Source organism: Gorilla gorilla, chromosome 23 (assembly GCF_029281585.2).
Source record: "Gorilla gorilla gorilla isolate KB3781 chromosome 23, NHGRI_mGorGor1-v2.1_pri, whole genome shotgun sequence".
NCBI lineage: Eukaryota > Metazoa > Chordata > Mammalia > Primates > Hominidae > Gorilla > Gorilla gorilla.
In genome coordinates, this window is record NC_086018.1 from 12,808,497 (window position 1) to 12,880,585 (window position 72,089).

Below are 72,089 nucleotides of genomic sequence, written 5' to 3' on the forward strand. Positions count from 1 at the left end.
TAGTATCTGGAAGTGGACATTTCGAACGCATTCAGCCCTTCGGTGAAAACTGAAATATCTTCCTATAAGAAAGAGACAGAAGCATTCTCAGAAACTTATTTAGGATATGGGTCCTCAACTAGCAGAGTTGATCCTTTCTCTTGATACAGCAGTTAGGAAACACTCTTTTTGTGGAATCTGCAAGTGGATACTTGAATAACTGTGAAGATTTCGTTGGAAACGGGAGTATCTTCTTATAAAATCTAGACAGAAGCATTCTCAGAAACTTTTTTGTGATGTGTGTCCTCAACTAACAGAGTTCAAACTTTACGTTGATACAGCAGTTTGGAAACACTCTTTTTGTAGAACCTGCAAGTGGATATTTTGTTTAATGTGAAGATTTCGTTGGAAACGGGAACATCATCATATAAAATCTAGGCAGAAGCATTATCAGAAACTTCTTTGTGATGTGAGTCCTCATCGAACAGAGTTCAACATTTCTTTTGATAGAGTAGTTTGGAACCACCTTTTTGTACAATCTGCAAGTGGATATTTGGATAGCTCATACGATTTCGTTGGAAACGGGAATATCTTCATCTAAAATCTAGACAGAAGCACTCTCAGAAACTACTTTGTGATATCTGCATTCAACTCAGAAAGCTGAAGATTCTCTTTCTTAGAGCAGGTTTGGAACACGCTTTCTGTAGTATCTGCAAGTGGACATTTCGAGCGCTTTCAGGCCTACGGTGAAAAGGGAAATATCTTCCCATAAAAACGAGACAGAAGCATTCTCTGAAACTTATACTGGATGTGTGTCCTCAACTAACAGAGTTGGACCTTTCTTTTGATACAGCAGTTTAGAAACACTCTTTTTGTAGAATCCGCAAGTGGATATTTGGATAACTGTGAAGATTTCGATGGAAAAGTGAATATCTTCATATAAAATCTAGACAGAAGCATTCTCAGAAACTTCTTTGTGATGTGTGTCCTCAACTAACAGAGTTCAACCTTTCTTTTGTTACAGTAGTTTGGAAACACACTTTTTGTAGAATCTGCTGGTAGATATTTGGATAACTGTGAAGATTTCGTTGGAAACGGGAATATCTTCATCTAAATTCCAGACAGAAGCATTCTCAGCAACTTCTTCGTGATGTGTGTCCTCAACTAACGGAGTTCAACCTTTCTTTTGATACAGCAGTTTGGAAACACCCTTTCTGTAGAATCTGTCCGTGGATATTTGGATAGCTGTAATAATTTCGTTGGAAAGGGGAGTATCTTCATATGAAATCTAGACAGAAGCATTCTCAGAAACTTCTTTGCGATGAGTGTCCTCAACTGACAGAGTTGAACCTATCTTTTGATACAGCAGTTTGGAAACACACTTTTTGAAGAATCTGCAAGTGGATATTTGGATAACTGTGAAGATATCGTTAGAAACGGGAATATCTTCATATAAAATCTAGACAGAAGCATTCTCACAAACTTCTTTGTGATGTGTGTCCTCAACTAACAGACTTAAACCTTTCTGTTGATAGAGCAGTTTGGAATCACTTCTTTTGTAGAATCTGTAAGTGGATATTTGGATAGCTCTATCGATTTCGTTGGAAACGGGAATATCTTCATCTAAATTCTAGACAGAAGCACTGTCAGAAACTACTTTCTGATATCTGCATTCAAGTCACAGAGCGGAACATTCCCTTTCATAGAGCAGGTTTGAAACACTCTTTCTGTAGTATCTGGAAGTGGACATTTCGAGCGCATTAAGGCCTACGGTGAAAACTGAAATATCTTCCCATAAAAAAGAGACAGAAGGATTTTCAGAAACTTCTTTAGGATGTGTGTCCTCAACTACCAGAGCTGATCCTTTCTATTGATACAGCAGTTTGGAAACACTCTTATTGTGGAATCTGCAAGTGGATACTTGAATAACTGTGAAGATTTCGTTGGAAACGGGAATATCTTCATATAAAATCTAGACAGAAGCATTCTCAGAAACTTTTTTGTGATGTGTGTCCTCAACTAACAGAGTTCAACCTTTCCTTTGATACAGCAGTTTGGAACCACTCTTTTTGTAGAACCTGCAAGTGGATATTTTGTTTAATGTGAAGATTTCGTTGGAAACGGGAACATCTTCATATAAAATCTAGGCAGAAGCATTCTCAGAAACTTCTTTGTTATGTGTGTCCTCATCTAACAGAGTTCAACCTTTCTTTTCATAGAGTAGTTTGGAACCACTCTTTTTGTAGAATCTGCAAGTTGATATTTGGATAGCTCTAACGATTTCGTTGGAAACGGGAATATCTTCATCTAAAATCTAGGCAGAAGCACTCTCAGAAACTACTTTGTGATATCTGCATTCAACTCACAATGCTGAAGATTCCCTTTCTTAGAGAAGGTTTGGAACACTCTTTCTGTAGTATCTGCAAGTGGACATTTCGAGCGCATTAGGGCCTTAGGTGAAAAGGGAAATATCTTCCCATAAAAACGAGACAGAAGCATTCTCAGAAACTTCTTTGTGATGTGTGTCCTCAACTAACGGAGTTGAACCTTTCTTTTGATAGAGCCGTTTGGAAACACACTTTTTGTAGAATCTGCAAGTGGATATTTGAATAACTGTGAAGATTTCATTGGAAACGGGAATATCGTCATATAAAATCTAGACAGAAGCATTCTCAGAAACTTTTTTGTGGTGTGTGTCCTCAACTAACAGATTTCAACCTTTCCTTTGTTACAGCAGTTTGGAAACACACTTTTTGTAGAATCTGCAAGTGGATATTTGGATAGCTCTAACGATTTCATTGGAAACGGGAATATCTTCATCTAAAATCTAGACAGAAGCTCTCTCAGAAACTACTTTGTGATATCTGCATTGAACTCACAGAGCTGAACTTTCCCTTTCTTAGAGCAGGTTTGGAACACTCTTTCTGTAGTATCTGCAAGTGGAGATTTCGAGCGCTTTCAGGCCTAAGGTGAAAAGGGAAATATCTTCCCATAAAAACGAGACAGAAGCATTCTCAGAAACTTATTTGGGATGTGTGTCCTCAACTAACAGAGATGAAACTTTCTTTGGATACAGCAGTTTAGAAAAACTCTTTTTGTAGAAGCTGCAAGTGGATATTTGGATGACTCTGAAGATTTCATTGGAAAAGGGAATATCTTCATATAAAATCTAGACAGAAGCATTCTCAGAAACTTCTTTGTGATGTGTGTCCTCAAATAAAGGAGTTGAACCTTTCTTTTGATAGAGGAGTTTGGAAACACTCTTTTTGTAGAATCTGTAAGTGGATATTTTGATAGAGCTAATGATTTCGTTGGAAACGGGAATATCTTCATATGAAATCTAGACCGAAGCAGTCTCAGAAACAACTTCTTGATGAGTGTCCTCAGCTAACACAGTTCATCCTTTCTTTTGATACAGCAGTTTGCAAACACTCTTTTTGTAGAATCTGCAAGTGGATATTTGGATAACTGTGAAGATTTCGTTGGAAACGGGAATATCTACATCTAAATTCTAGACAGAAGCACTGTCAGAAACTACTTTCTGATATCTGCATTCAAGTCACAGAGCGGAACTTTCCCTTTCATAGAGCAGGTTTGAAACACTCTTTCTGTAGTATCTGGAAGTGGACATTTCGAGCGCATTAAGGCCTACGGTGAAAACTGAAATATCTTCCCATAAAAAAGAGACAGAAGGATTTTCAGAAACTTATTTAGGATGTGTGTCCTCAACTACCAGAGCTGATCCTTTCTATTGAAACAGCAGTTTGGAAACACTCTTTTTGTAGAATCTGCAAGTGGATATTTGAATAACTGTGAAGATTTCGTTGGAAACGGGGATATCTTCATATAAAATCTAGACAGAAGCATTCTCAGAAACTTCTTTGTGATGTGTGTCCTCAACTAACAGAGTTCAACCTTTCCTTTGATACAGCAGTTTGGAAACACTCTTTTTGTAGAACCTGCAAGTGGACATTTTGTTTAATGTGAAGATTTCGTTGGAAACGGGAACATCTTCATATAAAATCTAGACAGAAGCATTCTCAGAAACTTCTTTGTGATGTGGGTCCTCATCTAACAGAGTTCAACCTTTCTTTTCATAAAGTAGTTTGGAACCACTCTTTTTGTAGAATCTGCAAGTAGATATTTGGATAGCTCTAACGATTTCGTTGGAAACGGGAGTATCTTCATCTAAAATCTAGACAGAAGCACTCTCAGAAACTACTTTGTGATATCTGCATTCAACTCACAAAGCTGAAGATTCCCTTTCTTAGAGAAGGTTTGGAACACTCTTTCTGTAGTATCTGCAAGTGGACATTTCGAGAGCATTCCGGCCTACGGTGAAAACTGAAATATCTTCCCATAAAAACGAGACAGAAGCATTCTCAGAAACCTCTTTGTGATGTGTGTCCTCAACTAACGGAGTTGAACCTTTCTTTTGATAGAGCAGTTTGGAAACACTCTTTTTGTAGAATCTGCAAGTGGATATTTGAATAACTGTGAAGATTTCCTTGGAAACGGGAATATCGTCATCTAAAATCTAGACAGAAGCATTCTCAGAAACTTTGTTGTCTTGTGTGTCCTCAACAAACAGATTTCAACCTTTCCTTTGTTACAGCAGTTTGGAAACACACTTTCTGTAGAATCTGCAAGTGGATATTTGGATAGCTCTAACGATTTCATTGGAAACGGGAATATCTTCATCTAAAATCTAGACAGAAGCTCTCTCAGAAACTACTTTGTGATATCTCCATTGAACTCACAGAGCTGAACATTCCCTTTCTTAGAGCAGGTTTGGAACACTCTTTCTGTAGTATCTGCAAGTGGAGATTTTGAGCGCTTTCAGGCCTAAGGTGAAAAGGGAAATGTCTTCCCATAAAAACGAGACAGAAGCATTCTCAGAATCTTATTTGGGATGTGTGTCCTAAACTAACAGAGATGAAACTTTCTTTGGATACAGCAGTTTAGAAAAACTCTTTTTGTAGAAGCTGCAAGTGGATATTTGGATGACTCTGAAGATTTCATTGGAAAAGGGAATATCTTCATATAAAATCTAGACAGAAGCATTCTCAGAAACTTCTTTGTGATGTGTGTCCTCAACTAAAGGAGTTGAACTTTTCTTTTGATAGAGGAGTTTGGAAACACTCTTTTTGTAGAATCTGTAAGTGGATATTTTGATAGAGCTAATGATTTCGTTGGAAACGGGGATATCTTCATATGAAATCTAGACCGAAGCATGCTCAGAAACTTCTTCTTGATGAGTGTCCTCAGCTAACACAGTTCATCCTTTCTTTTGATACAGCAGTTTGCAAACACTCTTTTTGTAGAATCTGCAAGTGGATATTTGGATAACTGTGAAGATTTCGTTGGAAACGGGAATATCTTCATATAAAATCTAGACAGAAGCATTCTCAGAAACTTCTTTGTGATGTGTGTCCTCAACTAACAGAGTTGATCCTTTCTTTTGATACAATAGTTTGGAAACACACTTTTTGTAGAATCTGCAAGTTGATATTTGGATAACTGTGAAGATTTCGTTGGAAACGGAATATCTTCATATAAAATCCAGACAGAAGCATTCTCAGAAACTTCTTTATGATGTGTGTCCTCAACTAACGAAGTTGAACCTTTCATTTGATAGAGCAGATTGGTAACACTCTTTTTGTAGAATCTGTAAGTGGATATTTGGATAGCTCTAATGATTTCGGTGGAAACGGGAATATCTTCATATGAAATCTAGACAGAAGCATTCTCAGAAACTTCTTTGTGATGAGTGTCCTCAACTAACACAGTTCGACTTTTCTTTGAAACAGCAGTTTGGAAACAGTCTTTTTGTAAAATCTGCAAGTGGATATTTGGATAACTGTGAAGATTTAGTTGGAAATAGGAATATCTTCATATAAAATCTAGACACAAGCATTCTCAGAAACTACTTTGTGATGTGTATCCTCAACTAACAGGGTTCAACGTTTCTTTTGATAGGGCAGTTTGGAAACACCCTTTTTGTAGAATCTGCAAGTGGATATTTTTATAGCTCTAACGATTTCGTTGGAAAAGGGAATATCTTCATCTAAATTCAAGACAGAAGCACTGTCAGAAACTACTTTGTGACATCTGCATTCAAGTCACAGAGCTGAACATTCCCTTTCAAAGAGCAGGTTTGAAACACTCTTTCTGTAGTATCTGGAAGTGGACATTTCGAACGCATTCAGCCCTTCGGTGAAAACTGAAATATCTTCCTATAAGAAAGAGACAGAAGCATTCTCAGAAACTTATTTAGGATATGGGTCCTCAACTAGCAGAGTTGATCCTTTCTCTTGATACAGCAGTTAGGAAACACTCTTTTTGTGGAATCTGCAAGTGGATACTTGAATAACTGTGAAGATTTCGTTGGAAACGGGAGTATCTTCTTATAAAATCTAGACAGAAGCATTCTCAGAAACTTTTTTGTGATGTGTGTCCTCAACTAACAGAGTTCAAACTTTACGTTGATACAGCAGTTTGGAAACACTCTTTTTGTAGAACCTGCAAGTGGATATTTTGTTTAATGTGAAGATTTCGTTGGAAACGGGAACATCATCATATAAAATCTAGGCAGAAGCATTATCAGAAACTTCTTTGTGATGTGAGTCCTCATCGAACAGAGTTCAACATTTCTTTTGATAGAGTAGTTTGGAACCACCTTTTTGTACAATCTGCAAGTGGATATTTGGATAGCTCATACGATTTCGTTGGAAACGGGAATATCTTCATCTAAAATCTAGACAGAAGCACTCTCAGAAACTACTTTGTGATATCTGCATTCAACTCAGAAAGCTGAAGATTCTCTTTCTTAGAGCAGGTTTGGAACACGCTTTCTGTAGTATCTGCAAGTGGACATTTCGAGCGCTTTCAGGCCTACGGTGAAAAGGGAAATATCTTCCCATAAAAACGAGACAGAAGCATTCTCTGAAACTTATACTGGATGTGTGTCCTCAACTAACAGAGTTGGACCTTTCTTTTGATACAGCAGTTTAGAAACACTCTTTTTGTAGAATCCGCAAGTGGATATTTGGATAACTGTGAAGATTTCGATGGAAAAGTGAATATCTTCATATAAAATCTAGACAGAAGCATTCTCAGAAACTTCTTTGTGATGTGTGTCCTCAACTAACAGAGTTCAACCTTTCTTTTGTTACAGTAGTTTGGAAACACACTTTTTGTAGAATCTGCTGGTAGATATTTGGATAACTGTGAAGATTTCGTTGGAAACGGGAATATCTTCATCTAAATTCCAGACAGAAGCATTCTCAGCAACTTCTTCGTGATGTGTGTCCTCAACTAACGGAGTTCAACCTTTCTTTTGATACAGCAGTTTGGAAACACCCTTTCTGTAGAATCTGTCCGTGGATATTTGGATAGCTGTAATAATTTCGTTGGAAAGGGGAGTATCTTCATATGAAATCTAGACAGAAGCATTCTCAGAAACTTCTTTGCGATGAGTGTCCTCAACTGACAGAGTTGAACCTATCTTTTGATACAGCAGTTTGGAAACACACTTTTTGAAGAATCTGCAAGTGGATATTTGGATAACTGTGAAGATATCGTTAGAAACGGGAATATCTTCATATAAAATCTAGACAGAAGCATTCTCACAAACTTCTTTGTGATGTGTGTCCTCAACTAACAGACTTAAACCTTTCTGTTGATAGAGCAGTTTGGAATCACTTCTTTTGTAGAATCTGTAAGTGGATATTTGGATAGCTCTATCGATTTCGTTGGAAACGGGAATATCTTCATCTAAATTCTAGACAGAAGCACTGTCAGAAACTACTTTCTGATATCTGCATTCAAGTCACAGAGCGGAACATTCCCTTTCATAGAGCAGGTTTGAAACACTCTTTCTGTAGTATCTGGAAGTGGACATTTCGAGCGCATTAAGGCCTACGGTGAAAACTGAAATATCTTCCCATAAAAAAGAGACAGAAGGATTTTCAGAAACTTCTTTAGGATGTGTGTCCTCAACTACCAGAGCTGATCCTTTCTATTGATACAGCAGTTTGGAAACACTCTTATTGTGGAATCTGCAAGTGGATACTTGAATAACTGTGAAGATTTCGTTGGAAACGGGAACATCTTCATATAAAATCTAGACAGAAGCATTCTCAGAAACTTCTTTGTGATGTGTGTCCTCAACTAACAGAGTTCAACCTTTCTTTTCATAGAGTAGTTTGGAACCACTCTTTTTGTAGAATCTGCAAGTTGATATTTGGATAGCTCTAACGATTTCGTTGGAAACGGGAATATCTTCATCTAAAATCTAGACAGAAGCACTCTCAGAAACTACTTTGTGATATCTGCATTCAACTCACAAAGCTGAAGATTCCCTTTCTTAGAGAAGGTTTGGAACACTCTTTCTGTAGTATCTGCAAGTGGACATTTCGAGCGCATTCCGGCCTACGGTGAGAACTGAAATATCTTCCCATAAAAACGAGACAGAAGCATTCTCAGAAACTTCTTTGTGACGTGTGTCCTCAACTAACGGAGTTGAACCTTTCTTTTGATAGAGCAGTTTGGAAACACTCTTTTTGTATAATCTGCAAGTGGATATTTGAATAACTGTGAAGATTTCTTTGGAAACGGGAATATCGTCATATAGAATCTAGACAGAAGCGTTCTCAGAAACTTTTTTGTGGTGTGTGTCCTCAACTAACAGATTTCAACCTTTCCTTTGTTACAGCAGTTTGGAAACACACTTTTTGTAGAATCTGCAAGTGGATATTTGAATAGCTCTAACGATTTCATTGGAAACGGGAATATCTTCATCTAAAATCTAGACAGAAGCTCTCTCAGAAACTACTTTGTGATATCTGCATTGAACTCACTGAGCTGAACATTCCCTTTCTTAGAGCAGGTTTGGAACACTCTTTCTGTAGTATCTGCAAGTGGAGATTTCGAGCGCTTTCAGGCCTAAGGTGAAAAGGGAAATATCTTCCCATAAAAACGAGACAGAAGCATTCTCAGAAACTTATTTGGGATGTGTGTCCTCAACTAACAGAGATGAAACTTTCTTTGGATACAGCAGTTTAGAAAAACTCTTTTTGTAGAAGCTGCAAGTGGATATTTGGATGACTCTGAAGATTTCATTGGAAAAGGGAATATCTTCATATAAAATCTAGACAGAAGCATTCTCAGAAACTTCTTTGTGATGTGTGTCCTCAACTAAAGGAGTTGAACTTTTCTTTTGATAGAGGAGTTTGGAAACACTCTTTTTGTAGAATCTGTAAGTGGATATTTTGATAGAGCTAATGATTTCGTTGGAAACGGGGATATCTTCATATGAAATCTAGACCGAAGCATGCTCAGAAACTTCTTCTTGATGAGTGTCCTCAGCTAACACAGTTCATCCTTTCTTTTGATACAGCAGTTTGCAAACACTCTTTTTGTAGAATCTGCAAGTGGATATTTGGATAACTGTGAAGATTTCGTTGGAAACGGGAATATCTTCATATAAAATCTAGACAGAAGCATTCTCAGAAACTTCTTTGTGATGTGTGTCCTCAACTAACAGAGTTGATCCTTTCTTTTGATACAGTAGTTTGGAAACACACTTTTTGTAGAATCTGCAAGTTGATATTTGGATAACTGTGAAGATTTCGTTGGAAACGGAATATCTTCATATAAAATCCAGACAGAAGCATTCTCAGAAACTTCTTTATGATGTGTGTCCTCAACTAACGAAGTTGAACCTTTCATTTGATAGAGCAGATTGGTAACACTCTTTTTGTAGAATCTGTAAGTGGATATTTGGATAGCTCTAATGATTTCGGTGGAAACGGGAATATCTTCATATGAAATCTAGACAGAAGCATTCTCAGAAACTTCTTTGTGATGAGTGTCCTCAACTAACACAGTTCGACTTTTCTTTGAAACAGCAGTTTGGAAACAGTCTTTTTGTAAAATCTGCAAGTGGATATTTGGATAACTGTGAAGATTTAGTTGGAAATAGGAATATCTTCATATAAAATCTAGACACAAGCATTCTCAGAAACTACTTTGTGATGTGTATCCTCAACTAACAGGGTTCAACGTTTCTTTTGATAGGGCAGTTTGGAAACACCCTTTTTGTAGAATCTGCAAGTGGATATTTTTATAGCTCTAACGATTTCGTTGGAAAAGGGAATATCTTCATCTAAATTCAAGACAGAAGCACTGTCAGAAACTACTTTGTGACATCTGCATTCAAGTCACAGAGCTGAACATTCCCTTTCAAAGAGCAGGTTTGAAACACTCTTTCTGTAGTATCTGGAAGTGGACATTTCGAACGCATTCAGCCCTTCGGTGAAAACTGAAATATCTTCCTATAAGAAAGAGACAGAAGCATTCTCAGAAACTTATTTAGGATATGGGTCCTCAACTAGCAGAGTTGATCCTTTCTCTTGATACAGCAGTTAGGAAACACTCTTTTTGTGGAATCTGCAAGTGGATACTTGAATAACTGTGAAGATTTCGTTGGAAACGGGAGTATCTTCTTATAAAATCTAGACAGAAGCATTCTCAGAAACTTTTTTGTGATGTGTGTCCTCAACTAACAGAGTTCAAACTTTACGTTGATACAGCAGTTTGGAAACACTCTTTTTGTAGAACCTGCAAGTGGATATTTTGTTTAATGTGAAGATTTCGTTGGAAACGGGAACATCATCATATAAAATCTAGGCAGAAGCATTATCAGAAACTTCTTTGTGATGTGAGTCCTCATCGAACAGAGTTCAACATTTCTTTTGATAGAGTAGTTTGGAACCACCTTTTTGTACAATCTGCAAGTGGATATTTGGATAGCTCATACGATTTCGTTGGAAACGGGAATATCTTCATCTAAAATCTAGACAGAAGCACTCTCAGAAACTACTTTGTGATATCTGCATTCAACTCAGAAAGCTGAAGATTCTCTTTCTTAGAGCAGGTTTGGAACACGCTTTCTGTAGTATCTGCAAGTGGACATTTCGAGCGCTTTCAGGCCTACGGTGAAAAGGGAAATATCTTCCCATAAAAACGAGACAGAAGCATTCTCTGAAACTTATACTGGATGTGTGTCCTCAACTAACAGAGTTGGACCTTTCTTTTGATACAGCAGTTTAGAAACACTCTTTTTGTAGAATCCGCAAGTGGATATTTGGATAACTGTGAAGATTTCGATGGAAAAGTGAATATCTTCATATAAAATCTAGACAGAAGCATTCTCAGAAACTTCTTTGTGATGTGTGTCCTCAACTAACAGAGTTCAACCTTTCTTTTGTTACAGTAGTTTGGAAACACACTTTTTGTAGAATCTGCTGGTAGATATTTGGATAACTGTGAAGATTTCGTTGGAAACGGGAATATCTTCATCTAAATTCCAGACAGAAGCATTCTCAGCAACTTCTTCGTGATGTGTGTCCTCAACTAACGGAGTTCAACCTTTCTTTTGATACAGCAGTTTGGAAACACCCTTTCTGTAGAATCTGTCCGTGGATATTTGGATAGCTGTAATAATTTCGTTGGAAAGGGGAGTATCTTCATATGAAATCTAGACAGAAGCATTCTCAGAAACTTCTTTGCGATGAGTGTCCTCAACTGACAGAGTTGAACCTATCTTTTGATACAGCAGTTTGGAAACACACTTTTTGAAGAATCTGCAAGTGGATATTTGGATAACTGTGAAGATATCGTTAGAAACGGGAATATCTTCATATAAAATCTAGACAGAAGCATTCTCACAAACTTCTTTGTGATGTGTGTCCTCAACTAACAGACTTAAACCTTTCTGTTGATAGAGCAGTTTGGAATCACTTCTTTTGTAGAATCTGTAAGTGGATATTTGGATAGCTCTATCGATTTCGTTGGAAACGGGAATATCTTCATCTAAATTCTAGACAGAAGCACTGTCAGAAACTACTTTCTGATATCTGCATTCAAGTCACAGAGCGGAACATTCCCTTTCATAGAGCAGGTTTGAAACACTCTTTCTGTAGTATCTGGAAGTGGACATTTCGAGCGCATTAAGGCCTACGGTGAAAACTGAAATATCTTCCCATAAAAAAGAGACAGAAGGATTTTCAGAAACTTCTTTAGGATGTGTGTCCTCAACTACCAGAGCTGATCCTTTCTATTGATACAGCAGTTTGGAAACACTCTTATTGTGGAATCTGCAAGTGGATACTTGAATAACTGTGAAGATTTCGTTGGAAACGGGAATATCTTCATATAAAATCTAGACAGAAGCATTCTCAGAAACTTTTTTGTGATGTGTGTCCTCAACTAACAGAGTTCAACCTTTCCTTTGATACAGCAGTTTGGAACCACTCTTTTTGTAGAACCTGCAAGTGGATATTTTGTTTAATGTGAAGATTTCGTTGGAAACGGGAACATCTTCATATAAAATCTAGGCAGAAGCATTCTCAGAAACTTCTTTGTTATGTGTGTCCTCATCTAACAGAGTTCAACCTTTCTTTTCATAGAGTAGTTTGGAACCACTCTTTTTGTAGAATCTGCAAGTTGATATTTGGATAGCTCTAACGATTTCGTTGGAAACGGGAATATCTTCATCTAAAATCTAGGCAGAAGCACTCTCAGAAACTACTTTGTGATATCTGCATTCAACTCACAATGCTGAAGATTCCCTTTCTTAGAGAAGGTTTGGAACACTCTTTCTGTAGTATCTGCAAGTGGACATTTCGAGCGCATTAGGGCCTTAGGTGAAAAGGGAAATATCTTCCCATAAAAACGAGACAGAAGCATTCTCAGAAACTTCTTTGTGATGTGTGTCCTCAACTAACGGAGTTGAACCTTTCTTTTGATAGAGCCGTTTGGAAACACACTTTTTGTAGAATCTGCAAGTGGATATTTGAATAACTGTGAAGATTTCATTGGAAACGGGAATATCGTCATATAAAATCTAGACAGAAGCATTCTCAGAAACTTTTTTGTGGTGTGTGTCCTCAACTAACAGATTTCAACCTTTCCTTTGTTACAGCAGTTTGGAAACACACTTTTTGTAGAATCTGCAAGTGGATATTTGGATAGCTCTAACGATTTCATTGGAAACGGGAATATCTTCATCTAAAATCTAGACAGAAGCTCTCTCAGAAACTACTTTGTGATATCTGCATTGAACTCACAGAGCTGAACTTTCCCTTTCTTAGAGCAGGTTTGGAACACTCTTTCTGTAGTATCTGCAAGTGGAGATTTCGAGCGCTTTCAGGCCTAAGGTGAAAAGGGAAATATCTTCCCATAAAAACGAGACAGAAGCATTCTCAGAAACTTATTTGGGATGTGTGTCCTCAACTAACAGAGATGAAACTTTCTTTGGATACAGCAGTTTAGAAAAACTCTTTTTGTAGAAGCTGCAAGTGGATATTTGGATGACTCTGAAGATTTCATTGGAAAAGGGAATATCTTCATATAAAATCTAGACAGAAGCATTCTCAGAAACTTCTTTGTGATGTGTGTCCTCAAATAAAGGAGTTGAACCTTTCTTTTGATAGAGGAGTTTGGAAACACTCTTTTTGTAGAATCTGTAAGTGGATATTTTGATAGAGCTAATGATTTCGTTGGAAACGGGAATATCTTCATATGAAATCTAGACCGAAGCAGTCTCAGAAACAACTTCTTGATGAGTGTCCTCAGCTAACACAGTTCATCCTTTCTTTTGATACAGCAGTTTGCAAACACTCTTTTTGTAGAATCTGCAAGTGGATATTTGGATAACTGTGAAGATTTCGTTGGAAACGGGAATATCTACATCTAAATTCTAGACAGAAGCACTGTCAGAAACTACTTTCTGATATCTGCATTCAAGTCACAGAGCGGAACTTTCCCTTTCATAGAGCAGGTTTGAAACACTCTTTCTGTAGTATCTGGAAGTGGACATTTCGAGCGCATTAAGGCCTACGGTGAAAACTGAAATATCTTCCCATAAAAAAGAGACAGAAGGATTTTCAGAAACTTATTTAGGATGTGTGTCCTCAACTACCAGAGCTGATCCTTTCTATTGAAACAGCAGTTTGGAAACACTCTTTTTGTAGAATCTGCAAGTGGATATTTGAATAACTGTGAAGATTTCGTTGGAAACGGGGATATCTTCATATAAAATCTAGACAGAAGCATTCTCAGAAACTTCTTTGTGATGTGTGTCCTCAACTAACAGAGTTCAACCTTTCCTTTGATACAGCAGTTTGGAAACACTCTTTTTGTAGAACCTGCAAGTGGACATTTTGTTTAATGTGAAGATTTCGTTGGAAACGGGAACATCTTCATATAAAATCTAGACAGAAGCATTCTCAGAAACTTCTTTGTGATGTGGGTCCTCATCTAACAGAGTTCAACCTTTCTTTTCATAGAGTAGTTTGGAACCACTCTTTTTGTAGAATCTGCAAGTAGATATTTGGATAGCTCTAACGATTTCGTTGGAAACGGGAGTATCTTCATCTAAAATCTAGACAGAAGCACTCTCAGAAACTACTTTGTGATATCTGCATTCAACTCACAAAGCTGAAGATTCCCTTTCTTAGAGAAGGTTTGGAACACTCTTTCTGTAGTATCTGCAAGTGGACATTTCGAGAGCATTCCGGCCTACGGTGAAAACTGAAATATCTTCCCATAAAAACGAGACAGAAGCATTCTCAGAAACCTCTTTGTGATGTGTGTCCTCAACTAACGGAGTTGAACCTTTCTTTTGATAGAGCAGTTTGGAAACACTCTTTTTGTAGAATCTGCAAGTGGATATTTGAATAACTGTGAAGATTTCCTTGGAAACGGGAATATCGTCATCTAAAATCTAGACAGAAGCATTCTCAGAAACTTTGTTGTCTTGCGTGTCCTCAACAAACAGATTTCAACCTTTCCTTTGTTACAGCAGTTTGGAAACACACTTTCTGTAGAATCTGCAAGTGGATATTTGGATAGCTCTAACGATTTCATTGGAAACGGGAATATCTTCATCTAAAATCTAGACAGAAGCTCTCTCAGAAACTACTTTGTGATATCTCCATTGAACTCACAGAGCTGAACATTCCCTTTCTTAGAGCAGGTTTGGAACACTCTTTCTGTAGTATCTGCAAGTGGAGATTTCGAGCGCTTTCAGGCCTAAGGTGAAAAGGGAAATGTCTTCCCATAAAAACGAGACAGAAGCATTCTCAGAAACTTATTTGGGATGTGTGTCCTCAACTAACAGAGATGAAACTTTCTTTGGATACAGCAGTTTAGAAAAACTCTTTTTGTAGAAGCTGCAAGTGGATATTTGGATGACTCTGAAGATTTCATTGGAAAAGGGAATATCTTCATATAAAATCTAGACAGAAGCATTCTCAGAAACTTCTTTGTGATGTGTGTCCTCAACTAAAGGAGTTGAACTTTTCTTTTGATAGAGGAGTTTGGAAACACTCTTTTTGTAGAATCTGTAAGTGGATATTTTGATAGAGCTAATGATTTCGTTGGAAACGGGGATATCTTCATATGAAATCTAGACCGAAGCATGCTCAGAAACTTCTTCTTGATGAGTGTCCTCAGCTAACACAGTTCATCCTTTCTTTTGATACAGCAGTTTGCAAACACTCTTTTTGTAGAATCTGCAAGTGGATATTTGGATAACTGTGAAGATTTCGTTGGAAACGGGAATATCTTCATATAAAATCTAGACAGAAGCATTCTCAGAAACTTCTTTGTGATGTGTGTCCTCAACTAACAGAGTTGATCCTTTCTTTTGATACAGTAGTTTGGAAACACACTTTTTGTAGAATCTGCAAGTTGATATTTGGATAACTGTGAAGATTTCGTTGGAAACGGAATATCTTCATATAAAATCCAGACAGAAGCATTCTCAGAAACTTCTTTATGATGTGTGTCCTCAACTAACGAAGTTGAACCTTTCATTTGATAGAGCAGATTGGTAACACTCTTTTTGTAGAATCTGTAAGTGGATATTTGGATAGCTCTAATGATTTCGGTGGAAACGGGAATATCTTCATATGAAATCTAGACAGAAGCATTCTCAGAAACTTCTTTGTGATGAGTGTCCTCAACTAACACAGTTCGACTTTTCTTTGAAACAGCAGTTTGGAAACAGTCTTTTTGTAAAATCTGCAAGTGGATATTTGGATAACTGTGAAGATTTAGTTGGAAATAGGAATATCTTCATATAAAATCTAGACACAAGCATTCTCAGAAACTACTTTGTGATGTGTATCCTCAACTAACAGGGTTCAACGTTTCTTTTGATAGGGCAGTTTGGAAACACCCTTTTTGTAGAATCTGCAAGTGGATATTTTTATAGCTCTAACGATTTCGTTGGAAAAGGGAATATCTTCATCTAAATTCAAGACAGAAGCACTGTCAGAAACTACTTTGTGACATCTGCATTCAAGTCACAGAGCTGAACATTCCCTTTCAAAGAGCAGGTTTGAAACACTCTTTCTGTAGTATCTGGAAGTGGACATTTCGAACGCATTCAGCCCTTCGGTGAAAACTGAAATATCTTCCTATAAGAAAGAGACAGAAGCATTCTCAGAAACTTATTTAGGATATGGGTCCTCAACTAGCAGAGTTGATCCTTTCTCTTGATACAGCAGTTAGGAAACACTCTTTTTGTGGAATCTGCAAGTGGATACTTGAATAACTGTGAAGATTTCGTTGGAAACGGGAGTATCTTCTTATAAAATCTAGACAGAAGCATTCTCAGAAACTTTTTTGTGATGTGTGTCCTCAACTAACAGAGTTCAAACTTTACGTTGATACAGCAGTTTGGAAACACTCTTTTTGTAGAACCTGCAAGTGGATATTTTGTTTAATGTGAAGATTTCGTTGGAAACGGGAACATCATCATATAAAATCTAGGCAGAAGCATTATCAGAAACTTCTTTGTGATGTGAGTCCTCATCGAACAGAGTTCAACATTTCTTTTGATAGAGTAGTTTGGAACCACCTTTTTGTACAATCTGCAAGTGGATATTTGGATAGCTCATACGATTTCGTTGGAAACGGGAATATCTTCATCTAAAATCTAGACAGAAGCACTCTCAGAAACTACTTTGTGATATCTGCATTCAACTCAGAAAGCTGAAGATTCTCTTTCTTAGAGCAGGTTTGGAACACGCTTTCTGTAGTATCTGCAAGTGGACATTTCGAGCGCTTTCAGGCCTACGGTGAAAAGGGAAATATCTTCCCATAAAAACGAGACAGAAGCATTCTCTGAAACTTATACTGGATGTGTGTCCTCAACTAACAGAGTTGGACCTTTCTTTTGATACAGCAGTTTAGAAACACTCTTTTTGTAGAATCCGCAAGTGGATATTTGGATAACTGTGAAGATTTCGATGGAAAAGTGAATATCTTCATATAAAATCTAGACAGAAGCATTCTCAGAAACTTCTTTGTGATGTGTGTCCTCAACTAACAGAGTTCAACCTTTCTTTTGTTACAGTAGTTTGGAAACACACTTTTTGTAGAATCTGCTGGTAGATATTTGGATAACTGTGAAGATTTCGTTGGAAACGGGAATATCTTCATCTAAATTCCAGACAGAAGCATTCTCAGCAACTTCTTCGTGATGTGTGTCCTCAACTAACGGAGTTCAACCTTTCTTTTGATACAGCAGTTTGGAAACACCCTTTCTGTAGAATCTGTCCGTGGATATTTGGATAGCTGTAATAATTTCGTTGGAAAGGGGAGTATCTTCATATGAAATCTAGACAGAAGCATTCTCAGAAACTTCTTTGCGATGAGTGTCCTCAACTGACAGAGTTGAACCTATCTTTTGATACAGCAGTTTGGAAACACACTTTTTGAAGAATCTGCAAGTGGATATTTGGATAACTGTGAAGATATCGTTAGAAACGGGAATATCTTCATATAAAATCTAGACAGAAGCATTCTCACAAACTTCTTTGTGATGTGTGTCCTCAACTAACAGACTTAAACCTTTCTGTTGATAGAGCAGTTTGGAATCACTTCTTTTGTAGAATCTGTAAGTGGATATTTGGATAGCTCTATCGATTTCGTTGGAAACGGGAATATCTTCATCTAAATTCTAGACAGAAGCACTGTCAGAAACTACTTTCTGATATCTGCATTCAAGTCACAGAGCGGAACATTCCCTTTCATAGAGCAGGTTTGAAACACTCTTTCTGTAGTATCTGGAAGTGGACATTTCGAGCGCATTAAGGCCTACGGTGAAAACTGAAATATCTTCCCATAAAAAAGAGACAGAAGGATTTTCAGAAACTTCTTTAGGATGTGTGTCCTCAACTACCAGAGCTGATCCTTTCTATTGATACAGCAGTTTGGAAACACTCTTATTGTGGAATCTGCAAGTGGATACTTGAATAACTGTGAAGATTTCGTTGGAAACGGGAACATCTTCATATAAAATCTAGACAGAAGCATTCTCAGAAACTTCTTTGTGATGTGTGTCCTCAACTAACAGAGTTCAACCTTTCTTTTCATAGAGTAGTTTGGAACCACTCTTTTTGTAGAATCTGCAAGTTGATATTTGGATAGCTCTAACGATTTCGTTGGAAACGGGAATATCTTCATCTAAAATCTAGACAGAAGCACTCTCAGAAACTACTTTGTGATATCTGCATTCAACTCACAAAGCTGAAGATTCCCTTTCTTAGAGAAGGTTTGGAACACTCTTTCTGTAGTATCTGCAAGTGGACATTTCGAGCGCATTCCGGCCTACGGTGAGAACTGAAATATCTTCCCATAAAAACGAGACAGAAGCATTCTCAGAAACTTCTTTGTGACGTGTGTCCTCAACTAACGGAGTTGAACCTTTCTTTTGATAGAGCAGTTTGGAAACACTCTTTTTGTATAATCTGCAAGTGGATATTTGAATAACTGTGAAGATTTCTTTGGAAACGGGAATATCGTCATATAGAATCTAGACAGAAGCGTTCTCAGAAACTTTTTTGTGGTGTGTGTCCTCAACTAACAGATTTCAACCTTTCCTTTGTTACAGCAGTTTGGAAACACACTTTTTGTAGAATCTGCAAGTGGATATTTGAATAGCTCTAACGATTTCATTGGAAACGGGAATATCTTCATCTAAAATCTAGACAGAAGCTCTCTCAGAAACTACTTTGTGATATCTGCATTGAACTCACTGAGCTGAACATTCCCTTTCTTAGAGCAGGTTTGGAACACTCTTTCTGTAGTATCTGCAAGTGGAGATTTCGAGCGCTTTCAGGCCTAAGGTGAAAAGGGAAATATCTTCCCATAAAAACGAGACAGAAGCATTCTCAGAAACTTATTTGGGATGTGTGTCCTCAACTAACAGAGATGAAACTTTCTTTGGATACAGCAGTTTAGAAAAACTCTTTTTGTAGAAGCTGCAAGTGGATATTTGGATGACTCTGAAGATTTCATTGGAAAAGGGAATATCTTCATATAAAATCTAGACAGAAGCATTCTCAGAAACTTCTTTGTGATGTGTGTCCTCAACTAAAGGAGTTGAACTTTTCTTTTGATAGAGGAGTTTGGAAACACTCTTTTTGTAGAATCTGTAAGTGGATATTTTGATAGAGCTAATGATTTCGTTGGAAACGGGGATATCTTCATATGAAATCTAGACCGAAGCATGCTCAGAAACTTCTTCTTGATGAGTGTCCTCAGCTAACACAGTTCATCCTTTCTTTTGATACAGCAGTTTGCAAACACTCTTTTTGTAGAATCTGCAAGTGGATATTTGGATAACTGTGAAGATTTCGTTGGAAACGGGAATATCTTCATATAAAATCTAGACAGAAGCATTCTCAGAAACTTCTTTGTGATGTGTGTCCTCAACTAACAGAGTTGATCCTTTCTTTTGATACAGTAGTTTGGAAACACACTTTTTGTAGAATCTGCAAGTTGATATTTGGATAACTGTGAAGATTTCGTTGGAAACGGAATATCTTCATATAAAATCCAGACAGAAGCATTCTCAGAAACTTCTTTATGATGTGTGTCCTCAACTAACGAAGTTGAACCTTTCATTTGATAGAGCAGATTGGTAACACTCTTTTTGTAGAATCTGTAAGTGGATATTTGGATAGCTCTAATGATTTCGGTGGAAACGGGAATATCTTCATATGAAATCTAGACAGAAGCATTCTCAGAAACTTCTTTGTGATGAGTGTCCTCAACTAACACAGTTCGACTTTTCTTTGAAACAGCAGTTTGGAAACAGTCTTTTTGTAAAATCTGCAAGTGGATATTTGGATAACTGTGAAGATTTAGTTGGAAATAGGAATATCTTCATATAAAATCTAGACACAAGCATTCTCAGAAACTACTTTGTGATGTGTATCCTCAACTAACAGGGTTCAACGTTTCTTTTGATAGGGCAGTTTGGAAACACCCTTTTTGTAGAATCTGCAAGTGGATATTTTTATAGCTCTAACGATTTCGTTGGAAAAGGGAATATCTTCATCTAAATTCAAGACAGAAGCACTGTCAGAAACTACTTTGTGACATCTGCATTCAAGTCACAGAGCTGAACATTCCCTTTCAAAGAGCAGGTTTGAAACACTCTTTCTGTAGTATCTGGAAGTGGACATTTCGAACGCATTCAGCCCTTCGGTGAAAACTGAAATATCTTCCTATAAGAAAGAGACAGAAGCATTCTCAGAAACTTATTTAGGATATGGGTCCTCAACTAGCAGAGTTGATCCTTTCTCTTGATACAGCAGTTAGGAAACACTCTTTTTGTGGAATCTGCAAGTGGATACTTGAATAACTGTGAAGATTTCGTTGGAAACGGGAGTATCTTCTTATAAAATCTAGACAGAAGCATTCTCAGAAACTTTTTTGTGATGTGTGTCCTCAACTAACAGAGTTCAAACTTTACGTTGATACAGCAGTTTGGAAACACTCTTTTTGTAGAACCTGCAAGTGGATATTTTGTTTAATGTGAAGATTTCGTTGGAAACGGGAACATCATCATATAAAATCTAGGCAGAAGCATTATCAGAAACTTCTTTGTGATGTGAGTCCTCATCGAACAGAGTTCAACATTTCTTTTGATAGAGTAGTTTGGAACCACCTTTTTGTACAATCTGCAAGTGGATATTTGGATAGCTCATACGATTTCGTTGGAAACGGGAATATCTTCATCTAAAATCTAGACAGAAGCACTCTCAGAAACTACTTTGTGATATCTGCATTCAACTCAGAAAGCTGAAGATTCTCTTTCTTAGAGCAGGTTTGGAACACGCTTTCTGTAGTATCTGCAAGTGGACATTTCGAGCGCTTTCAGGCCTACGGTGAAAAGGGAAATATCTTCCCATAAAAACGAGACAGAAGCATTCTCTGAAACTTATACTGGATGTGTGTCCTCAACTAACAGAGTTGGACCTTTCTTTTGATACAGCAGTTTAGAAACACTCTTTTTGTAGAATCCGCAAGTGGATATTTGGATAACTGTGAAGATTTCGATGGAAAAGTGAATATCTTCATATAAAATCTAGACAGAAGCATTCTCAGAAACTTCTTTGTGATGTGTGTCCTCAACTAACAGAGTTCAACCTTTCTTTTGTTACAGTAGTTTGGAAACACACTTTTTGTAGAATCTGCTGGTAGATATTTGGATAACTGTGAAGATTTCGTTGGAAACGGGAATATCTTCATCTAAATTCCAGACAGAAGCATTCTCAGCAACTTCTTCGTGATGTGTGTCCTCAACTAACGGAGTTCAACCTTTCTTTTGATACAGCAGTTTGGAAACACCCTTTCTGTAGAATCTGTCCGTGGATATTTGGATAGCTGTAATAATTTCGTTGGAAAGGGGAGTATCTTCATATGAAATCTAGACAGAAGCATTCTCAGAAACTTCTTTGCGATGAGTGTCCTCAACTGACAGAGTTGAACCTATCTTTTGATACAGCAGTTTGGAAACACACTTTTTGAAGAATCTGCAAGTGGATATTTGGATAACTGTGAAGATATCGTTAGAAACGGGAATATCTTCATATAAAATCTAGACAGAAGCATTCTCACAAACTTCTTTGTGATGTGTGTCCTCAACTAACAGACTTAAACCTTTCTGTTGATAGAGCAGTTTGGAATCACTTCTTTTGTAGAATCTGTAAGTGGATATTTGGATAGCTCTATCGATTTCGTTGGAAACGGGAATATCTTCATCTAAATTCTAGACAGAAGCACTGTCAGAAACTACTTTCTGATATCTGCATTCAAGTCACAGAGCGGAACATTCCCTTTCATAGAGCAGGTTTGAAACACTCTTTCTGTAGTATCTGGAAGTGGACATTTCGAGCGCATTAAGGCCTACGGTGAAAACTGAAATATCTTCCCATAAAAAAGAGACAGAAGGATTTTCAGAAACTTCTTTAGGATGTGTGTCCTCAACTACCAGAGCTGATCCTTTCTATTGATACAGCAGTTTGGAAACACTCTTATTGTGGAATCTGCAAGTGGATACTTGAATAACTGTGAAGATTTCGTTGGAAACGGGAATATCTTCATATAAAATCTAGACAGAAGCATTCTCAGAAACTTTTTTGTGATGTGTGTCCTCAACTAACAGAGTTCAACCTTTCCTTTGATACAGCAGTTTGGAACCACTCTTTTTGTAGAACCTGCAAGTGGATATTTTGTTTAATGTGAAGATTTCGTTGGAAACGGGAACATCTTCATATAAAATCTAGGCAGAAGCATTCTCAGAAACTTCTTTGTTATGTGTGTCCTCATCTAACAGAGTTCAACCTTTCTTTTCATAGAGTAGTTTGGAACCACTCTTTTTGTAGAATCTGCAAGTTGATATTTGGATAGCTCTAACGATTTCGTTGGAAACGGGAATATCTTCATCTAAAATCTAGGCAGAAGCACTCTCAGAAACTACTTTGTGATATCTGCATTCAACTCACAATGCTGAAGATTCCCTTTCTTAGAGAAGGTTTGGAACACTCTTTCTGTAGTATCTGCAAGTGGACATTTCGAGCGCATTAGGGCCTTAGGTGAAAAGGGAAATATCTTCCCATAAAAACGAGACAGAAGCATTCTCAGAAACTTCTTTGTGATGTGTGTCCTCAACTAACGGAGTTGAACCTTTCTTTTGATAGAGCCGTTTGGAAACACACTTTTTGTAGAATCTGCAAGTGGATATTTGAATAACTGTGAAGATTTCATTGGAAACGGGAATATCGTCATATAAAATCTAGACAGAAGCATTCTCAGAAACTTTTTTGTGGTGTGTGTCCTCAACTAACAGATTTCAACCTTTCCTTTGTTACAGCAGTTTGGAAACACACTTTTTGTAGAATCTGCAAGTGGATATTTGGATAGCTCTAACGATTTCATTGGAAACGGGAATATCTTCATCTAAAATCTAGACAGAAGCTCTCTCAGAAACTACTTTGTGATATCTGCATTGAACTCACAGAGCTGAACTTTCCCTTTCTTAGAGCAGGTTTGGAACACTCTTTCTGTAGTATCTGCAAGTGGAGATTTCGAGCGCTTTCAGGCCTAAGGTGAAAAGGGAAATATCTTCCCATAAAAACGAGACAGAAGCATTCTCAGAAACTTATTTGGGATGTGTGTCCTCAACTAACAGAGATGAAACTTTCTTTGGATACAGCAGTTTAGAAAAACTCTTTTTGTAGAAGCTGCAAGTGGATATTTGGATGACTCTGAAGATTTCATTGGAAAAGGGAATATCTTCATATAAAATCTAGACAGAAGCATTCTCAGAAACTTCTTTGTGATGTGTGTCCTCAAATAAAGGAGTTGAACCTTTCTTTTGATAGAGGAGTTTGGAAACACTCTTTTTGTAGAATCTGTAAGTGGATATTTTGATAGAGCTAATGATTTCGTTGGAAACGGGAATATCTTCATATGAAATCTAGACCGAAGCAGTCTCAGAAACAACTTCTTGATGAGTGTCCTCAGCTAACACAGTTCATCCTTTCTTTTGATACAGCAGTTTGCAAACACTCTTTTTGTAGAATCTGCAAGTGGATATTTGGATAACTGTGAAGATTTCGTTGGAAACGGGAATATCTACATCTAAATTCTAGACAGAAGCACTGTCAGAAACTACTTTCTGATATCTGCATTCAAGTCACAGAGCGGAACTTTCCCTTTCATAGAGCAGGTTTGAAACACTCTTTCTGTAGTATCTGGAAGTGGACATTTCGAGCGCATTAAGGCCTACGGTGAAAACTGAAATATCTTCCCATAAAAAAGAGACAGAAGGATTTTCAGAAACTTATTTAGGATGTGTGTCCTCAACTACCAGAGCTGATCCTTTCTATTGAAACAGCAGTTTGGAAACACTCTTTTTGTAGAATCTGCAAGTGGATATTTGAATAACTGTGAAGATTTCGTTGGAAACGGGGATATCTTCATATAAAATCTAGACAGAAGCATTCTCAGAAACTTCTTTGTGATGTGTGTCCTCAACTAACAGAGTTCAACCTTTCCTTTGATACAGCAGTTTGGAAACACTCTTTTTGTAGAACCTGCAAGTGGACATTTTGTTTAATGTGAAGATTTCGTTGGAAACGGGAACATCTTCATATAAAATCTAGACAGAAGCATTCTCAGAAACTTCTTTGTGATGTGGGTCCTCATCTAACAGAGTTCAACCTTTCTTTTCATAGAGTAGTTTGGAACCACTCTTTTTGTAGAATCTGCAAGTAGATATTTGGATAGCTCTAACGATTTCGTTGGAAACGGGAGTATCTTCATCTAAAATCTAGACAGAAGCACTCTCAGAAACTACTTTGTGATATCTGCATTCAACTCACAAAGCTGAAGATTCCCTTTCTTAGAGAAGGTTTGGAACACTCTTTCTGTAGTATCTGCAAGTGGACATTTCGAGAGCATTCCGGCCTACGGTGAAAACTGAAATATCTTCCCATAAAAACGAGACAGAAGCATTCTCAGAAACCTCTTTGTGATGTGTGTCCTCAACTAACGGAGTTGAACCTTTCTTTTGATAGAGCAGTTTGGAAACACTCTTTTTGTAGAATCTGCAAGTGGATATTTGAATAACTGTGAAGATTTCCTTGGAAACGGGAATATCGTCATCTAAAATCTAGACAGAAGCATTCTCAGAAACTTTGTTGTCTTGTGTGTCCTCAACAAACAGATTTCAACCTTTCCTTTGTTACAGCAGTTTGGAAACACACTTTCTGTAGAATCTGCAAGTGGATATTTGGATAGCTCTAACGATTTCATTGGAAACGGGAATATCTTCATCTAAAATCTAGACAGAAGCTCTCTCAGAAACTACTTTGTGATATCTCCATTGAACTCACAGAGCTGAACATTCCCTTTCTTAGAGCAGGTTTGGAACACTCTTTCTGTAGTATCTGCAAGTGGAGATTTTGAGCGCTTTCAGGCCTAAGGTGAAAAGGGAAATGTCTTCCCATAAAAACGAGACAGAAGCATTCTCAGAAACTTATTTGGGATGTGTGTCCTCACCTAACAGACTTAAACTTTTCTGTTGATAGAGCAGTTTGGAATCACTTCTTTTGTAGAATCTGTAAGTGGATATTTGGATAGCTCTATCAATTTCGTTGGAAACGGTAATATATTCATCTAAAATCTAGACAGAAGCACCCTCAGAAACTACTTTGTGAAATCTGCATTCAACTCACAATGCTGACGATTCCCTTTCTTAGAGAAGGTTTGGAACACTCTTTCTGTAGTATCTGCAAGTGGACATTTCGAGCGCATTCGGGCCTACGGTGAAAACTGAAATATCTTCCCATAAAAACGAGACAGAAGCATTCTCAGAAACTTCCTTGTGATGTGTGTCCTCAACTAACAGACATAAACCTTTCTGTTGATAGAGCAGTTTGGAATCACTTCTTTTGTAGAATCTGTAAGTGGATATTTGGATAGCTCTATCGATTTCGTTGGAAACGGGAATATCTTCATCTAACTTCTAGACAGAAGCATTGTCAGAAACTACTTTCTGATATCTGCATTCAAGTCACAGAGCGGAACATTCCCTTTCATAGAGCAGGTTTGAAACACTCTTTCTGTAGTATCTGGAAGTGGACATTTCGAGCGTATAAAGGCCTACGGTGAAAACTGAAATATCTTCCCATAAAAAAGAGACAGAAGGATTTTCAGAAACTTATTTAGGATGTGTGTCCTCAACTACCAGAGCTGATCCTTTCTATTGATACAGCAGTTTGGAAACACACTTTTTGTAGAATCTGCAAGTGGATATTTTGTTTAAAGTGAAGATTTCGTTGTAAACGGGAACATCTTCATCTAAAATCTAGACAGAAGCACTCTCAGAAACTACTTTGTGATATCTGCATTCAACTCACAATGCTGAAGATTCCCTTTCTTAGAGAAGGTTTGGAACACTCTTTCTGTAGTATCTGCAAGTGGACATTTCGAGCGCATTAGGGCCTTAGGTGAAAAGGGAAATATCTTCCCATAAAAACGAGACAGAAGCATTCTCAGAAACTTCTTTGTGATGTGTGTCCTCAACTAACGGAGTTGAACCTTTCTTTTGATAGAGCCGTTTGGAAACACACTTTTTGTAGAATCTGCAAGTGGATATTTGAATAACTGTGAAGATTTCATTGGAAACGGGAATATCGTCATATAAAATCTAGACAGAAGCATTCTCAGAAACTTTTTTGTGGTGTGTGTCCTCAACTAACAGATTTCAACCTTTCCTTTGTTACAGCAGTTTGGAAACACACTTTTTGTAGAATCTGCAAGTGGATATTTGGATAGCTCTAACGATTTCATTGGAAACGGGAATATCTTCATCTAAAATCTAGACAGAAGCTCTCTCAGAAACTACTTTGTGATATCTGCATTGAACTCACAGAGCTGAACTTTCCCTTTCTTAGAGCAGGTTTGGAACACTCTTTCTGTAGTATCTGCAAGTGGAGATTTCGAGCGCTTTCAGGCCTAAGGTGAAAAGGGAAATATCTTCCCATAAAAACGAGACAGAAGCATTCTCAGAAACTTATTTGGGATGTGTGTCCTCAACTAACAGAGATGAAACTTTCTTTGGATACAGCAGTTTAGAAAAACTCTTTTTGTAGAAGCTGCAAGTGGATATTTGGATGACTCTGAAGATTTCATTGGAAAAGGGAATATCTTCATATAAAATCTAGACAGAAGCATTCTCAGAAACTTCTTTGTGATGTGTGTCCTCAAATAAAGGAGTTGAACCTTTCTTTTGATAGAGGAGTTTGGAAACACTCTTTTTGTAGAATCTGTAAGTGGATATTTTGATAGAGCTAATGATTTCGTTGGAAACGGGAATATCTTCATATGAAATCTAGACCGAAGCAGTCTCAGAAACAACTTCTTGATGAGTGTCCTCAGCTAACACAGTTCATCCTTTCTTTTGATACAGCAGTTTGCAAACACTCTTTTTGTAGAATCTGCAAGTGGATATTTGGATAACTGTGAAGATTTCGTTGGAAACGGGAATATCTACATCTAAATTCTAGACAGAAGCACTGTCAGAAACTACTTTCTGATATCTGCATTCAAGTCACAGAGCGGAACTTTCCCTTTCATAGAGCAGGTTTGAAACACTCTTTCTGTAGTATCTGGAAGTGGACATTTCGAGCGCATTAAGGCCTACGGTGAAAACTGAAATATCTTCCCATAAAAAAGAGACAGAAGGATTTTCAGAAACTTCTTTAGGATGTGTGTCCTCAACTACCAGAGCTGATCCTTTCTATTGAAACAGCAGTTTGGAAACACTCTTTTTGTAGAATCTGCAAGTGGATATTTGAATAACTGTGAAGATTTCGTTGGAAACGGGAATATCTTCATATAAAATCTAGACAGAAGCATTCTCAGAAACTTCTTTGTGATGTGTGTCCTCAACTAACAGAGTTCAACCTTTCCTTTGATTCAGCAGTTTGGAAACACTCTTTTTGTAGAACCTGCAAGTGGACATTTTGTTTAATGTGAAGATTTCGTTGGAAACGGGAACATCTTCATATAAAATCTAGACAGAAGCATTCTCAGAAACTTCTTTGTGATGTGTGTCCTCATCTAACAGAGTTCAACCTTTCTTTTCATAGAGTAGTTTGGAACCACTCTTTTTGTAGAATCTGCAAGTAGATATTTGGATAGCTCTAACGATTTCGTTGGAAACGGGAGTATCTTCATCTAAAATCTAGACAGAAGCACTCTCAGAAACTACTTTGTGATATCTGCATTCAACTCACAAAGCTGAAGATTCCCTTTCTTAGAGAAGGTTTGGAACACTCTTTCTGTAGTATCTGCAAGTGGACATTTCGAGCGCATTCCGGCCTACGGTGAAAACTGAAATATCTTCCCATAAAAACGAGACAGAAGCATTCTCAGAAACCTCTTTGTGATGTGTGTCCTCAACTAACGGAGTTGAACCTTTCTTTTGATAGAGCAGTTTGGAAACACTCTTTTTGTAGAATCTGCAAGTGGATATTTGAATAACTGTGAAGATTTCCTTGGAAACGGGAATATCTTCATATGAAATCTAGACAGAAGCATTCTCAGAAACTTCTTTGCGATGAGTGTCTTCAACTAACAGAGTTGAACCTTTCTTTTGATACAGCAGTTTGGAAACACACTTTTTGTAGAATCTTCAAGTGGATATTTGAATAACTGTGAAGATTTCATTTGAAACGGGAATATCGTCATACAAAATCTAGACAGAAGCATTCTCAGAAACTTTTTTGTGGTGTGTGTCCTCAACTAACAGATTTCAACCTTTTCTTTGTTACAGCAGTTTGGAAACACACTTTTTTTGTAGAATCTGCAAGTGGATATTTGGATAGCTCTAACAATTTCATTGGAAACGGGAATATCTTCATCTAAAATCTAGACAGTAGCTCTCTCAGAAACTACTTTGTGATATCTGCATTGAACTCACAGAGCTGAACATTCCCTTTCTTAGAGCAGGTTTGGAACACTCTTTCTGTAGTATCTGCAAGTGGAGATTTCGAGCGCTTTCAGGCCTAAGGTGAAAAGGGAAATATCTTCCCATAAAAACGAGACAGAAGCATTCTCAGAAACTTATTTGGGATGTGTGTCCTCAACTAACAGAGATGAAACTTTCTTTGGATACAGCAGTTTAGAAAAACTCTTTTTGTAGAAGCTGCAAGTGGATATTTGGATGACTCTGAAGATTTCATTGGAAAAGGGAATATCTTCATATAAAATCTAGACAGAAGCATTCTCAGAAACTTCTTTGTGATGTGTGTCCTCAACTAAAGGAGTTGAACCTTTCTTTTGATAGAGGAGTTTGGAAACACTCTTTTTGTAGAATTTGTATGTGGATATTTTGACAGAGCTAATGATTTCGTTGGAAACGGGAATATCTTCATATGAAATCTAGACCGAAGCAGTCTCAGAAACTTCTTCTTGATGAGTGTCCTCAGCTAACACAGTTCATCCTTTCTTTTGATACAGCAGTTTGCAAACACTCTTTTTGTAGAATCTGCAAGTGGATATTTGGATAACTGTGAAGATTTCGTTGGAAACGGGAATATCTTCATATAAAATCTAGACAGAAGCATTCTCAGAAACTTCTTTGTGATGTGTGTCCTCAACTAACAGAGTTGAACCATTCTTTTGATACAGGAGTTTGGAAATACACTTTTTGTAGAATCTGCAAGTGGATATTTGGATAGCTCTGTAGATTTCGTTGGAAACGGGAATATCTTCATCTAAATTCTAGACAGAAGCACTGTCAGAAACTACTTTGTGATATCTACGTTCAAGTCACAGAGTGGAACATTCCCTTTCATAGAGCAGGTTTGAAACACTCTTTCTGTAGTATCTGGAAGTGGACATTTCCAGCGCATAAAGGCCTACGGTGACAACTGAAATATCTTCCCATAAAAAAGAGACAGAGGGATTTTCAGAAACTTATTTAGGATGTGTGTCCTCAACTACCAGAGCTGATCCTTTCTATTGATACAGCAGTTTGGAAACACTCTTTTTGTAGAATCTGCAAGTGGATATTTGTATAACTGTGAAGATTTCGTTGGAAACGGGAATATCTTCATATAAAATCTAGACAGAAGCATTCCCAGAAACTTTTTTGTGATGTGTGTCCTCAACTAACAGAGTTCAACCTTTCCTTTGATACAGCAGTTTGGAAACACTCTTTTTGTAGAACCTGCAAGTGGATATTTTGTTTAATGTGAAGATTTCGTTGGAAACGGGAACATCTTCATATAAAATCTAGACAGAAGCATTCTCAGAAACTTCTTTGTGATGTGTGTCCTCATCTAACAGAGTTCAACCTTTCTTTTCATAGAGCAGTTTGGAACCACTCTTTTTGTAGAATCTGCAATTTGATATTTGGATAGCTCTAAAGATTTCTTTGGAAACGGGAATATCTTCATCTAAAATCTAGACAGAAGCACTCTCAGAAACTACTTTGTGATATCTGCATTCAACTCACAAAGCTGAAGATTCCCTTTCTTAGAGAAGGTATGGAACACCCTTTCTGTAGTATCTGCAAGTGGACATTTCGAGCGCATTTCGGCCTACGGTGAAAACTGAAATATCTTCCCATAAAAACGAGACAGAAGCATTCCCAGAAACTTCTTTGTGATGTGTGTCCTCAACTAACGGAGTTGAACCTTTCTTTTGATAGAGCAGTTTCGAAACACTCTTTTTGTAGAATCTGCAAGTGGATATTGGAATAACTGTGAAGATTTCATTAGAAACGGGAATATCTTCATATAGAATCTAGACAGAAGCGTTCTCAGAAACTTTTTTGTGGTGTGTGTCCTCAACTAACAGATTTCAACCTTTCCTTTGTTACAGCAGTTTGGAAACACACTTTTTGTAGAATCTGCAAGTGGATATTTGGATAGCTCTAACGATTTCATTGGAAACGGGAATATCTTCATCTAAAATCTAGACAGAAGCTCTCTCAGAAACTACTTTGTGATATCTGCATTGAACTCACAGAGCTGAACATTCCCTTTCTTAGAGCAGGTTTGGAACACTCTTTCTGTAGTATCTGCAAGTGGAGATTTCGAGCGCTTTCAGGCCTAAGGTGAAAAGGGATATATCTTCCCATAAAAACGAGACAGAAGCATTCTCAGAAACTTATTTGGGATGTGTGTCCTCAACTAACAGAGATGAAACTTTCTTTGGATACAGCAGTTTAGAAAAACTCTTTTTGTAGAAGTTGCAAGTGGATATTTTGATGACTCTGAAGATTTCATTGGAAAAGGGAATATCTTCATATAAAATCTAGACAGAAGCATTCTCAGAAACTTCTTTGTGATGTGTGTCCTCAACTAAAGGAGTTGAACCTTTCTTTTGATAGAGGAGTTTGGAAACACTCTTTTTGTAGAATCTGTAAGTGGATATTTTGATAGAGCTAATGATTTCGTTGGAAACGGGAATATCTTCATATGAAATCTAGACCGAAGCATTCTCAGAAACTTCTTCTTGATGAGTGTCCTCAGCTAACACAGTTCATCCTTTCTTTTGATACAGCAGTTTGCGAACACTCTTTTTGTAGAATCTGCAAGTGGATATTTGGATAACTGTGAAGATTTCGTTGGGAAAGGGAATATCTTCATATAAAATCTAGACAGAAGCATTCTCAGAAACTTCTTTGTGATGTGTGTCCTCAACTAACAGAGTTCAACCATTCTTTTGATACAGCAGTTTGGAAACACACTTTTTGTAGAATCTGCAAGTGGATATATGGATAACTGTGAAGATTTCATTGGAAACGGAATATCTTCATATAAAATCCAGACAGAAGCATTCTCAGAATCTTCTTTATGTTGTGTGTCCTCAAGTAACGAAGTTGAACCTTTCATTGATAGAGCAGATTGGTAACACTATTTTTGTAGAATCTCTAAGTGGATATTTGGATAGCTCTAATGATTTCGGTGGAAACGGGAATATCTTCATATGAAATCTAGACAGAAGCATTCTCAGAAACTTCTTTGTTATGAGTGTCCTCAACTAACAGAGTTGAACCTTTCTTTTGATACAGTAGTTTGGAAACACACTTTTTGTAGAATCTGCAAGTGGATATTTGGATAACTGTGAAGATTTCGTTGGAAACGGAATATCTTCATATAAAATCCAGACAGAAGCATTCTCAGAAACTTCTTTATGATGTGTGTCCTCAACTAACGAAGTTGAACCTTTCTTTTGATAGAGCAGTTTGGAAACACCTTTTTTGTAGAATCTGTCCGTGGATATTTGGATAGCTGTAATAATTTCTTTGGAAAGGGGAGTATCTTCATATATGAAATCTAGACAGAAGCATTCTCAGAAACTTCTTTGCGATGAGTGCCCTCAACTAACAGAGTTGAATCTTTCTTTTGATACAGCAGTTTGGAAACACACTTTTTGAAGAATCTGCAAGTGGATATTTGGATAACTGTTAAGATATCTTTGGAAACGGGAATATCTTCATATAAAATCTAGACAGAAGCATTCTCACAAACTTCTTTGTGATGTGTGTCCTCAACTAACAGACTTAAACCTTTCTGTTGATAGAGCAGTTTGGAATCACTTCTTTTGTAGAATCTGTAAGTGGATATTTGGATAGCTCTATCGATTTCGTTGGAAACGGGAATATCTTCATCTAAATTCTAGACAGAAGCACTGTTAGAAACTACTTTCTGATATCTGCATTCAAGTCACAGAGCGGAACATTCCCTTTCATAGAGCAGCTTTGAAACACTCTTTCTGTAGTATCTGGAAGTGGACATTTCGAGCGCATTAAGGCCTACGGTGAAAACTGAAATATCTTCCCATAAAAAAGAGACAGAAGGATTTTCAGAAACTTCTTTAGGATGTGTGTCCTCAACTACCAGAGCTGATCCTTTCTATTGAAACAGCAGTTTGGAAACACTCTTTTTGAAGAATCTGCAAGTGGATATTTTGTTTAATGTGAAGATTTCGTTGGAAACGGGAACATCTTTATATAAAATCTAGACAGAAGCATTCTCAGAAACTTCTTTGTGATGTGTGTCCTCGTCTAACAGAGTTCAACCTTTCTTTTCATAGAGTAGTTTGGAACCACTCTTTTTGTAGAATCTGCAAGTTGATATTTGGATAGCTCTAACGATTTCGTTGGAAACGGGAATATCTTCATCTAAAATCTAGACAGAAGCACTCTGAGAAACTACTTTGTGATATCTGCATTCAACTCACAAAGCTGAAGATTCCCTTTCTTAGAGAAGGTATGGAACACTCTTTCTGTATTATCTGCAAGTGGACATTTGGAGCGCATTCGGGCCTACGGTGAAAACTGAAATATCTTCTCTTAAAAACGAGACAGAAGCATTCTCAGAAACTTCTTTGTGATGTGTGTCCTCAACTAACGGAGTTGAACCTTTCTTTTGATAGAGCAGTTTGGAAACACACTTTTTGTAGAATCTGCAAGTGGATATTTGGATAACTGAGAAGATATCGTTGGAAACGGGAATATCTTCATATAAAATCTAGACAGAAGCATTCTCACAAACTTCTTTGTGATGTGTGTCCTCAACTAACAGACTTAAACCTTTCTGTTGATAGAGCAGTTTGGAATCACTTCTTTTGTAGAATCTGCAAGTGGATATTTGGATAGCTCTATCGATTTCGTTGGAAAGGGTAATGTATTCATCTAAAATCTAGACAGAAGCTCTCTCAGAAACTACTTTGTGATATCTGCATTCAACTCACAATGCTGACGATTCCCTTTCTTAGAGAAGGTTTGGAACACTCTTTCTGTAGTATCTGCAAGTGGACATTTGGAGCGCATTCGGGCCTACGGTGGAAACTGAAATATCTTCCCATAAAAACGAGACAGAAGCATTCTCAGAAACTTCTTTGTGATGTGTGTCCTCAACTAACGGAGTTGAACCTTTCTTTTGATAGAGCAGTTTGGAAACACACTTTTTGTAGAATCTGCAAGTGGATATTTGGATAACTGTGAAGATATTGTTGGAAACGGGAATATCTTCATATAAAATCTAGACAGAAGCATTCTCACAAACTTCTTTGTGATGTGTGTCCTCAACTAACAGACTTAAACCTTTCTGTTGATAGAGCAGTTTGGAATCACTTCTTTTGTAGAATCTGTAAGTGGATATTTGGATAGCTCTATCGATTTCGTTGGAAACGGTAATATATTCATCTAAAATCTAGACAGAAGCACCCTCAGAAACTACTTTGTGATATCTGCATTCAACTCACAACGCTGACGATTCCCTTCCTTAGAGAAGGTTTGGAACACTCTTTGTGTAGTATCTGCAAGTGGACATTTCGAGCGCATTCGGGCCTACGGTGAAAACTGAAACATCTTCCCATAAAAACGAGACAGAAGCATTCTCAGAAACTTCTTTGTGATGTGTGTCCTCAACTAACAGACTTAAACCTTTCTGTTGATAGAGCAGTTTGGAATCACTTCTTTTGTAGAATCTGTAAGTGGATATTTGGATAGCTCTATCGATTTCGTTGGAAACGGGAATATCTTCATATAAAATCTAGACAGAAGCATTCTCAGAAACTTTTTTGTGATGTGTGTCCTCAACTAACAGAGTTCAACCTTTCCTTTGATACAGCAGTTTGGAAACACTCTTTTTGTAGAACCTGCAAGTGGATATTTGTTTAATGTGAAGATTTCATTGGAAACGGGAACATCTTTATATAAAATCTAGACAGAAGCATTCTCAGAAACTTCTTTGTGATGTGTGTCCTCATCTAACAGAGTTCAACCTTTCTTTTCATAGAGTAGTTTGGAACCACTCTTTTTGTAGAATCTGCAAGTTGATATTTGGATAGCTCTAACGATATCGTTGGAAACGGGAATATTTTCATCTAAAATCTAGACAGAAGCACTCTCAGAAACTACTTTGTGATATCTGCATTCAACTCACAAAGCTGAAGATTCCCTTTCTTAGAGAAGGTATGGAACACTCTTTCTGTATTATCTGCAAGTGTACATTTGGAGCGCATTCGGGCCTACGGTGAAAACTGAAATATCTTCCCATAAAAACGAGACAGAAGCATTCTCAGAAACTTATTTGGGATGTGTGTCCTCAACTAACAGAGATGAAACTTTCTTTGGATACAGCAGTTTAGAAAAACTCTTTTTGTAGAAGTTGCAAGTGGATATTTTGATGACTCTGAAGATTTCATTGGAAAAGGGAATATCTTCATATAAAATCTAGACAGAAGCATTCTCAGAAACTTCTTTGTGATGTGTGTCCTCAACTAAAGGAGTTGAACCTTTCTTTTGATAGAGGAGTTTGGAAACACTCTTTTTGTAGAATCTGTAAGTGGATATTTTGATAGAGCTAATGATTTCGTTGGAAACGGGAATATCTTCATATGAAATCTAGACCGAAGCATTCTCAGAAACTTCTTCTTGATGAGTGTCCTCAGCTAACACAGTTCATCCTTTCTTTTGATACAGCAGTTTGCGAACACTCTTTTTGTAGAATCTGCAAGTGGATATTTGGATAACTGTGAAGATTTCGTTGGGAAAGGGAATATCTTCATATAAAATCTAGACAGAAGCATTCTCAGAAACTTCTTTGTGATGTGTGTCCTCAACTAACAGAGTTCAACCATTCTTTTGATACAGCAGTTTGGAAACACACTTTTTGTAGAATCTGCAAGTGGATATATGGATAACTGTGAAGATTTCATTGGAAACGGAATATCTTCATATAAAATCCAGACAGAAGCATTCTCAGAAACTTCTTTATGTTGTGTGTCCTCAAGTAACGAAGTTGAACCTTTCATTGATAGAGCAGATTGGTAACACTATTTTTGTAGAATCTCTAAGTGGATATTTGGATAGCTCTAATGATTTCGGTGGAAACGGGAATATCTTCATATGAAATCTAGACAGAAGCATTCTCAGAAACTTCTTTGTTATGAGTGTCCTCAACTAACAGAGTTGAACCTTTCTTTTGATACAGTAGTTTGGAAACACACTTTTTGTAGAATCTGCAAGTGGATATTTGGATAACTGTGAAGATTTCGTTGGAAACGGAATATCTTCATATAAAATCCAGACAGAAGCATTCTCAGAAACTTCTTTATGATGTGTGTCCTCAACTAACGAAGTTGAACCTTTCTTTTGATAGAGCAGTTTGGAAACACCTTTTTTGTAGAATCTGTCCGTGGATATTTGGATAGCTGTAATAATTTCTTTGGAAAGGGGAGTATCTTCATATATGAAATCTAGACAGAAGCATTCTCAGAAACTTCTTTGCGATGAGTGCCCTCAACTAACAGAGTTGAATCTTTCTTTTGATACAGCAGTTTGGAAACACACTTTTTGAAGAATCTGCAAGTGGATATTTGGATAACTGTTAAGATATCTTTGGAAACGGGAATATCTTCATATAAAATCTAGACAGAAGCATTCTCACAAACTTCTTTGTGATGTGTGTCCTCAACTAACAGACTTAAACCTTTCTGTTGATAGAGCAGTTTGGAATCACTTCTTTTGTAGAATCTGTAAGTGGATATTTGGATAGCTCTATCGATTTCGTTGGAAACGGGAATATCTTCATCTAAATTCTAGACAGAAGCACTGTTAGAAACTACTTTCTGATATCTGCATTCAAGTCACAGAGCGGAACATTCCCTTTCATAGAGCAGCTTTGAAACACTCTTTCTGTAGTATCTGGAAGTGGACATTTCGAGCGCATTAAGGCCTACGGTGAAAACTGAAATATCTTCCCATAAAAAAGAGACAGAAGGATTTTCAGAAACTTCTTTAGGATGTGTGTCCTCAACTACCAGAGCTGATCCTTTCTATTGAAACAGCAGTTTGGAAACACTCTTTTTGAAGAATCTGCAAGTGGATATTTTGTTTAATGTGAAGATTTCGTTGGAAACGGGAACATCTTTATATAAAATCTAGACAGAAGCATTCTCAGAAACTTCTTTGTGATGTGTGTCCTCGTCTAACAGAGTTCAACCTTTCTTTTCATAGAGTAGTTTGGAACCACTCTTTTTGTAGAATCTGCAAGTTGATATTTGGATAGCTCTAACGATTTCGTTGGAAACGGGAATATCTTCATCTAAAATCTAGACAGAAGCACTCTGAGAAACTACTTTGTGATATCTGCATTCAACTCACAAAGCTGAAGATTCCCTTTCTTAGAGAAGGTATGGAACACTCTTTCTGTATTATCTGCAAGTGGACATTTGGAGCGCATTCGGGCCTACGGTGAAAACTGAAATATCTTCTCTTAAAAACGAGACAGAAGCATTCTCAGAAACTTCTTTGTGATGTGTGTCCTCAACTAACGGAGTTGAACCTTTCTTTTGATAGAGCAGTTTGGAAACACACTTTTTGTAGAATCTGCAAGTGGATATTTGGATAACTGAGAAGATATCGTTGGAAACGGGAATATCTTCATATAAAATCTAGACAGAAGCATTCTCACAAACTTCTTTGTGATGTGTGTCCTCAACTAACAGACTTAAACCTTTCTGTTGATAGAGCAGTTTGGAATCACTTCTTTTGTAGAATCTGCAAGTGGATATTTGGATAGCTCTATCGATTTCGTTGGAAAGGGTAATGTATTCATCTAAAATCTAGACAGAAGCTCTCTCAGAAACTACTTTGTGATATCTGCATTCAACTCACAATGCTGACGATTCCCTTTCTTAGAGAAGGTTTGGAACACTCTTTCTGTAGTATCTGCAAGTGGACATTTGGAGCGCATTCGGGCCTACGGTGGAAACTGAAATATCTTCCCATAAAAACGAGACAGAAGCATTCTCAGAAACTTCTTTGTGATGTGTGTCCTCAACTAACGGAGTTGAACCTTTCTTTTGATAGAGCAGTTTGGAAACACACTTTTTGTAGAATCTGCAAGTGGATATTTGGATAACTGTGAAGATATTGTTGGAAACGGGAATATCTTCATATAAAATCTAGACAGAAGCATTCTCAGAAACTTCTTTGTGATGTGTGTCCTCAACTAACAGAGTTGAACCATTCTTTTGATACAGTAGTTTGGAAACACACTTTTTGTAGAATCTGCAAGTGGATATTTGGATAGCTCTATCGATTTCGTTGGAAACGGGAATATCTTCATCTAAATTCTAGATAGAAGCACTGTCAGAAACTACTTTCTGATATCTGCATTCAAGTCACAGAGCGGAACATTCCCTTTCATAGAGCAGGTTTGAAACACTCTTTCTGTAGTATCTGGAAGTGGACATTTCGAGCGCATTAAGGCCTACGGGGAAAACTGAAATATCTTCCCATAAAAAAGAGACAGAGGGATTTTCAGAAACTTATTTAGGATGTGTGTCCTCAACTACCAGAGCTGATCCTTTCTATTGATACAGCAGTTTGGAAACACTCTTTTTGTAGAACCTGCAAGTGGATATTTTGTTTAATGTGAAGATTTCGTTGGAAACGGGAACATCTTCATATAAAATCTAGACAGAAGCATTCTCAGAAACTTCTTTGTGATGTGTGTCCTCATCTAACAGAGTTCAACCTTTCTTTTCATAGAGTAGTTTGGAACCACTCTTTTTGAAGAATCTGCAAGTTGATATTTGGATAGCTCTAACGATTTCGTTGGAAACGGGATTATCTTCATCTAAAATCTAGACAGAAGCACTCTCAGAAACTACTTTGTGATATCTGCATTCAACTCACAATGCTGAAGGTTCCCTTTCTTAGAGAAGGTTTGGAACACTCTTTCTATAGTATCTGCAAGTGGACATTTCGAGCGCATTCGGGCCTTAGGTGAAAAGGGAAATATCTTCCCATAAAAACGAGACAGAAGCATTCTCAGAAACTTCTTTGTGATGTGTGTCCTCAACTAACGGAGTTGAACCTTTCTTTTGATAGAGCCGTTTGGAAACACACTTTTTGTAGAATCTGCAAGTGGATATTTGAATAACTGTGAAGATTTCATTGGAAACGGGAATATCGTCATATAAAATCTAGACAGAAGCATTCTCAGAAACTTTTTTGTGGTGTGTGTCCTCAGCTAACAGATTTCAACCTTTCCTTTGTTACAGCAGTTTGGAATCACACTTTTTGTAGAATCTGCAAGTGGATATTTGGATACCTCTAACGATTTCATTGGAAACGGGAATATCTTCATCTAAAATCTAGACAGAAGCTCTCTCAGAAACTACTTTGTTATATCTGCATTGAACTCACAGAGCTGAACATTCCCTTTCTTAGAGCAGGTTTGGAACACTCTTTCTGTAGTATCTGCAAGTGGAAATTTCGAGCGCTTTCAGGCCTAAGGTGAAAAGGGAAATATCTTCCCATAAAAACGAGACAGAAGCATTCTCAGAAACTTATTTGGGATGTGTGTCCTCAACTAACAGAGATGAAACTTTCTTTGGATACAGCAGTTTAGAAAAACTCTTTGTGTAGAAGCTGCAAGTGGATATTTGGATGACTCTGAAGATTTCATTGGAAAAGGGAATATCTTCATATAAAATCTAGACAGAAGCATTCTCAGAAACTTCTTTGTGATGTGTGTCCTCAACTAAAGAAGTTGAACCTTTCTTTTGATAGAGGAGTTTGGAAACACTCTTTTTGTAGAATCTGTAAGAGGATATTTTGATAGAGCTAATGATTTCATTGGAAACGGGAATATCTTCATATGAAATCTAGACCGAAGCATTCTCAGAAACTTCTTCTTGATGAGTGTCCTCAGCTAACACAGTTCATCCTTTCTTTTGATGCAGTAGTTTGCAAACAGTCTTTTTGTAGAATCTGCAAGTGGATATTTGGATAACTGTGAAGATTTCGTTGGAAACGGGAATATCTTCATATAAAATCTAGACAGAAGCATTCTCAGAAACTTATTTGTGATGTGTGTCCTCAACTAACAGAGTTGAACCATTCTTTTGATACAGTAGTTTGGAAACACACTTTTTGTAGAATCTGCAAGTGGATATTTGGATAGCTCTATCGATTTCGTTGGAAACGGGAATATCTTCATCTAAATTCTAGACAGAAGCACTGTCAGAAACTACTTTCTGATATCTGCATTCAAGTCACAGAGCGGAACATTCCCTTTCATAGAGCAGGTTTGAAACACTCTTTCTGTAGTATCTGGAAGTGGACATTTCGAGCGCATTAAGGCCTACGGTGAAAACTGAAATATCTTCCCTTAAAAAAGAGACAGAGGGATTTTCAGAAACTTATTTAGGATGTGTGTCCTCAACTACCAGAGCTGATCCTTTCTATTGATACAGCAGTTTGGAAACACTCTTTTTGTAGAATCTGCAAGTGGATATTTGAATAACTGTGAAGATTTCGTTGGAAACGGGAATATCTTCATATAAAATCTAGACAGAAGCATTCTCAGAAACTTTTTTGTGATGTGTGTCCTCAACTAACAGAGTTCAACCTTTCCTTTGATACAGCAGTTTGGAAACACTCTTTTTGTAGAACCTGCAAGTGGATATTTTGTTTAATGTGAAGATTTCATTGGAAACGGGAACATCTTTATATAAAATCTAGACAGAAGCATTCTCAGAAACTTCTTTGTGATGTGTGTCCTCATCTAACAGAGTTCAACCTTTCTTTTCATAGAGTAGTTTGGAACCACTCTTTTTGTAGAATCTGCAAGATGATATTTGGATAGCTCTAACGATATCGTTGGAAACGGGAATATTTTCATCTAAAATCTAGACAGAAGCACTCTCAGAAACTACTTTGTGATATCTGCATTCAACTCACAAAGCTGAAGATTCCCTTTCTTAGAGAAGGTATGGAACACTCTTTCTGTATTATCTGCAAGTGGACAATTGGAGCGCATTCGGGCCTACGGTGAAAACTGAAATATCTTCCCATAAAAACGAGACAGAAGCATTCTCAGAAACTTCTTTGTGATGTGTGTCCTCAACTAACGGAGCTGAACCTTTCTTTTGATAGAGCAGTTTGGAAACACACTTTTTGAAGAATCTGCAAGTGGATATTTGGATAACTGTGAAGATATTGTTGGAAACGGGAATATCTTCATATAAAATCTAGACAGAAGCATTCTCAGAAACTTATTTGTGATGTGTGTCCTCAACTAACAGAGTTGAACCATTCTTTTGATACAGTAGTTTGGAAACACACTTTTTGTAGAATCTGCAAGTGGATATTTGGATAGCTCTATCGATTTCGTTGGAAACGGGAATATCTTCATCTAAATTCTAGACAGAAGCACTGTCAGAAACTACTTTCTGATATCTGCATTCAAGTCACAGAGCGGAACATTCCCTTTCATAGAGCAGGTTTGAAACACTCTTTCTGTAGTATCTGGAAGTGGACATTTCGAGCGCATTAAGGCCTACGGTGAAAACTGAAATATCTTCCCATAAAAAAGAGACAGAGGGATTTTCAGAAACTTATTTAGGATGTGTGTCCTCAACTACCAGAGCTGATCCTTTCTATTGATACAGCAGTTTGGAAACACTCTTTTTGTAGAACCTGCAAGTGGATATTTTGTTTAATGTGAAGATTTCGTTGGAAACGGGAACATCTTCATATAAAATCTAGACAGAAGCATTCTCAGAAACTTCTTTGTGATGTGTGTCCTCATCTAACAGAGTTCAACCTTTCTTTTCATAGAGTAGTTTGGAACCACTCTTTTTGAAGAATCTGCAAGTTGATATTTGGATAGCTCTAACGATTTCGTTGGAAACGGGATTATCTTCATCTAAAATCTAGACAGAAGCACTCTCAGAAACTACTTTGTGATATCTGCATTCAACTCACAATGCTGAAGGTTCCCTTTCTTAGAGAAGGTTTGGAACACTCTTTCTATAGTATCTGCAAGTGGACATTTCGAGCGCATTCGGGCCTTAGGTGAAAAGGGAAATATCTTCCCATAAAAACGAGACAGAAGCATTCTCAGAAACTTCTTTGTGATGTGTGTCCTCAACTAACGGAGTTGAACCTTTCTTTTGATAGAGCCGCTTGGAAACACACTTTTTGTAGAATCTGCAAGTGGATATTTGAATAACTGTGAAGATTTCATTGGAAACGGGAATATCGTCATATAAAATCTAGACAGAAGCATTCTCAGAAACTTTTTTGTGGTGTGTGTTCTCAACTAACAGATTTCAACCTTTCCTTTGTTACAGCAGTTTGGAATCACACTTTTTGTAGAATCTGCAAGTTGATATTTGGATAGCTCTAACGATTTCATTGGAAACGGGAATATCTTCATCTAAAATCTAGACAGAAGCTCTCTCAGAAACTACTTTGTGATATCTGCATTGACCTCACAGAGCTGAACATTCCCTTTCTTAGAGCAGGTTTGGAACACTCTTTCTGTAGTATCTGCAAGTGGAGATTTCGAGCGCTTTCAGGCCTAAGGTGAAAAGGGAAATATCTTCCCATAAAAACGAGACAGAAGCATTCTCAGAAACTTATTTGGGATGTGTGTCCTCAACTAACAGAGATGAAACTTTCTTTGGATACAGCAGTTTAGAAAAACTCTTTTTGTAGAAGCTGCAAGTGGATATTTGGATGACTCTGAAGATTTCATTGGAAAAGGGAATATCTTCATATAAAATCTAGACAGAAGCATTCTCAGAAACTTCTTTGTGATGTGTGTCCTCAACTAAAGGAGTTGAAACTTTCTTTTGATAGAGGAGTTTGGAAACACTCTTTTTGTAGAATCTGTAAGTGGATATTTTGATAGAGCTAATGATTTCGTTGGAAACGGGAATATCTTCATATGAAATCTAGACCGAAGCATTCTCAGAAACTTCTTCTTGATGAGTGTCCTCAGCTAACACAGTTCATCCTTTCTTTTGATACAGCAGTTTGCAAACACACTTTTTGTAGATTCTGCAAGTGGATATTTGGATAACTGTGAAGATATTGTTGGAAACGGGAATATCTTCATATAAAATCTAGACAGAAGCATTCTCAGAAACTTCTTTGTGATGTGTGTCCTCAACTAACAGAGTTGAACCATTCTTTTGATACAGTAGTTTGGAAACACACTTTTTGTAGAATCTGCAAGTGGATATTTGGATAGCTCTATCGATTTCGTTGGAAACGGGAATATCTTCATCTAAATTCTAGACAGAAGCACTGTCAGAAACTACTTTCTGATATCTGCATTCAAGTCACAGAGCGGAACATTCCCTTTCATAGAGCAGGTTTGAAACACTCTTTCTGTAGTATCTGGAAGTGGACATTTCGAGCGCATTAAGGCCTACGGTGAAAACTGAAATATCTTCCCATAAAAAAGAGACAGAGGGATTTTCAGAAACTTATTTAGGATGTGTGTCCTCAACTACCAGAGCTGATCCTTTCTATTGATACAGCAGTTTGGAAACACTCTTTTTGTAGAACCTGCAAGTGGATATTTTGTTTAATGTGAAGATTTCGTTGGAAACGGGAACATCTTCATATAAAATCTAGACAGAAGCATTCTCAGAAACTTCTTTGTGATGTGTGTCCTCATCTAACAGAGTTCAACCTTTCTTTTCATAGAGTAGTTTGGAACCACTCTTTTTGAAGAATCTGCAAGTTGATTTTTGGACAGCTCTAACGATTTCGTTGGAAACGGGATTATCTTCATCTAAAATCTAGACAGAAGCACTCTCAGAAACTACTTTGTGATATCTGCATTCAACTCACAATGCTGAAGATTCCCTTTCTTAGAGAAGGTTTGGAACACTCTTTCTATAGTATCTGCAAGTGGACATTTCGAGCGCATTCGGGCCTTAGGTGAAAAGGGAAATATCTTCCCATAAAAACGAGACAGAAGCATTCTCAGAAACTTCTTTGTGATGTGTGTCCTCAACTAACGGAGTTGAACCTTTCTTTTGATAGAGCAGTTTGGAAACTCACTTTTTGTAGAATCTGCAAGTGGATATTTGGATAACTGTGAAGATATTGTTGGAAACGGGAATATCTTCATATAAAATCTAGACAGAAGCATTCTCAGAAACTTCTTTGTGATGTGTGTCCTCAACTAACAGAGTTGAACCATTCTTTTGATACAGTAGTTTGGAAACACACTTTTTGTAGAATCTGCAAGTGGATATTTGGATAGCTCTATCGATTTCGTTGGAAACGGGAATATCTTCATCTAAATTCTAGACAGAAGCACTGTCAGAAACTACTTTCTGATATCTGCATTCAAGTCACGGAGCGGAACATTCCCTTTCATAGAGCAGGTTTGAAACACTCTTTCTGTAGTATCTGGAAGTGGACATTTCGAGCGCATTAAGGCCTACGGGGAAAACTGAAATATCTTCCCATAAAAAAGAGACAGAGGGATTTTCAGAAACTTATTTAGGATGTGTGTCCTCAACTACCAGAGCTGATCCTTTCTATTGATACAGCAGTTTGGAAACACTGTTTTTGTAGAACCTGCAAGTGGATATTTTGTTTAATGTGAAGATTTCGTTGGAAACGGGAACATCTTCATATAAAATCTAGACAGAAGCATTCTCAGAAACTTCTTTGTGATGTGTGTCCTCATCTAACGGAGTTCAACCTTTCTTTTCGTAGAGTAGTTTGGAACCACTCTTTTTGAAGAATCTGCAAGTTGATATTTGGATAGCTCTAACGATTTCGTTGGAAACGGGATTATCTTCATCTAAAATCTAGACAGAAGCACTCTCAGAAACTACTTTGTGATATCTGCATTCAACTCACAATGCTGAAGATTCACTTTCTTAGAGAAGGTTTGGAACACTCTTTCTATAGTATCTGCAAGTGGACATTTCGAGCGCATTCGGGCCTTAGGTGAAAAGGGAAATATCTTCCCATAAAAACGAGACAGAAGCATTCTCAGAAACTTCTTTGTAATGTGTGTCCTCAACTAACGGAGTTGAACCTTTCTTTTGATAGAGCCTTTTGGAAACACACTTTTTGTAGAATCTGCAAGTGGATATTTGAATAACTGTGAAGATTTCATTGGAAACGGGAATATCGTCATATAAAATCTAGACAGAAGCATTCTCAGAAACTTTTTTGTGGTGTGTGTTCTCAACTAACAGATTTCAACCTTTCCTTTGTTACAGCAGTTTGGAATCACACTTTTTGTAGAATCTGCAAGTGGATATTTGGATAGCTCTAACGATTTCATTGGAAACGGGAATATCTTCATCTAAAATCTAGACAGAAGCTCTCTCAGAAACTACTTTGTGATATCTGCATTGACCTCACAGAGCTGAACATTCCCTTTCTTAGAGCAGGTTTGGAACACTCTTTCTATAGTATCTGCAAGTGGAGATTTCGAGCGCTTTCAGGCCTAAGGTGAAAAGGGAAATATCTTCCCATAAAAACGAGACAGAAGCATTCTCAGAAACTTATTTGGGATGTGTGTCCTCAACTAACAGAGATGAAACTTTCTTTGGATACAGCAGTTTAGAAAAACTCTTTTTGTAGGAGCTGCAAGTGGATATTTGGATGACTCTGAAGATTTCATTGGAAAAGGGAATATCTTCATATAAAATCTAGACAGAAGCATTCTCAGAAACTTCTTTGTGATGTGTGTCCTCAACTAAAGGAGTTGAACCTTTCTTTTGATAGAGGAGTTTGGAAACACTCTTTTTGTAGAATCTGTAAGTGGATATTTTGATAGAGCTAATGATTTCGTTGGAAACGGGGAAATCTTCATATGAAATCTAGACCGAAGCATTCTCAGAAACTTCTTCTTGATGAGTGTCCTCAGCTAACACAGTTCATCCTTTCTTTTGATACAGTAGTTTGCAAACACTCTTTTTGTAGAATCTGCAAGTGGATATTTGGATAACTGTGAAGATTTCGTTGGAAACGGGAATATCTTCATATAAAATCTAGACAGAAGCATTCTCAGAAACTTCTTTGTGATGTGTGTCCTCAACTAACAGAGTTGAACCATTCTTTTGATACAGTAGTTTGGAAACACACTTTTTGTAGAATCTGCAAGTGGATATTTGGATAGCTCTATCGATTTCGTTGGAAACGGGAATATCTTCATCTAAATTCTAGACAGAAGCACTGTCAGAAACTACTTTCTGATATCTGCATTCAAGTCACAGAGCGGAACATTCCCTTTCATAGAGCAGGTTTGAAACACTCTTTCTGTAGTATCTGGAAGTGGACATTTCGAGCGCATTAAGGCCTACGGTGAAAACTGAAATATCTTCCCATAAAAAAGAGACAGAGGGATTTTCAGAAACTTATTTAGGATGTGTGTCCTCAACTACCAGAGCTGATCCTTTCTATTGATACAGCAGTTTGGAAACACTGTTTTTGTAGAACCTGCAAGTGGATATTTTGTTTAATGTGAAGATTTCGTTGGAAACGGGAACATCTTCATATAAAATCTAGACAGAAGCATTCTCAGAAACTTCTTTGTGATGTGTGTCCTCATCTAACAGAGTTCAACCTTTCTTTTCATAGAGTAGTTTGGAACCACTCTTTTTGAAGAATCTGCAAGTTGATATTTGGATAGCTCTAACGATTTCGTTGGAAACGGGATTATCTTCATCTAAAATCTAGACAGAAGCACTCTCAGAAACTACTTTGTGATATCTGCATTCAACTCACAATGCTGAAGATTCCCTTTCTTAGAGAAGGTTTGGAACACTCTTTCTATAGTATCTGCAAGTGGACATTTCGAGCGCATTCGGGCCTTATGTGAAAAGGGAAATATCTTCCCATAAAAACGAGACAGAAGCATTCTCAGAAACTTCTTTGTAATGTGTGTCCTCAACTAACGGAGTTGAACCTTTCTTTTGATAGAGCCGTTTGGAAACACACTTTTTGTAGAATCTGCAAGTGGATATTTGAATAACTGTGAAGATTTCATTGGAAACGGGAATATCGTCATATAAAATCTAGACAGAAGCATTCTCAGAAACTTTTTTGTGGTGTGTGTTCTCAACTAACAGATTTCAACCTTTCCTTTGTTACAGCAGTTTGGAATCACACTTTTTGTAGAATCTGCAAGTGGATATTTGGATAGCTCTAACGATTTCATTGGAAACGGGAATATCTTCATCTAAAATCTAGACAGAAGCTCTCTCAGAAACTACTTTGTGATATCTGCATTGAACTCACAGAGCTGAACATTCCCTTTCTTAGAGCAGGTTTGGAACACTCTTTCTGTAGTATCTGCAAGTGGAGATTTCGAGCGCTTTCAGGCCTAAGGTGAAAAGGGAAATATCTTCCCATAAAAACGAGACAGAAGCATTCTCAGAAACTTATTTGGGATGTGTGTCCTCAACTAACAGAGGTGAAACTTTCTTTGGATACAGCAGTTTAGAAAAACTCTTTTTGTAGAAGCTGCAAGTTGATATTTGGATGACTCTGAAGATTTCATTGGAAAAGGGAATATCTTCATATAAAATCTAGACAGAAGCATTCTCAGAAACTTCTTTGTGATGTGTGTCCTCAACTAAAGGAGTTGAACCTTTCTTTTGATAGAGGAGTTTGGAAACACTCTTTTTGTAGAATCTGTAAGTGGATATTTTGATAGAGCTAATGATTTCGTTGGAAACGGGAATATCTTCATATGAAATCTAGACCGAAGCATTCTCAGAAACTTCTTCTTGATGAGTGTCCTCAGCTAACACAGTTCATCCTTTCTTTTGATACAGTAGTTTGCAAACACTCTTTTTGTAGAATCTGCAAGTGGATATTTGGATAACTGTGAAGATTTCGTTGGAAACGGGAATATCTTCATATAAAATCTAGACAGAAGCATTCTCAGAAACTTCTTTGTGATGTGTGTCCTCAACTAACAGAGTTGAAGCATTCTTTTGATACAGTAGTTTGGAAACACACTTTTTGTAGAATCTGCAAGTGGATATTTGGATAGCTCTATCGATTTCGTTGGAAACGGGAATATCTTCATCTAAATTCTAGACAGAAGCACTGTCAGAAACTACTTTCTGATATCTGCATTCAAGTCACAGAGCGGAACATTCCCTTTCATAGAGCAGGTTTGAAACACTCTTTCTGTAGTATCTGGAAGTGGACATTTCGAGCGCATTAAGGCCTATGGTGAAAACTGAAATATCTTCCCATAAAAAAGAGACAGAGGGATTTTCAGAAACTTATTTAGGATGTGTGTCCTCAACTACCAGAGCTGATCCTTTCTATTGAAACAGCAGTTTGGAAACACTCTTTTTGTAGAATCTGCAAGTGGATATTTGAATAACTGTGAAGATTTCGTTGGAAACGGGAATATCTTCATATAAAATCTAGACAGAAGCATTCTCAGAAACTTTTTTGTGATGTGTGTCCTCAACTAACAGAGTTCAACCTTTCCTTTGATACAGCAGTTTGGAAACACTCTTTTTGTAGAACCTGCAAGTGGATATTTTGTTTAATGTGAAGATTTCATTGGAAACGGGAACATCTTTATATAAAATCTAGACAGAAGCATTCTCAGAAACTTCTTTGTGATGTGTGTACTCATCTAACAGAGTTCAACCTTTCTTTTCATAGAGTAGTTTGGAACCACTCTTTTTGTAGAATCTGCAAGTTGATATTTGGATAGCTCTAACGATATCGTTGGAAACGGGAATATTTTCATCTAAAATCTAGACAGAAGCACTCTCAGAAACTACTTTGTGATATCTGCATTCAACTCACAAAGCTGAAGATTCCCTTTCTTAGAGAAGGTATGGAACACTCTTTCTGTATTATCTGCAAGTGGACATTTGGTGCGCATTCGGGCCTACGGTGAAAACTGAAATATCTTCCCATAAAAACGAGACAGAAGCATTCTCAGAAACTTCTTTGTGATGTGTGTCCTCAACTAACGGAGTTGAACCTTTCTTTTGATAGAGCAGTTTGGAAACACACTTTTTGTAGAATCTGCAAGTGGATATTTGGATAACTGTGAAGATATTGTTGGAAACGGGAATATCTTCATATAAAATCTAGACAGAAGCATTCTCACAAACTTCTTTGTGATGTGTGTCCTCAACTAACAGACTTAAACCTTTCTGTTGATAGAGCAGTTTGGAATCACTTCTTTTGTAGAATCTGTAAGTGGATATTTGGATAGCTCTATCGATTTCGTTGGAAACGGGAATATCTTCATCTAAATTCTAGACAGAAGCATTGTCAGAAACTACTTTCTGATATCTGCATTCAAGTCACAGAGCGGAACATTCCCTTTCATAGAGCAGGTTTGAAACACTCTTTCTGTAGTATCTGGAAGTGGACATAACGAGCGCATTAAGGCCTACGGTGAAAACTGAAATATCTTCCCATAAAAAAGAGACAGAAGGATTTTAAGAAACTTATTTAGGATGTGTGTCCACAACAACCAGAGCTGATCCTTTCTATTGATACAGCAGTTTGGAAACACTCTTTTTGTAGAATCTGCAAGTGGATATTTGAATAACTGTGAAGATTTCGTTGGAAACGGGAATATCGTCATATAAAATCTAGAGAGAAGCATTCTCAGAAACTTTTTTGTGGTGTGTGTCCTCAACTAACAGATTTCAACCTTTCCATTGTTACAGCAGTTTGGAAACACACTTTTTGTAGAATCTGCAAGTGGATATTTGGATAGCTCTATCAATTTCTTTGGAAACGGGAATATATTCATCTAAAATCTAGACAGAAGCTCTCTCAGAAACTACTTTGTGATATCTGCATTTAACTCACAGAGCTGAACATTCCCTTTCTTAGAGCAGGTTTCGAACACTCTTTCTGTAGTATCTGCAAGTGGAGACTTCGAGCGCTTTCAGGCCTAAGGTGAAAAGGGAAATATCTTCCCATAAAAACGAGACAGAAGCATTCTCAGAAACTTATTTGGGATGTGTGTCCTCAACTAACAGAGATGAAACTTTCTATGGATACAGCAGTTTAGAAAAACTCTTTTTGTAGAAGCTGCAAGTGGATATTTGGATGACTCTGAAGATTTCATTGGAAAAGGGAATATCTTCATATAAAATCTAAACAGAAGCATTCTCAGAAACTTCTTTGTGATGTGTGTCCTCAACTAAAGGAGTTGAAACTTTCTTTTGATAGAGGAGTTTGGAAACACTCTTTTTGTAGAATCTGTAAGTGGATATTTTGATAGAGGTAATGATTTCGTTGGAAACGGGAATATCTTCATATGAAATCTAGACCGAAGCATTCTCAGAAACTTCTTCTTGATGAGTGTCCTCAGCTAACACAGTTCATCCTTTCTTTTGATACAGTAGTTTGCAAACACTCTTTTTGTAGAATCTGCAAGTGGATATTTGGATAACTGTGAAGATTTCGTTGGAAACGGGAATATCTTCATATAAAATCTAGACAGAAGCATTCTCAGAAACTTCTTTGTGATGTGTGTCCTCAACTAACAGAGTTGAACCATTCTTTTGATACAGTAGTTTGGAAACACACTTTTTTTAGAATCTGCAAGTGGATATTTGGATAGCTCTATCGATTTCGTTGGAAACGGGAATATCTTCATCTAAATTCTAGCCAGAAGCACTGTCAGAAACTACTTTGTGATATCTGCATTCAAGTCACAGAGCGGAACATTCCCTTTCATAGAGCAGGTTTGAAACACTCTTTCTGTAGTATCTGGAAGTGGACATTTCGAGCGCATTAAGGCCTACGGTGAAAACTGAAATATCTTCCCATAAAAAAGAGACAGAGGGATTTTCAGAAACTTATTTAGGATGTGTGTCCTCAACTACCAGAGCTGATCCTTTCTATTGATACAGCAGTTTGGAAACACTCTTTTTGTAGAATCTGCAAGTGGATATTTGAATAACTGTGAAGATTTCGTTGGAAACGGGAATATCTTCATATAAAATCTAGACAGAAGCATTCTCAGAAACTTTTTTGTGATGTGTGTCGTCAACTAACAGAGTTCAACCTTTCCTTTGATACAGCAGTTTGGAAACACTCTTTTTGTAGAACCTGCAAGTGGATATTTTGTTTAATGTGAAGATTTCATTGGAAACGGGAACATCTTTATATAAAATCTAGACAGAAGCATTCTCAGAAACTTCTTTGTGATGTGTGTCCTCATCTAACAGAGTTCAACCTTTCTTTTCATAGAGTAGTTTGGAACCACTCTTTTTGTAGAATCTGCAAGTTGATATTTGGATAGCTCTAACGATATCGTTGGAAACGGGAATATTTTCATCTAAAATCTAGACAGAAGCACTCTCAGAAACTACTTTGTGATATCTGCATTCAACTCACAAAGCTGAAGATTCCCTTTCTTAGAGAAGGTATGGAACACTCTTTCTGTATTATCTGCAAGTGGACATTTGGAGCGCATTCGGGCCTACGGTGAAAACTGAAATATCTTCCCATAAAAACGAGACAGAAGCATTCTCAGAAACTTCTTTGTGATGTGTGTCCTGAACTAACGGAGTTGAACCTTTCTTTTGATAGAGCAGTTTGGAAACACACTTTTTGTAGAATCTGCAAGTGGATATTTGATTAACTGTGAAGATATTGTTGGAAACGGGAATATCTTCATATAAAATCTAGACAGAAGCATTCTCAGAAACTTCTTTGTGATGTGTGTCCTCAACTAACAGAGTTGAACCATTCTTTTGATACAGTAGTTTGGAAACACACTTTTTGTAGAATCTGCAAGTGGATATTTGGATAGCTCTATCGATTTCGTTGGAAACGGGAATATCTTCATCTAAATTCTAGACAGAAGCACTGTCAGAAACTACTTTCTGATATCTGCATTCAAGTCACAGAGCGGAACATTCCCTTTCATAGAGCAGGTTTGAAACACTCTTTCTGTAGTATCTGGAAGTGGACATTTCGAGCGCATTAAGGCCTACGGTGAAAACTGAAATATCTTCCCATAAAAAAGAGACAGAGGGATTTTCAGAAACTTATTTAGGATGTGTGTCCTCAACTACCAGAGCTGATCCTTTCTATTGCTACAGCAGTTTGGAAACACTCTTTTTGTAGAACCTGCAAGTGGATATTTTGTTTAATGTGAAGATTTCGTTGGAAACGGGAACATCTTCATATAAAATCTAGACAGAAGCATTCTCAGAAACTTCTTTGTGATGTGTGTCCTCATCTAACAGAGTTCAACCTTTCTTTTCATAGAGTAGTTTGGAACCACTCTTTTTGAAGAATCTGCAAGTTGATATTTGGATAGCTCTAACGATTTCGTTGGAAACGGGATTATCTTCATCTAAAATCTAGACAGAAGCACTCTCAGAAACTACTTTGTGATATCTGCATTCAACTCACAATGCTGAAGGTTCCCTTTCTTAGAGAAGGTTTGGAACACTCTTTCTATAGTATCTGCAAGTGGACATTTCGAGCGCATTCGGGCCTTAGGTGAAAAGGGAAATATCTTCCCATAAAAACGAGACAGAAGCATTCTCAGAAACTTCTTTGTGATGTGTGTCCTCAACTAACGGAGTTGAACCTTTCTTTTGATAGAGCAGTTTGGAAACACACTTTTTGTAGAATCTGCAAGTGGATATTTGAATAACTGTGAAGATTTCATTGGAAACGGGAATATCGTCATATAAAATCTAGACAGAAGCATTCTCAGAAACTTTTTTGTGGTGTGTGTTCTCAACTAACAGATTTCAACCTTTCCTTTGTTACAGCAGTTTGGAATCACACTTTTTGTAGAATCTGCAAGTGGATATTTGGATAGCTCTAACGATTTCATTGGAAACGGGAATATCTTCATCTAAAATCTAGACAGAAGCTCTCTCAGAAACTACTTTGTGATATCTGCATTGAACTCACAGAGGTGAACATTCCCTTTCTTAGAGCAGGTTTGGAACACTCTTTCTGTAGTATCTGCAAGTGGAGATTTCGAGCGCTTTCAGGCCTAAGGTGAAAAGGGAAATATCTTCCCATAAAAACGAGACAGAAGCATTCTCAGAAACTTATTTGGGATGTGTGTCCTCAACTAACAGAGATGAAACTTTCTTTGGATACAGCAGTTTAGAAAAACTCTTTTTGTAGAAGCTGCAAGTGGATATTTGGATGACTCTGAAGATTTCATTGGAAAAGGGAATATCTTCATATAAAATCTAGACAGAAGCATTCTCAGAAACTTCTTTGTGATGTGTGTCCTCAACTAAAGGAGTTGAACCTTTCTTTTGATAGAGGAGTTTGGAAACACTCTTTTTGTAGAATCTGTAAGAGGATATTTTGATAGAGCTAATGATTTCGTTGGAAACGGGAATATCTTCATATGAAATCTAGACCGAAGCATTCTCAGAAACTTCTTCTTGATGAGTGTCCTCAGCTAACACAGTTCATCCTTTCTTTTGATACAGTAGTTTGCAAACACTCTTTTTGTAGAATCTGCAAGTGGATATTTGGATAACTGTGAAGATTTCGTTGGAAACGGGAATATCTTCATATAAAATCTAGACAGAAGCATTCTCAGAAACTTCTTTGTGATGTGTGTCCTCAACTAACAGAGTTGAACCATTCTTTTGATACAGTAGTTTGGAAACACACTCTTTGTAGAAACTGCAAGTGGATATTTGGATAGCTCTATCGATTTCGTTGGAAACGGGAATATCTTCATCTAAATTCTAGACAGAAGCACTGTCAGAAACTACTTTGTGATATCTGCATTCAAGTCACAGAGCGGAACATTCCCTTTCATAGAGCAGGTTTGAAACACTCTTTCTGTAGTATCTGGAAGTGGACATTTCGAGCGCATTAAGGCCTACGGTGAAAACTGAAATATCTTCCCATAAAAAAGAGACAGAGGGATTTTCAGAAACTTATTTAGGATGTGTGTCCTCAACTACCAGAGCTGATCCTTTCTATTGATACAGCAGTTTGGAAACACTCTTTTTGTAGAATCTGCAAGTGGATATTTGAATAACTGTGAAGATTTCATTGGAAACGGGAATATCTTCATATAAAATCTAGACAGAAGCATTCTCAGAAACTTTTTTGTGATGTGTGTCGTCAACTAACAGAGTTCAACCTTTCCTTTGATACAGCAGTTTGGAAACACTCTTTTTGTAGAACCTGCAAGTGGATATTTTGTTTAATGTGAAGATTTCATTGGAAACGGGAACATCTTTATATAAAATCTAGACAGAAGCATTCTCAGAAACTTCTTTGTGATGTGTGTCCTCATCTAACAGAGTTCAACCTTTCTTTTCATAGAGTAGTTTGGAACCACTCTTTTTGTAGAATCTGCAAGTTGATATTTGGATAGCTCTAACGATATCGTTGGAAACGGGAATATTTTCATCTAAAATCTAGACAGAAGCACTCTCAGAAACTACTTTGTGATATCTGCATTCAACTCACAAAGCTGAAGATTCCCTTTCTTAGAGAAGGTATGGAACACTCTTTCTGTATTATCTGCAAGTGGACATTTGGAGCGCATTCGGGCCTACGGTGAAAACTGAAATATCTTCCCATAAAAACGAGACAGAAGCATTCTCAGAAACTTCTTTGTGATGTGTGTCCTGAACTAACGGAGTTGAACCTTTCTTTTGATAGAGCAGTTTGGAAACACACTTTTTGTAGAATCTGCAAGTGGATATTTGATTAACTGTGAAGATATTGTTGGAAACGGGAATATCTTCATATAAAATCTAGACAGAAGCATTCTCAGAAACTTCTTTGTGATGTGTGTCCTCAACTAACAGAGTTGAACCATTCTTTTGATACAGTAGTTTGGAAACACACTTTTTGTAGAATCTGCAAGTGGATATTTGGATAGCTCTATCGATTTCGTTGGAAACGGGAATATCTTCATCTAAATTCTAGACAGAAGCACTGTCAGAAACTACTTTCTGATATCTGCATTCAAGTCACAGAGCGGAACATTCCCTTTCATAGAGCAGGTTTGAAACACTCTTTCTGTAGTATCTGGAAGTGGACATTTCGAGCGCATTAAGGCCTACGGTGAAAACTGAAATATCTTCCCATAAAAAAGAGACAGAGGGATTTTCAGAAACTTATTTAGGATGTGTGTCCTCAACTACCAGAGCTGATCCTTTCTATTGCTACAGCAGTTTGGAAACACTCTTTTTGTAGAACCTGCAAGTGGATATTTTGTTTAATGTGAAGATTTCGTTGGAAACGGGAACATCTTCATATAAAATCTAGACAGAAGCATTCTCAGAAACTTCTTTGTGATGTGTGTCCTCATCTAACAGAGTTCAACCTTTCTTTTCATAGAGTAGTTTGGAACCACTCTTTTTGAAGAATATGCAAGTTGATATTTGGATAGCTCTAACGATTTCGTTGGAAACGGGATTATCTTCATCTAAAATCTAGACAGAAGCACTCTCAGAAACTACTTTGTGATATCTGCATTCAACTCACAATGCTGAAGGTTCCCTTTCTTAGAGAAGGTTTGGAACACTCTTTCTATAGTATCTGCAAGTGGACATTTCGAGCGCATTCGGGCCTTAGGTGAAAAGGGAAATATCTTCCCATAAAAACGAGACAGAAGCATTCTCAGAAACTTCTTTGTGATGTGTGTCCTCAACTAACGGAGTTGAACCTTTCTTTTGATAGAGCAGTTTGGAAACACACTTTTTGTAGAATCTGCAAGTGGATATTTGAATAACTGTGAAGATTTCATTGGAAACGGGAATATCGTCATATAAAATCTAGACAGAAGCATTCTCAGAAACTTTTTTGTGGTGTGTGTTCTCAACTAACAGATTTCAACCTTTCCTTTGTTACAGCAGTTTGGAATCACACTTTTTGTAGAATCTGCAAGTGGATATTTGGATAGCTCTAACGATTTCATTGGAAACGGGAATATCTTCATCTAAAATCTAGACGGAAGCTCTCTCAGAAACTACTTTGTGATATCTGCATTGAACTCACAGAGGTGAACATTCCCTTTCTTAGAGCAGGTTTGGAACACTCTTTCTGTAGTATCTGCAAGTGGAGATTTCGAGCGCTTTCAGGCCTAAGGTGAAAAGGGAAATATCTTCCCATAAAAACGAGACAGAAGCATTCTCAGAAACTTATTTGGGATGTGTGTCCTCAACTAACAGAGATGAAACTTTCTTTGGATACAGCAGTTTAGAAAAACTCTTTTTGTAGAAGCTGCAAGTGGATATTTGGATGACTCTGAAGATTTCATTGGAAAAGGGAATATCTTCATATAAAATCTAGACAGAAGCATTCTCAGAAACTTCTTTGTGATGTGTGTCCTCAACTAAAGGAGTTGAACCTTTCTTTTGATAGAGGAGTTTGGAAACACTCTTTTTGTAGAATCTGTAAGAGGATATTTTGATAGAGCTAATGATTTCGTTGGAAACGGGAATATCTTCATATGAAATCTAGACCGAAGCATTCTCAGAAACTTCTTCTTGATGAGTGTCCTCAGCTAACACAGTTCATCCTTTCTTTTGATACAGTAGTTTGCAAACACTCTTTTTGTAGAATCTGCAAGTGGATATTTGGATAACTGTGAAGATTTCGTTGGAAACGGGAATATCTTCATATAAAATCTAGACAGAAGCATTCTCAGAAACTTCTTTGTGATGTGTGTCCTCAACTAACAGAGTTGAACCATTCTTTTGATACAGTAGTTTGGAAACACACTCTTTGTAGAAACTGCAAGTGGATATTTGGATAGCTCTATCGATTTCGTTGGAAACGGGAATATCTTCATCTAAATTCTAGACAGAAGCACTGTCAGAAACTACTTTGTGATATCTGCATTCAAGTCACAGAGCGGAACATTCCCTTTCATAGAGCAGGTTTGAAACACTCTTTCTGTAGTATCTGGAAGTGGACATTTCGAGCGCATTAAGGCCTACGGTGAAAACTGAAATATCTTCCCATAAAAAAGAGACAGAGGGATTTTCAGAAACTTATTTAGGATGTGTGTCCTCAACTACCAGAGCTGATCCTTTCTATTGATACAGCAGTTTGGAAACACTCTTTTTGTAGAATCTGCAAGTGGATATTTGAATAACTGTGAAGATTTCATTGGAAACGGGAATATCTTCATATAAAATCTAGACAGAAGCATTCTCAGAAACTTTTTTGTGATGTGTGTCCTCAACTAACAGAGTTCAACCTTTCCTTTGATACAGCAGTTTGGAAACACTCTTTTTGTAGAACCTGCAAGTGGATATTTTGTTTAATGTGAAGATTTCATTGGAAACGGGAACATCTTTATATAAAATCTAGACAGAAGCATTCTCAGAAACTTCTTTGTGATGTGTGTCCTCATCTAACAGAGTTCAACCTTTCTTTTCATAGAGTAGTTTGGAACCACTCTTTTTGTAGAATCTGCAAGTTGATATTTGGATAGCTCTAACGATATCGTTGGAAACGGGAATATTTTCATCTAAAATCTAGACAGAAGCACTCTCAGAAACTACTTTGTGATATCTGCATTCAACTCACAAAGCTGAAGATTCCCTTTCTTAGAGAAGGTATGGAACACTCTTTCTGTATTATCTGCAAGTGGACATTTGGAGCGCATTCGGGCCTACGGTGAAAACTGAAATATCTTCCCATAAAAACGAGACAGAAGCATTCTCAGAAACTTCTTTGTGATGTGTGTCCTCAACTAACGGAGTTGAACCTTTCTTTTGATAGAGCAGTTTGGAAACACACTTTTTGTAGAATCTGCAAGTGGATATTTGGATAACTGGGAAGATATTGTTGGAAACGGGAATATCTTCATATAAAATCTAGACAGAAGCATTCTCACAAACTTCTTTGTGATGTGTGTCCTCAACTAACAGAGTTGAACCATTCTTTTGATACAGTAGTTTGGAAACACACTTTTTGTAGAATCTGCAAGTGGATATTTGGATAGCTCTATCGATTTCGTTGGAAACGGGAATATCTTCATCTAAATTCTAGACAGAAGCACTGTCAGAAACTACTTTCTGATATCTGCATTCAAGTCACAGAGCGGAACATTCCCTTTCATAGAGCAGGTTTGAAACACTCTTTCTGTAGTATCTGGAAGTGGACATTTCGAGCGCATTAACGCCTACGGTGAAAACTGAAATATCTTCCCATAAAAAAGAGACAGAGGGATTTTCAGAAACTTATTTAGGATGTGTGTCCTCAACTACCGGAGCTGATCCTTTCTATTGCTACAGCAGTTTGGAAACACTCTTTTTGTAGAACCTGCAAGTGAATATTTTGTTTAATGTGAAGATTTCGTTGGAAACGGGAACATCTTCATATAAAATCTAGACAGAAGCATTCTCAGAAACTTCTTTGTGATGTGTGTCCTCATCTAACAGAGTTCAACCTTTCTTTTCATAGAGTAGTTTGGAACCACTCTTTTTGAAGAATCTGCAAGTTGATATTTGGATAGCTCTAACGATTTCGTTGGAAACGGGATTATCTTCATCTAAATTCTAGACAGAAGCACTCTCAGAAACTACTTTGTGATATCTGCATTCAACTCAGAAAGCTGAAGATTCTCTTTCTTAGAGCAGGTTTGGAACACGCTTTCTGTAGTATCTGCAAGTGGACATTTTGAGCGCTTTCAGGCCTACGGTGAAAAGGGAAATATCTTCCCATAAAAACGAGACAGAAGCATTCTCTGAAACTTATACTGGATGTGTGTCCTCAACTAACAGAGTTGGACCTTTCTTTTGATACAGCAGTTTAGAAACACTCTTTTTGTAGAATCCGCAAGTGGATATTTGGATAACTGTGAAGATTTCGATGGAAAAGTGAATATCTTCATATAAAATCTAGACAGAAGCATTCTCAGAAACTTCTTTGTGATGTGTGTCCTCAACTAACAGAGTTCAACCTTTCTTTTGTTACAGTAGTTTGGAAACACACTTTTTGTAGAATCTGCTGGTAGATATTTGGATAACTGTGAAGATTTCGTTGGAAACGGGAATATCTTCATCTAAATTCCAGACAGAAGCATTCTCAGCAACTTCTTCGTGATGTGTGTCCTCAACTAACGGAGTTCAACCTTTCTTTTGATACAGCAGTTTGGAAACACCCTTTCTGTAGAATCTGTCCGTGGATATTTGGATAGCTGTAATAATTTCGTTGGAAAGGGGAGTATCTTCATATGAAATCTAGACAGAAGCATTCTCAGAAACTTCTTTGCGATGAGTGTCCTCAACTGACAGAGTTGAACCTATCTTTTGATACAGCAGTTTGGAAACACACTTTTTGAAGAATCTGCAAGTGGATATTTGGATAACTGTGAAGATATCGTTAGAAACGGGAATATCTTCATATAAAATCTAGACAGAAGCATTCTCACAAACTTCTTTGTGATGTGTGTCCTCAACTAACAGACTTAAACCTTTCTGTTGATAGAGCAGTTTGGAATCACTTCTTTTGTAGAATCTGTAAGTGGATATTTGGATAGCTCTATCGATTTCGTTGGAAACGGGAATATCTTCATCTAAATTCTAGACAGAAGCACTGTCAGAAACTACTTTCTGATATCTGCATTCAAGTCACAGAGCGGAACATTCCCTTTCATAGAGCAGGTTTGAAACACTCTTTCTGTAGTATCTGGAAGTGGACATTTCGAGCGCATTAAGGCCTACGGTGAAAACTGAAATATCTTCCCATAAAAAAGAGACAGAAGGATTTTCAGAAACTTCTTTAGGATGTGTGTCCTCAACTACCAGAGCTGATCCTTTCTATTGATACAGCAGTTTGGAAACACTCTTATTGTGGAATCTGCAAGTGGATACTTGAATAACTGTGAAGATTTCGTTGGAAACGGGAATATCTTCATATAAAATCTAGACAGAAGCATTCTCAGAAACTTTTTTGTGATGTGTGTCCTCAACTAACAGAGTACAACCTTTCCTTTGATACAGCAGTTTGGAAACACTCTTTTTGTAGAACCTGCAAGTGGATATTTTGTTTAATGTGAAGATTTCGTTGGAAACGGGAACATCTTCATATAAAATCTAGACAGAAGCATTCTCAGAAACTTCTTTGTGATGTGTGTCCTCATCTAACAGAGTTCAACCTTTCTTTTCATAGAGTAGTTTGGAACCACTCTTTTTGTAGAATCTGCAAGTAGATATTTGGATAGCTCTAACGATTTCGTTGGAAACGGGAATATCTTCATCTAAAATCTAGACAGAAGCACTCTCAGAAACTACTTTGTGATATCTGCATTCAACTCACAAAGCTGAAGATTCCCTTTCTTAGAGAAGGTTTGGAACACTCTTTCTGTAGTATCTGCAAGTGGACATTTCGAGCGCATTCCGGCCTACGGTGAAAACTGAAATATCTTCCCATAAAAACGAGACAGAAGCATTCTCAGAAACTTCTTTGTGACGTGTGTCCTCAACTAACGGAGTTGAACCTTTCTTTTGATAGAGCAGTTTGGAAACACTCTTTTTGTATAATCTGCAAGTGGATATTTGAATAACTGTGAAGATTTCATTGGAAACGGGAATATCGTCATATAGAATCTAGACAGAAGCGTTCTCAGAAACTTTTTTGTGGTGTGTGTCCTCAACTAACAGATTTCAACCTTTCCTTTGTTACGGCAGTTTGGAAACACACTTTTTGTAGAATCTGCAAGTGGATATTTGGATAGCTCTAACGATTTCATTGGAAACGGGAATATCTTCATCTAAAATCTAGACAGAAGCTCTCTCAGAAACTACTTTGTGATATCTGCATTGAACTCACTGAGCTGAACATTCCCTTTCTTAGAGCAGGTTTGGAACACTCTTTCTGTAGTATCTGCAAGTGGAGATTTCGAGCGCTCTCAGGCCTAAGGTGAAAAGGGAAATATCTTCCCATAAAAACGAGACAGAAGCATTCTCAGAAACTTATTTGGGATGTGTGTCCTCAACTAACAGAGATGAAACTTTCTTTGGATACAGCAGTTTAGAAAAACTCTTTTTGTAGAAGCTGCAAGTGGATATTTGGATGACTCTGAAGATTTCATTGGAAAAGGGAATATCTTCATATAAAATCTAGACAGAAGCATTCTCAGAAACTTCTTTGTGATGTGTGTCCTCAACTAAAGGAGTTGAACTTTTCTTTTGATAGAGGAGTTTGGAAACACTCTTTTTGTAGAATCTGTAAGTGGATATTTTGATAGAGCTAATGATTTCGTTGGAAACGGGGATATCTTCATATGAAATCTAGACCGAAGCATGCTCAGAAACTTCTTCTTGATGAGTGTCCTCAGCTAACACAGTTCATCCTTTCTTTTGATACAGCAGTTTGCAAACACTCTTTTTGTAGAATCTGCAAGTGGATATTTGGATAACTGTGAAGATTTCGTTGGAAACGGGAATATCTTCATATAAAATCTAGACAGAAGCATTCTCAGAAACTTCTTTGTGATGTGTGTCCTCAACTAACAGAGTTGAACCTTTCTTTTGATACAGTAGTTTGGAAACACACTTTTTGTAGAATCTGCAAGTTGATATTTGGATAACTGTGAAGATTTCGTTGGAAACGGAATATCTTCATATAAAATCCAGACAGAAGCATTCTCAGAAACTTCTTTATGATGTGTGTCCTCAACTAACTAAGTTGAACCTTTCATTTGATAGAGCAGATTGGTAACACTCTTTTTGTAGAATCTGTAAGTGGATATTTGGATAGCTCTAATGATTTCGGTGGAAACGGGAATATCTTCATATGAAATCTAGACAGAAGCATTCTCAGAAACTTCTTTGTGATGAGTGTCCTCAACTAACACAGTTCGACTTTTCTTTGAAACAGCAGTTTGGAAACAGTCTTTTTGTAAAATCTGCAAGTGGATATTTGGATAACTGTGAAGATTTAGTTGGAAATAGGAATATCTTCATATAAAATCTAGACACAAGCATTCTCAGAAACTACTTTGTGATGTGTATCCTCAACTAACAGGGTTCAACGTTTCTTTTGATAGGGCAGTTTGGAAACACCCTTTTTGTAGAATCTGCAAGTGGATATTTTTATAGCTCTAACGATTTCGTTGGAAAAGGGAATATCTTCATCTAAATTCAAGACAGAAGCACTGTCAGAAACTACTTTGTGACATCTGCATTCAAGTCACAGAGCTGAACATTCCCTTTCAAAGAGCAGGTTTGAAACACTCTTTCTGTAGTATCTGGAAGTGGACATTTCGAACGCATTCAGCCCTTCGGTGAAAACTGAAATATCTTCCTATAAGAAAGAGACAGAAGCATTCTCAGAAACTTATTTAGGATATGGGTCCTCAACTAGCAGAGTTGATCCTTTCTCTTGATACAGCAGTTAGGAAACACTCTTTTTGTGGAATCTGCAAGTGGATACTTGAATAACTGTGAAGATTTCGTTGGAAACGGGAGTATCTTCTTATAAAATCTAGACAGAAGCATTCTCAGAAACTTTTTTGTGATGTGTGTCCTCAACTAACAGAGTTCAAACTTTACGTTGATACAGCAGTTTGGAAACACTCTTTTTGTAGAACCTGCAAGTGGATATTTTGTTTAATGTGAAGATTTCGTTGGAAACGGGAACATCATCATATAAAATCTAGGCAGAAGCATTATCAGAAACTTCTTTGTGATGTGAGTCCTCATCGAACAGAGTTCAACATTTCTTTTGATAGAGTAGTTTGGAACCACCTTTTTGTACAATCTGCAAGTGGATATTTGGATAGCTCATACGATTTCGTTGGAAACGGGAATATCTTCATCTAAAATCTAGACAGAAGCACTCTCAGAAACTACTTTGTGATATCTGCATTCAACTCAGAAAGCTGAAGATTCTCTTTCTTAGAGCAGGTTTGGAACACGCTTTCTGTAGTATCTGCAAGTGGACATTTCGAGCGCTTTCAGGCCTACGGTGAAAAGGGAAATATCTTCCCATAAAAACGAGACAGAAGCATTCTCTGAAACTTATAAGGGATGTGTGTCCTCAACTAACAGAGTTGGACCTTTCTTTTGATACAGCAGTTTAGAAACACTCTTTTTGTAGAATCCGCAAGTGGATATTTGGATAACTGTGAAGATTTCGATGGAAAAGTGAATATCTTCATATAAAATCTAGACAGAAGCATTCTCAGAAACTTCTTTGTGATGTGTGTCCTCAACTAACAGAGTTCAACCTTTCTTTTGTTACAGTAGTTTGGAAACACACTTTTTGTAGAATCTGCTGGTAGATATTTGGATAACTGTGAAGATTTCGTTGGAAACGGGAATATCTTCATCTAAATTCCAGACAGAAGCATTCTCAGCAACTTCTTCGTGATGTGTGTCCTCAACTAACGGAGTTCAACCTTTCTTTTGATACAGCAGTTTGGAAACACCCTTTCTGTAGAATCTGTCCGTGGATATTTGGATAGCTGTAATAATTTCGTTGGAAAGGGGAGTATCTTCATATGAAATCTAGACAGAAGCATTCTCAGAAACTTCTTTGCGATGAGTGTCCTCAACTGACAGAGTTGAACCTATCTTTTGATACAGCAGTTTGGAAACACACTTTTTGAAGAATCTGCAAGTGGATATTTGGATAACTGTGAAGATATCGTTAGAAACGGGAATATCTTCATATAAAATCTAGACAGAAGCATTCTCACAAACTTCTTTGTGATGTGTGTCCTCAACTAACAGACTTAAACCTTTCTGTTGATAGAGCAGTTTGGAATCACTTCTTTTGTAGAATCTGTAAGTGGATATTTGGATAGCTCTATCGATTTCGTTGGAAACGGGAATATCTTCATCTAAATTCTAGACAGAAGCACTGTCAGAAACTACTTTCTGATATCTGCATTCAAGTCACAGAGCGGAACATTCCCTTTCATAGAGCAGGTTTGAAACACTCTTTCTGTAGTATCTGGAAGTGGACATTTCGAGCGCATTAAGGCCTACGGTGAAAACTGAAATATCTTCCCATAAAAAAGAGACAGAAGGATTTTCAGAAACTTCTTTAGGATGTGTGTCCTCAACTACCAGAGCTGATCCTTTCTATTGATACAGCAGTTTGGAAACACTCTTATTGTGGAATCTGCAAGTGGATACTTGAATAACTGTGAAGATTTCGTTGGAAACGGGAATATCTTCATATAAAATCTAGACAGAAGCATTCTCAGAAACTTTTTTGTGATGTGTGTCCTCAACTAACAGAGTTCAACCTTTCCTTTGATACAGCAGTTTGGAAACACTCTTTTTGTAGAACCTGCAAGTGGATATTTTGTTTAATGTGAAGATTTCGTTGGAAACGGGAACATCTTCATATAAAATCTAGACAGAAGCATTCTCAGAAACTTCTTTGTGATGTGTGTCCTCATCTAACAGAGTTCAACCTTTCTTTTCATAGAGTAGTTTGGAACCACTCTTTTTGTAGAATCTGCAAGTAGATATTTGGATAGCTCTAACGATTTCGTTGGAAACGGGAATATCTTCATCTAAAATCTAGACAGAAGCACTCTCAGAAACTACTTTGTGATATCTGCATTCAACTCACAAAGCTGAAGATTCCCTTTCTTAGAGAAGGTTTGGAACACTCTTTCTGTAGTATCTGCAAGTGGACATTTCGAGCGCATTCCGGCCTACGGTGAAAACTGAAATATCTTCCCATAAAAACGAGACAGAAGCATTCTCAGAAACCTCTTTGTGATGTGTGTCCTCAACTAACGGAGTTGAACCTTTCTTTTGATAGAGCAGTTTGGAAACACTCTTTTTGTAGAATCTGCAAGTGGATATTTGAATAACTGTGAAGATTTCCTTGGAAACGGGAATATCGTCATCTAAAATCTAGACAGAAGCATTCTCAGAAACTTTGTTGTCTTGTGTGTCCTCAACAAACAGATTTCAACCTTTCCTTTGTTACAGCAGTTTGGAAACACACTTTCTGTAGAATCTGCAAGTGGATATTTGGATAGCTCTAACGATTTCATTGGAAACGGGAATATCTTCATCTAAAATCTAGACAGAAGCTCTCTCAGAAACTACTTTGTGATATCTGCATTGAACTCACTGAGCTGAACATTCCCTTTCTTAGAGCAGGTTTGGAACACTCTTTCTGTAGTATCTGCAAGTGGAGATTTCGAGCGCTTTCAGGCCTAAGGTGAAAAGGGAAATATCTTCCCATAAAAACGAGACAGAAGCATTCTCAGAAACTTATTTGGGATGTGTGTCCTCAACTAACAGAGATGAAACTTTCTTTGGATACAGCAGTTTAGAAAAACTCTTTTTGTAGAAGCTGCAAGTGGATATTTGGATGACTCTGAAGATTTCATTGGAAAAGGGAATATCTTCATATAAAATCTAGACAGAAGCATTCTCAGAAACTTCTTTGTGATGTGTGTCCTCAACTAAAGGAGTTGAACTTTTCTTTTGATAGAGGAGTTTGGAAACACTCTTTTTGTAGAATCTGTAAGTGGATATTTTGATAGAGCTAATGATTTCGTTGGAAACGGGGATATCTTCATATGAAATCTAGACCGAAGCATGCTCAGAAACTTCTTCTTGATGAGTGTCCTCAGCTAACACAGTTCATCCTTTCTTTTGATACAGCAGTTTGCAAACACTCTTTTTGTAGAATCTGCAAGTGGATATTTGGATAACTGTGAAGATTTCGTTGGAAACGGGATTATCTTCATATAAAATCTAGACAGAAGCATTCTCAGAAACTTCTTTGTGATGTGTGTCCTCAACTAACAGAGTTGAACCTTTCTTTTGATACAGTAGTTTGGAAACACACTTTTTGTAGAATCTGCAAGTTGATATTTTGATAACTGTGAAGATTTCGTTGGAAACGGAATATCTTCATATAAAATCCAGACAGAAGCATTCTCAGAAACTTCTTTATGATGTGTGTCCTCAACTAACTAAGTTGAACCTTTCATTTGATAGAGCAGATTGGTAACACTCTTTTTGTAGAATCTGTAAGTGGATATTTGGATAGCTCTAATGATTTCGGTGGAAACGGGAATATCTTCATATGAAATCTAGACAGAAGCATTCTCAGAAACTTCTTTGTGATGAGTGTCCTCAACTAACACAGTTCGACTTTTCTTTGAAACAGCAGTTTGGAAACAGTCTTTTTGTAAAATCTGCAAGTGGATATTTGGATAACTGTGAAGATTTAGTTGGAAATAGGAATATCTTCATATAAAATCTAGACACAAGCATTCTCAGAAACTACTTTGTGATGTGTATCCTCAACTAACAGGGTTCAACGTTTCTTTTGATAGGGCAGTTTGGAAACACCCTTTTTGTAGAATCTGCAAGTGGATATTTTTATAGCTCTAACGATTTCGTTGGAAAAGGGAATATCTTCATCTAAATTCAAGACAGAAGCACTGTCAGAAACTACTTTGTGACATCTGCATTCAAGTCACAGAGCTGAACATTCCCTTTCAAAGAGCAGGTTTGAAACACTCTTTCTGTAGTATCTGGAAGTGGACATTTCGAACGCATTCAGCCCTTCGGTGAAAACTGAAATATCTTCCTATAAGAAAGAGACAGAAGCATTCTCAGAAACTTATTTAGGATATGGGTCCTCAACTAGCAGAGTTGATCCTTTCTCTTGATACAGCAGTTAGGAAACACTCTTTTTGTGGAATCTGCAAGTGGATACTTGAATAACTGTGAAGATTTCGTTGGAAACGGGAGTATCTTCTTATAAAATCTAGACAGAAGCATTCTCAGAAACTTTTTTGTGATGTGTGTCCTCAACTAACAGAGTTCAAACTTTACGTTGATACAGCAGTTTGGAAACACTCTTTTTGTAGAACCTGCAAGTGGATATTTTGTTTAATGTGAAGATTTCGTTGGAAACGGGAACATCATCATATAAAATCTAGGCAGAAGCATTATCAGAAACTTCTTTGTGATGTGAGTCCTCATCGAACAGAGTTCAACATTTCTTTTGATAGAGTAGTTTGGAACCACCTTTTTGTACAATCTGCAAGTGGATATTTGGATAGCTCATACGATTTCGTTGGAAACGGGAATATCTTCATCTAAAATCTAGACAGAAGCACTCTCAGAAACTACTTTGTGATATCTGCATTCAACTCAGAAAGCTGAAGATTCTCTTTCTTAGAGCAGGTTTGGAACACGCTTTCTGTAGTATCTGCAAGTGGACATTTCGAGCGCTTTCAGGCCTACGGTGAAAAGGGAAATATCTTCCCATAAAAACGAGACAGAAGCATTCTCTGAAACTTATAAGGGATGTGTGTCCTCAACTAACAGAGTTGGACCTTTCTTTTGATACAGCAGTTTAGAAACACTCTTTTTGTAGAATCCGCAAGTGGATATTTGGATAACTGTGAAGATTTCGATGGAAAAGTGAATATCTTCATATAAAATCTAGACAGAAGCATTCTCAGAAACTTCTTTGTGATGTGTGTCCTCAACTAACAGAGTTCAACCTTTCTTTTGTTACAGTAGTTTGGAAACACACTTTTTGTAGAATCTGCTGGTAGATATTTGGATAACTGTGAAGATTTCGTTGGAAACGGGAATATCTTCATCTAAATTCCAGACAGAAGCATTCTCAGCAACTTCTTCGTGATGTGTGTCCTCAACTAACGGAGTTCAACCTTTCTTTTGATACAGCAGTTTGGAAACACCCTTTCTGTAGAATCTGTCCGTGGATATTTGGATAGCTGTAATAATTTCGTTGGAAAGGGGAGTATCTTCATATGAAATCTAGACAGAAGCATTCTCAGAAACTTCTTTGCGATGAGTGTCCTCAACTGACAGAGTTGAACCTATCTTTTGATACAGCAGTTTGGAAACACACTTTTTGAAGAATCTGCAAGTGGATATTTGGATAACTGTGAAGATATCGTTAGAAACGGGAATATCTTCATATAAAATCTAGACAGAAGCATTCTCACAAACTTCTTTGTGATGTGTGTCCTCAACTAACAGACTTAAACCTTTCTGTTGATAGAGCAGTTTGGAATCACTTCTTTTGTAGAATCTGTAAGTGGATATTTGGATAGCTCTATCGATTTCGTTGGAAACGGGAATATCTTCATCTAAATTCTAGACAGAAGCACTGTCAGAAACTACTTTCTGATATCTGCATTCAAGTCACAGAGCGGAACATTCCCTTTCATAGAGCAGGTTTGAAACACTCTTTCTGTAGTATCTGGAAGTGGACATTTCGAGCGCATTAAGGCCTACGGTGAAAACTGAAATATCTTCCCATAAAAAAGAGACAGAAGGATTTTCAGAAACTTCTTTAGGATGTGTGTCCTCAACTACCAGAGCTGATCCTCTCTATTGATACAGCAGTTTGGAAACACTCTTATTGTGGAATCTGCAAGTGGATACTTGAATAACTGTGAAGATTTCGTTGGAAACGGGAATATCTTCATATAAAATCTAGACAGAAGCATTCTCAGAAACTTTTTTGTGATGTGTGTCCTCAACTAACAGAGTTCAACCTTTCCTTTGATACAGCAGTTTGGAAACACTCTTTTTGTAGAACCTGCAAGTGGATATTTTGTTTAATGTGAAGATTTCGTTGGAAACGGGAACATCTTCATATAAAATCTAGACAGAAGCATTCTCAGAAACTTCTTTGTGATGTGTGTCCTCATCTAACAGAGTTCAACCTTTCTTTTCATAGAGTAGTTTGGAACCACTCTTTTTGTAGAATCTGCAAGTAGATATTTGGATAGCTCTAACGATTTCGTTGGAAACGGGAATATCTTCATCTAAAATCTAGACAGAAGCACTCTCAGAAACTACTTTGTGATATCTGCATTCAACTCACAAAGCTGAAGATTCCCTTTCTTAGAGAAGGTTTGGAACACTCTTTCTGTAGTATCTGCAAGTGGACATTTCGAGCGCATTCCGGCCTACGGTGAAAACTGAAATATCTTCCCATAAAAACGAGACAGAAGCATTCTCAGAAACCTCTTTGTGATGTGTGTCCTCAACTAACGGAGTTGAACCTTTCTTTTGATAGAGCAGTTTGGAAACACTCTTTTTGTAGAATCTGCAAGTGGATATTTGAATAACTGTGAAGATTTCCTTGGAAACGGGAATATCGTCATCTAAAATCTAGACAGAAGCATTCTCAGAAACTTTGTTGTCTTGTGTGTCCTCAACAAACAGATTTCAACCTTTCCTTTGTTACAGCAATTTGGAAACACACTTTCTGTAGAATCTGCAAGTGGATATTTGGATAGCTCTAACGATTTCATTGGAAACGGGAATATCTTCATCTAAAATCTAGACAGAAGCTCTCTCAGAAACTACTTTGTGATATCTGCATTGAACTCACTGAGCTGAACATTGCCTTTCTTAGAGCAGGTTTGGAACACTCTTTCTGTAGTATCTGCAAGTGGAGATTTCGAGCGCTTTCAGGCCTAAGGTGAAAAGGGAAATATCTTCCCATAAAAACGAGACAGAAGCATTCTCAGAAACTTATTTGGGATGTGTGTCCTAAACTAACAGAGATGAAACTTTCTTTGGATACAGCAGTTTAGAAAAACTCTTTTTGTAGAAGCTGCAAGTGGATATTTGGATGACTCTGAAGATTTCATTGGAAAAGGGAATATCTTCATATAAAATCTAGACAGAAGCATTCTCAGAAACTTCTTTGTGATGTGTGTCCTCAACTAAAGGAGTTGAACTTTTCTTTTGATAGAGGAGTTTGGAAACACTCTTTTTGTAGAATCTGTAAGTGGATATTTTGATAGAGCTAATGATTTCGTTGGAAACGGGGATATCTTCATATGAAATCTAGACCGAAGCATGCTCAGAAACTTCTTCTTGATGAGTGTCCTCAGCTAACACAGTTCATCCTTTCTTTTGATACAGCAGTTTGCAAACACTCTTTTTGTAGAATCTGCAAGTGGATATTTGGATAACTGTGAAGATTTCGTTGGAAACGGGAATATCTTCATATAAAATCTAGACAGAAGCATTCTCAGAAACTTCTTTGTGATGTGTGTCCTCAACTAACAGAGTTGATCCTTTCTTTTGATACAGTAGTTTGGAAACACACTTTTTGTAGAATCTGCAAGTTGATATTTGGATAACTGTGAAGATTTCGTTGGAAACGGAATATCTTCATATAAAATCCAGACAGAAGCATTCTCAGAAACTTCTTTATGATGTGTGTCCTCAACTAACTAAGTTGAACCTTTCATTTGATAGAGCAGATTGGTAACACTCTTTTTGTAGAATCTGTAAGTGGATATTTGGATAGCTCTAATGATTTCGGTGGAAACGGGAATATCTTCATATGAAATCTAGACAGAAGCATTCTCAGAAACTTCTTTGTGATGAGTGTCCTCAACTAACACAGTTCGACTTTTCTTTGAAACAGCAGTTTGGAAACAGTCTTTTTGTAAAATCTGCAAGTGGATATTTGGATAACTGTGAAGATTTAGTTGGAAATAGGAATATCTTCATATAAAATCTAGACACAAGCATTCTCAGAAACTACTTTGTGATGTGTATCCTCAACTAACAGGGTTCAACGTTTCTTTTGATAGGGCAGTTTGGAAACACCCTTTTTGTAGAATCTGCAAGTGGATATTTTTATAGCTCTAACGATTTCGTTGGAAAAGGGAATATCTTCATCTAAATTCAAGACAGAAGCACTGTCAGAAACTACTTTGTGACATCTGCATTCAAGTCACAGAGCTGAACATTCCCTTTCAAAGAGCAGGTTTGAAACACTCTTTCTGTAGTATCTGGAAGTGGACATTTCGAACGCATTCAGCCCTTCGGTGAAAACTGAAATATCTTCCTATAAGAAAGAGACAGAAGCATTCTCAGAAACTTATTTAGGATATGGGTCCTCAACTAGCAGAGTTGATCCTTTCTCTTGATACAGCAGTTAGGAAACACTCTTTTTGTGGAATCTGCAAGTGGATACTTGAATAACTGTGAAGATTTCGTTGGAAACGGGAGTATCTTCTTATAAAATCTAGACAGAAGCATTCTCAGAAACTTTTTTGTGATGTGTGTCCTCAACTAACAGAGTTCAAACTTTACGTTGATACAGCAGTTTGGAAACACTCTTTTTGTAGAACCTGCAAGTGGATATTTTGTTTAATGTGAAGATTTCGTTGGAAACGGGAACATCATCATATAAAATCTAGGCAGAAGCATTATCAGAAACTTCTTTGTGATGTGAGTCCTCATCGAACAGAGTTCAACATTTCTTTTGATAGAGTAGTTTGGAACCACCTTTTTGTACAATCTGCAAGTGGATATTTGGATAGCTCATACGATTTCGTTGGAAACGGGAATATCTTCATCTAAAATCTAGACAGAAGCACTCTCAGAAACTACTTTGTGATATCTGCATTCAACTCAGAAAGCTGAAGATTCTCTTTCTTAGAGCAGGTTTGGAACACGCTTTCTGTAGTATCTGCAAGTGGACATTTTGAGCGCTTTCAGGCCTACGGTGAAAAGGGAAATATCTTCCCATAAAAACGAGACAGAAGCATTCTCTGAAACTTATACTGGATGTGTGTCCTCAACTAACAGAGTTGGACCTTTCTTTTGATACAGCAGTTTAGAAACACTCTTTTTGTAGAATCCGCAAGTGGATATTTGGATAACTGTGAAGATTTCGATGGAAAAGTGAATATCTTCATATAAAATCTAGACAGAAGCATTCTCAGAAACTTCTTTGTGATGTGTGTCCTCAACTAACAGAGTTCAACCTTTCTTTTGTTACAGTAGTTTGGAAACACACTTTTTGTAGAATCTGCTGGTAGATATTTGGATAACTGTGAAGATTTCGTTGGAAACGGGAATATCTTCATCTAAATTCCAGACAGAAGCATTCTCAGCAACTTCTTCGTGATGTGTGTCCTCAACTAACGGAGTTCAACCTTTCTTTTGATACAGCAGTTTGGAAACACCCTTTCTGTAGAATCTGTCCGTGGATATTTGGATAGCTGTAATAATTTCGTTGGAAAGGGGAGTATCTTCATATGAAATCTAGACAGAAGCATTCTCAGAAACTTCTTTGCGATGAGTGTCCTCAACTGACAGAGTTGAACCTATCTTTTGATACAGCAGTTTGGAAACACACTTTTTGAAGAATCTGCAAGTGGATATTTGGATAACTGTGAAGATATCGTTAGAAACGGGAATATCTTCATATAAAATCTAGACAGAAGCATTCTCACAAACTTCTTTGTGATGTGTGTCCTCAACTAACAGACTTAAACCTTTCTGTTGATAGAGCAGTTTGGAATCACTTCTTTTGTAGAATTTGTAAGTGGATATTTGGATAGCTCTATCGATTTCGTTGGAAACGGGAATATCTTCATCTAAATTCTAGACAGAAGCACTGTCAGAAACTACTTTCTGATATCTGCATTCAAGTC